Source organism: Nannobrachium achirus (assembly GCF_963921795.1).
Source record: "Nannobrachium achirus genome assembly, chromosome: 1".
In the NCBI taxonomy this organism is placed as follows: domain Eukaryota; kingdom Metazoa; phylum Chordata; class Actinopteri; order Myctophiformes; family Myctophidae; genus Nannobrachium; species Nannobrachium achirus.
Window position 1 is genome coordinate 82,382,141 of NC_137810.1, and position 72,089 is coordinate 82,454,229.

General features: G+C 42.3%; 2 protein-coding genes across 2 annotated transcripts; both read left to right on the forward strand.

Moving 5' to 3' along the window:
* Nucleotides 1-12,549: 12,549 nt before the first annotated feature.
* Nucleotides 12,550-46,061, forward strand: LOC308290285 (uncharacterized protein; the record flags this gene model as incomplete). Its single annotated transcript, XM_080732070.1, has 6 exons — nt 12,550-12,979; nt 13,919-14,668; nt 15,490-15,617; nt 17,530-17,919; nt 43,183-44,846; nt 45,878-46,061. 6 exons carry the CDS (start codon nt 12,550-12,552, stop codon nt 46,059-46,061), a joined length of 3,546 nt encoding a protein of 1,181 aa, XP_080588196.1.
* Nucleotides 46,062-50,231: 4,170 nt separating this feature from the next.
* LOC308290296 (stonustoxin subunit beta-like) lies at nt 50,232-54,402 on the forward strand (the record flags this gene model as incomplete). The annotated part of the gene is made up of 2 exons (XM_080732081.1): nt 50,232-50,289; nt 53,864-54,402. The coding sequence occupies 2 exons, from the start codon at nt 50,232-50,234 to the stop codon at nt 54,400-54,402; spliced, it is 597 nt and encodes a 198-aa protein (XP_080588207.1).
* Between the last annotated feature and the right edge of the window lie 17,687 nt (nt 54,403-72,089).

The window sequence follows — 72,089 nt, forward strand, 5'->3', positions numbered from 1 at the left end:
TGTGTGTGTGTGTGTGTGGGGAAATAAATCTTGAAATATTCTGTAACCTAAACTCTTCCTTGATCTTCATTTGACTCTTAATCATCATATATCTCTTGACTCTCAAAACAGCAATAAAAAAGAACAGCAGAGAGCACTGCTGATGTTATATTGCTGTTTTGAGAGTGTGTGTGGCCTCAGAGTGCTCTGTTCAGAACTATGAACTGCCTCTACCTCAGCTCTAATTAACAGAGCTCCTAAAGCACCCTTGCTCATCAACAGATCTGATTCAGCTGTCAAGAAGTCACCTGGGGTGGTAAAACCTCAGTACACAGGAGGAAAACAAAGACACATGAAATGGACCAAAACAAGAACATTATGAACGTATTCAACCTTATTAAAACAAAAGAAAATATATATCCACAAGTTTCCAACATCCCATCGTGCATTGCGCAGAAATTGGACTGAGCTTCCGGCGCCGCAGCCGAGTGTGATCTACAAGCTCACAACGGCTGCATCTGCAACGCGACATGAGCTTGTATGTCTGCTGTTAACCGGAAGTGTGGTGCAAAAAAATCTCCAGTAAATTCCCGCGGAAAGAGGTGGATATATATACACATCTGATGGCGGCTACATCTTGTGTACAATTATGCTGTGCAGCACTGTGGTCTGCCTTTGGTTGTTTTGTGTTTTATAAATAAAACATACTTTTGACTTGTTTTAGCAGCAGGCTGTCTTGAACACACCTATAGGTATATAAATACATTATTGACTTGCTGCCATGCGTTTGTCTTATTAAAGGCATAGCATGTAACTTTCCCAATTAGTGGTAGTGGTCACTAGCGGTATTGCAGGTACCGGTATTTCCAGTGTAGTTCCTACACTAACCACTAGTCCGAAAGACTACACCGGAAGTAGGAAGCGGGCACAAACAAAACGTGTCCACTCTCTATATTCTGTTCATTCTGTTTTCGCACGGCATCCCTCTGCTACATACACAGTATGCCAAAAATACAACTTGGATGCATACATTATATGTCAAGGTTTACACATTAGCTCCCCAATAAGCTTTGTTAGGAAGACAACCAATAAAGCTTGCATTTGTAAAACAAACAAAGCAAATACAAAAAAGGGAAAATAATTATGGGGGAGGATAAGCCTAGCTGGAGCTAGACTTCATCCCCACACATGTTCTTAAAACCTATGGTTAAAACATGGAGGGGATCTATAAGTTACTAGTTAGCTGCATAGTATATATAGGCTGGCCCCAGGCTAACTCAGCGCCGTTACCGAGTTATGTGCCGTTATGGACAGAATAGTAAATATTCGTCCCCCCGACTTTCGGCGGGGGGGATAGCTAGCTACAAGCTAAGCTACCATTCATAAACATTGAAAGTTTGGGGGAATGGTGCATCGCCGCGGTATTGACTCAGAGAACACAATATGATTGCAAATGTAAGAGTAGCCCAGAGTCAATAACAATGTCTTTAGGAGATTCGGATGTATTCAAATTCAAATACTTGTGAATGAACACACACACAAAGGGCTGCTGAATAAACAGGACGGTCGTCAGAGGGCTACTGCTACAACATCCTTTGACCAGCGTTGCTATCCATCGTATACATTGACTAAATTCTATACCAACGTATGGTATGCACTTGCACTAAAAGTACAACAATGACAAAGAGCAAGTATGTTTATTTTTTACAAACTTACCAGTTCAAAAGAAAAAGAGACAGTTTCCAATCAGCGGGGAAGTTTTTTTCTTTCCTCAACTTTTGCCACCTCTCGTGTATATGAAGCAGATAAATCCGTGATTTCTGCCGTAGCTGGTCATATTCTTTTTGTTTTTGAATATAGTCCTGTGTTTTTTTTCCTTTTCGTGGGTGGAGGATTAGTTCCAGGGAGCTCAGGTTTTTTCGGCTGTTGCTTCTCCATAGTTCAGCTCCAGAATAACTACAACCAGGCCAGCCTGTGCTAGCGTAATGGCTGATGTTATTTGCAAAGCCTCTAGTTACTTCCGGAGAACACGCGCTGTGATTGGCCAGAAGTATGATCCGGGACAAGGCATACGGATTCAGATGCAGATTACGTCATTTTGGCGCGAGATCCGGTCCCCGGTAAGGATCGCAGTTTACATATATAGAGAAGGCTTTACAGGCTGAAATTCACGGAGCGGATCTTCTAAAACTTTTGTGATTTAATAGTTAGGACAATTTTAAGATTTGTTTTATAAAAAAAGTTACATAGTACAACTTTAAAAACATTACATTTAATTAGGTGTGCATTTAGATTTTCCTTCTACATCCTGGAGTAGAATCCTTAGCTTTTCAAGTTAAGTTCATGTTGGGTCTGCTGTCAAGATGTGAATTAACAGAAGAACAAATTACAAAAATATTGCAATTTTTGTTGTAGACATTTGCAATTCTAGTTGTATACATTTTCCCTGTATCTATATGGATGTTTTAGTTTGTTATTTTGACTGGTCTTAGTGAATTCATGTTGGTCATGTTGGTTAGTTTTTGTCTCATTGTTTGTCAAATGAAATGGGACTGTCTTTTGTGTTCACATGTTCTGGGTTGCTCAACCACCTTTATTAGGCAGATTGGACCAAGCCTAACTTCATCTGGTATCTGTCATCCTTGACCTAATATCTAAAAAATAAATTGATAAAAAGGCTGCCGTTCCGGACCTTACAGGCCATCGGTCGGTAACCTTTCCTCATAACAACACACATCTTCACCCTACAGCAGTTTGGCTCACACTGAGCCAAGGGCAGGCAAACACACTGGAGTATATATAGACAACTCTTAACAGGACACAGCTGAACACTGTGGGCGATTAACACGTGATTGGCTATGAGTCTAATAGGACACAGTTGATTGGCTATGGGTCTAACAGTTACAGAACACCAGAGATGGACAGAGTAGGCCTACTCCAGGGGCGTCAAGTGGGTATGGCAGGGGTATGCAGCTGCCATACCCTGGGACCAGGGGGGTCCAGGGGTATGCAGCTGCCATACCCTGGGCCCAGGGGGGAAAATAAAAGTTACTTTTAAATATAAATCCATGAATGTCTCTTTGTCTATCTGTGCTGGTTATTATGTTGTTAAATTACAGTAAAATAACTACAAATGCAAAAGGTTACAACATGGTCACTTTAACAAGGTATTATAATTATATTCTCTACACTTGTATTCACCCCATCTTGACAAAATGGTATATTCCCAGGTTCTGCAGGTCAGCTGCACAGGTGCAATGCACTTGAACAACCGTTCCAGACCTTAGCTTTTTCTGAACTGACGCCACTGGCCTACTCGACCCCAGTACCTGAGTAAGAGTACAGACACTCTACACAACAAGTAAAAGTAGCTCAGTCAAATGTTACTTGAGTAAGAGTAAAATTGATTTTAAATGTAAGTATTCAAGAGTTCATGTTTTTAACCCATTCAGGCCTAAGAGTAAGAGCACATGTATTAATGGATGAATTATTGTATTTTTTTCACAATTAATTTATGGACCTTGAACTAGGGCATTAATGAACTGTGATTTTTGCAAGTCGACTCGACTCAGTAAAAAGTTGAGTTGAAGTCTGACGACATCACATCACACAGGACCCCCCAATTATTTTGGGGGGGTCCCCAGATGATTAACTTAATGTGAAACATTGTTTTCTCACTCAGCCGTAAACAAACCAACATAAAGTTTAAGTGTATAGAGCAGGGGTCCTCAATAGGCGGACCGCGGTCCATGTCCGGACCGCGAGGCACCGCCAACCGGACCCAGGACGAATTAGGAAAAAAAAAGAAAAAAAGAAAACGGAACATATCGGCGTTTCGTTTCCACTTCTCCTTCACTTCATTGCATGCGCTCTGAGACTGTGTGTGTGTGTGTGTGTGTGTGTGTGTGTGTGTGTGTGTGTGTGTGTGTGTGTGTGAGAGAGAGAGAGAGACAACGACACGCTGATTGGCTGATGCCGGGATACATAGTATTATGGGCTGTCATCTCTATGACAACGACGCGCTGTCAGGCTGTTACCACCACAGACCGTGCGTGGGAGCTTTCAGAGTAGGCAGCTAGCAGCTAGCTCTAGCTGCAGCCTGCAACAGTGCAACTAGTTATAAATCAGTGGGTTTTCATTCACGCTCATCAACATCAACGTGAATACGTTTGCAGGACTGTAATCTTCTCTCAGGAGAGTTTGTCGCGACGCACCACGGCCCGTGACGGCCGCCTCTCTTTTTGCATGGCGAGCTGCACGCAGTACTCGGTGGTACAATACTGGAGTGAGCCACGAGCCGTTCCGTCAATCGTCACCGACGCGCAACAACTTGTTTTCAGATCGATATTCACGTTGCGACACAAGCATAAAATATTCGAAGATTATCCCAGTTTGTTAAAAGAAACCAGAGAAACTAACACTAGTGCAGAATATCTCTGCTCCACATTGATTTACTACTGTTCTCCTTTCAATGTGTTGTTGTTAAGTGAAGTGAAGTGAGGTCCCCAAATGATTATGGAGGACTCAGAGTCCCCAGGCCAGGCCAGATGACAGTGAAGTTATAATTTAAAGACACTTTTAATAAAGAAAGAAATGGGAAAAAGACCATTACTGCATCAACAAACTACTAAAAAAACTAACATTAGCAAATGTAAAATAATGTAAGAAAGGTATCCCTAATGTAAGATTATGAGGGCAAGTGGCCATGACCTGAGGGCAAGTAGAACATGACCTGTACTTGCCAGACGGGCAAGTGCCTCTGAGACCATAGTGTCAACCCCTTGTTGGTACTTTTTTGTATCTTTGCCTACTATATAAGATTGACCGACATAAAAATAAGCGGATATATATGTTTATTATTATTATTTTTTCCCGGACCCAGAACGGTTTCAAAAAAATATTTGTGGACCTTCAAGATTTGTATTTGAGGATCCCTGGTATAGAGGGTATCTTCACATTTCTAAAGTGACAATTTAAGGACTTTTTAATACCTCTAAAATGACAGATTAAACATTGTCAAAATTGTCAAATATATAGAGCCAGAAATTGTGAAAATAGCAGATCTACATGCATGTAGATCTGCTATTTTCACAATAGAACGTTTTTTTTTTTTTTTTTTTTTTTTGGCAACTTCGACGTTCTCTGGTGGGAGTCGACTTGTGTAATGAAGTTGACTGAGTCGACTTGTCCACTTTTTCGTTAATGCCCTACTAGTCTACTATGGAGAGGACCTGTGATTTTCTGACGTACTTTTTATTTCTGTTTTATCTATTAGTTTGGCAATTAAGGTCCACAGAATGAGAGGCCTGCTCTGCCGGAAAGTTCGCGAAAAAAAGTTAGAGGCATTTTTGTGTAATAATTAAAGCCTTCATTTTTTGACCCTGTGATATGAACTAGGTTTCCTTTCTTAAAGTGCTCTTTAAGTTGTGTAGAATGTCAATAAATCATTCCCAGATACACAGAACACATGTGTGAACAACACCAAGTCAAGAAATAATCTCCCAAAGCCTTTCCAAATGATTTATAGCCATTTTATGTACAAAAATGTACCCGTTTCTTGCATTTTTCCCAATAATTCTATCTTTACTTCAATTGTAATCAACTTTGCCATGGCTTATGACATCAGGCAATGTTTCATCCTTTTCAGCAATCTTTATAGTTATTCCACACAAAATATTATTAAAATCAACCCTAAATTAAAGGAACTGTGGTGATTTTATTACCCTTATGCTCCGAATTCATTTAGCCTTTTTTTTGGCAGAAAAAAACCTGTACCCCCTCAAAAAACAAAACAAACATGTAACACAACAAATTCAAGTATTTTTTTTATCATAAACAGCTGTTATCTTATACAGTATATGAATTGATAAAACAGGAAATTAAACATTTAGCTGAATAAAATCAAGATTATGATATCTAATATCACGAAAATGAAAATAACTAACGATTAACTCATTCACTGTCACTGTCCTCAAGTATGAGTTCAACTCGTGAACATTTGTTTGGGTCCCCAGTGCAGAGACATGCAATTACACACTTGACCCCGGCTCTTGCACATGAGCATCCTCTGGTACACTTGCTCTTCTTGCAGTGGCAGTATTTGGTGCGTTTATATTCTGCAGGTTTGGCATCCTTCAGCATCATGGTTGCCACTAGCTTACCACTGACAAGCTCTCTCCCAACGTTGGTTGCAACAGGGTAAGTTGGCTGAGACGTGTGCTCGTTTACATACAGCCAACTGATGCAGGGCTCTGTAAAGGTGTAATTGGAAGGCATCTTCAGTAGGTGGAAGACAACGTATGTCTCCTTTGATGTTGCCAAAAAGATGAGCTCGCAGTGCTCGCAGTACAACATCTGCACCACGAACGGGCTGTAGTTGTTGTGGCTACTGACACAGATGTGATCATGATGTGCATATACTACATCACACACATGGATGGCCTACATGAGTTATGGGTAAAGAAGATGGACACTTACCTACCTGCTCATGCAATTGTGGATGCCCTGGCAGTGAAGTATGATGTTGAAGCTTTAGATCTTTCATGCATACTCCTCAGCAGCTACATACTGACTGGATGTGACACAGTGAGCTATCTTTACAGAAGAGGAAAAAGGCGTGCCTACAAAACTGCTGTTGAGCACCCAAAAGTCCTTCTGCCTCTGTGCCGATATGGAGACTCTGGGGAAAGTCTGGAAGTTACAGAAGATGTTGTGACGGTGGCTAGACGATACATGGTTTCACATGTGGTTTAGGTGACTGTCAGTCAACTTTCAAAAAATTCCATTCTTATAGACAACATGTTTATAGGAAGCACAAATCAAGATGCTTCAGAATTAGGCCTTCGGATAAAAATGCCTCTGAAGAGGCCACAGAACAGCAACACCACGCTGAGCCATGCATAAGTGTGGAGAATGAACCGGTTTCTGATGAACCAAAACCAAATTTAGATCAACTATTTGAGAATTTCAGAGATAATCTCTTTGGATTCATCCTTAAATGTAGAGAGAAAAACCTTCTACATTTAGCTGTCCAACAAGACATTACAAATGATGTCAAATTTCTATTCAGTTTTTTCAAAGAAAATTATGATTTGATCATTTCTTCTCAACTTGAAAAAAGTGGTTTTGATATTTCAGTTTGCCCTGAACTAGAGCAGGTTTTGCACTCATCAGACTTCTTTGATAATGCTTTTGAAGCAGTTCGTTCTCCACACATGATTAAAGAACACTGTAAAGCCAAGTTGAATTTAACAGAACCTGTACACTACACATTGAAAGGCTCTTCTGGGCAAAAAATAGGGTCCTATTCCTATGTTCCCATCTCTGAAGTGTTAAAGAAGTACTGTTCTCATGAAGATGTTTGGGATCAAATTATGTCTGAAAATAACCAGGTTATAGATGAAGAGCTTCTGACGGATTATAAAGATGGTCTTTATTTTAAGGAGCATTCTTTTTTTAGGGAGCATCCAGATGCTTTAAGGATACATTTGTTTGAGGACGAAGTGGAGCTTTGTAACCCTCTTGGTTCCAAGAGAACTAAGTATAAGCTATGTGCATTTTACTACACTATTGGAAATTTGAGTGGAAAGTATAGATCTCAACTTAAGCACATTCACCTGGCTCTCCTGGTTCGTTATTCACACATGAAACAATGTGGGATGGATGTCATATTAAAACCAATGATAGATGACTTAAAACAGCTTTCAACTGAAGGCTTTGATGTAAATATCTGTGGAACAGAGCACAAAGTCTATGCTGCTTTAGCAACTTTTTCAGCTGACAATCTCTCTGCGCATATGATTGGTGGCTTCAGGATGTCATTTAGCTCTGGTAGAATTTGTCGTCACTGCATGGCAACTCATGCAGAAATCAATCACAAGTTCCAAGAACATGATTTTGTTTTGAGAACCACTGAAGTCCACAAATATCATCTCCAGTGTTCCCAGCAGAACAAGGAAAGTGCTTCTCTCTATGGTGTGCTTGGCACTTGTCCTTTTGATGCACTAGGTTATTTTGATGTGACCAAGTCTTTGCCCCCAGACATCATGCATGATATGTTGGAGGGAGTTGTCCCACTAACAATGAAACATGTCATTTGCGAAGCACATACACAAAAACATATCAGTATAACTGAGCTAAACGAAGAGCTTCAAAGACTCTGTGTAGGTCAGAATGACAAGGCCAATAAGCCTGTGCTGTTGTCTGAACGACTCCAAACCTCAGGGATAGTGGGAAGTGCTACTCAAAAATGGTGTCTCTTTAGATTGTTGCCTTTTTTAATGGGTCACCGTGTTCCTCCTGGCAGCAGATACTGGAATGTATTTTTACTATTGCGAGATATTGCAGATATTGTCATGGCAGCTAAGGTGCGGAGAGATGAACTAGCATGTCTGCAATTACTTATTGATGAATTCCTTTCTGAGATGACAGAGGTATTTGGAACTGTTCTAACACCTAAATGTCATTTTCTTATACATTATCCAAGACTAATGCTAATGTTTGGTCCTCTCCGTTCTCTTTGGTGTATGAGATTTGAGGGAAAACATCAGTATTTTAAGAACCTGGCTAGGAACACTCGAAATTTTTTAAACATATCTGCAACACTAAGCGATCGTCACCAGCTCAAACAATGTTGGGAATTTTCATCTGTAAACCTCTTGGGTGATTTTGAAAAGGTTCCTGGTAAAAGTGTCAGCACACCCTTTTTATCGCTACCTTATGATCTTCAGACCGCTCTTAAAACGAATTGTAACTTTAACTTCAGCGCTGACTTAAAGGACAAAGTCAGTCAACGCGTGTCTGAAATTGAATTAGATAACATAAAATATGCTGTTGGTGACGTATTGGTATTGGACCTTTTAGAGACTGAGCAGATTCCTGTGTTTGTACAGATCAAATACATTATTAATATTGACACTATGTGGGTGCTTTGCACTAAACTGCTACTTCCTTTGTCCTTTGAATCACATTTGCATGCATATCGTGTAAAAGTAGACACTGACTGGATGTTGTTCAAACCTGGAGACGAATTGGACCACACATCACTTGACACATATACAGTGGATGATAATTTGTATGTTTCTTTGAAACATTCTATATAGGTTTTGGGCAGAATAGCTAATGAGGAACTGTGTGCCATTATAAAGGCAATACTGTAGCTGTCAGTCTGACATAGTCTGTCATTGATTGTAGGGTCTAGTACTCGTGGTTCTGTTTCCCTGGGTCAGTCTTGGTCCTTGGTCGGTCATTGTACTGTATACACACAAACATACGGACACAGACATCAGTCTTTGTCCTTTGTGTGTCATTGTGTACTGACACTTTGTTTTAGTTAGTTCTCCTTTGTCCTGCATCAAGTGGTGTAAGTGACTGTCAGTCAAAGTTTACTAAATTCAATTATTATAGACGTGTATATAGATGTGTATAGGCCTTCTGATTAAAACAATGCCTGTGAAGCGGAATGATCAAAGTGTTTATGATGACACGGATGAACATCTCAAAGACCGACTAAAACGGACAGGGGAACAAGACTGATCTAGTCAAAGCATGGTGTGGTTTACTGGTGCCATTTAAAATTAGACTTATTTTTTTTTTTCCTCCCCATATAATTTTACAGAAAGAGAGACAGACAGACAGACACACACGCTGGGAGACAGACAGATAGACACACACGCTGGGAGACAGACAGACAGACACACACGCTGGGAGACAAACAGACAGACACACACGCTGGGAGACAGACAGACAGACACACACGCTGGGAGACAGACACACACGCTGGGAGACAGACAGACAGACACACACGCTGGGAGACAAACAGACAGACACACACGCTGGGAGACAAACAGACAGACACACACGCTGGGAGACAAACAGACAGACACACACGCTGGGAGACAGACAGACACACACGCTGGGAGACAGACAGACAGACACACACGCTGGGAGACAAACAGACAGACACACACGCTGGGAGACAGACAGACAGACACACACCCTGGGAGACAGACAGACAGACACACACGCTGGGAGACAGACAGACAGACACACACGCTGGGAGACAGACAGACAGACACACACGCTGGGAGACAGACAGACAGACAGACACACATGCTGGGAGACAGACAGACAGACACACACGCTGGGAGACAGACATACAGACACACACGCTGGGAGACAGACACACCCTGGGAGACAGACAGACAGACAGACACACCCTGGGAGACAGACAGACAGACACACACGCTGGGAGACAGACAGACAGACACACACGCTGGGAGACAGACACACCCTGGGAGACAGACAGACACACCCTGGGAGACAGACAGACAGACAGACAGACACACCCTGGGAGACAGACATACAGACACACACCCTGGGAGACAGACATACAGACACACACGCTGGGAGACAGACAGACACACATGCTGGGAGACAGACAGACAGACAGACACACACGCTGGGAGACAGACAGACAGACACACACGCTGGGAGACAGACAGACAGACACACACGCTGGGAGACAGACAGACACACACGCTGGGAGACAGACAGACAGACAGACACACACGCTGGGAGACAGACAGACAGACACACACGCTGGGAGACAGACAGACACACACGCTGGGAGACAGACAGACAGACAGACACACACGCTGGGAGACAGACAGACAGACACACACGCTGGGAGACAGACAGACACACACGCTGGGAGACAGACAGACAGACACACACACTGGGAGACAGACAGACACACACACTGGGAGACAGACAGACAGACACACACACACACACACACACACACACACACACACAGACAAAGTACACGATTTTATGGATGGCCGGCTTAAAATTGTTATATTTTTTCCAAAAGTGTGGGGAAGATGAATGGATTCATTTTTGGTGGCACCAGAAAACCATGCCTTTTAGAGGTATGCCTAATGCTATACATGCAGTATATAGTTCGACAGATTACAAATTGGATACAGGTGGGAACAGAACCAAGAGAATACTAGACCTAGGAACACAATACCTCATTCTATTCTATATTATTCCAATGCTGCCAATTCCATGCCCATTTGTCATTATAGTGTCTGTCACTACCTGCAACAGATGTGTAGAACTGTTTTAGAGTTTTAAATGCAATGCTGATTTATGATGGCTCAACAGGCTTGATGGCTTCAGCGTTGTGTTTAAGCTCTGAAAGAATTCTACACACTGTTTTTTATTTTATGTTTTATTATAAACTTTTACAGCATTGAATTGTTATGCTTCCTGTTGAAATGTGAGTGCATAAAAGTTTACTTGTGTTTACAGCTGATTTTCACAATGCCTCAGAGTGTTAAAGGACTCGACTACTTTGCACTATGTATAATGTATTCACTTTAACAGTATTGAAAAGCCTAAAAAGTTCTTATTTTTCTATTTCCATACAGCTGTACAGTTGCCATTTTGAAGTCCATTGGAAGAAAAATAAAAGTTATTGCATTCCAAGTTTTGTCTCTGAATATACATTTGTATTGGGACAATTGTTTCCTCTAGGGGTACAGAAATTAACTAGGAGGTACAAAGAATATTTTTTAAAGGTACAAATAAAAAGCTTCAATTTTGACACTCGGGGGGTACAAAAATGATCTAGAGGGTACAATATTTTCACTATAGGGGTACAAAAAGTATCTAGGGGTAACAAACAAGAAGGTACAATATTGTCACTATAGGGGTACAAAAATGATTTAGAGGTACAAACAAGAAGGTACAATATTGTCACTATAGGGGTACAGAAATGATTTAGAGGTAAAAATAAGAAGGTACAATATTGTCACTCGGGGTACAGAAATGGTCCTTATAAGGTACAAACAAGAAGGTACAATAATGTACCAGTGTTAAAGGTACAGTTCTGTACCCAGCGAGGGTACGCCCCCAGCGACGAAGCCTTTGTACCTTTTAAGGTACAAAACCGGCCCTTTATTTCTCTGTGTGCAGGGGGGAAAATAAAAGTTACTTTTAAATATAAATCCATGAATGTCTCTTTGTCTATCTGTGCTGGTTATTATGTTGTTAAATTACAGTAAAATAACTACAAATGCAAAAGGTTACAAAATGGTCACTTTAACAAGGTATTATAATTATATTCTCTACACTTGTATTCACCCCATCTTGACAAAATGGTATATTCCCAGGTTCTGCAGGTCAGCTGCACAGGTGCAATGCACTTGAACAACCGTTCCAGACCTTAGCTTTTTCTGAACTGACGCCACTGTTACAGGGTTTGCATATCGATGCGATCAGTGATCTACTGGTATGACTTGTATGAGCATATAGCCTAGGTGTGGGCTTGTTGTATCAGATCCATTCAGTATCAGTTAATACAGAACCTGTACCTGACCAGTGTGTCTGTCGTTCTTATTCTACCAAGCACACTACACTTTCAAACATGGTGTCAGAAAGTGGTGGCTCGCGTTTATATTTGTAGACGCGAGTTACGTTAAGTGTCGGCAAAAAAAAAAAAACTGCATTCAGCGACGTTGATTCTGTACTACTAGTCGGTGTGCAGACTGGCTAGTGGCTACCATGGCTGCTAACATTCCCCCGCCAACTGCGATGAGCTTCACGGGCGACTGGAGCACGAACTGGGACATTTTCCGGGACGAGTTTGAGGACTACATTCTCGTTACAGGAATAGCGGAAAAGGACAAAAAGATCCAGGCGGCAACCCTACGGAGCGTAATGGGGACTGAATGCAGACATATTTACCGACACAACTTGAACCTCTCGGCGGAAGGACAAGGGGACCCTAAAGCGATACTGGAGGCTTTGGAAAAGTACTTCAAACCGGCAAAGAACATCATCTATGAAAGATATCTGTTCGGGATCTGTAAACAGGAGGAGGGCGAATCCATAGACACGTTTGTGACCAGACTGAGGGAGAAGGCAGCAACGTGTGAGTACGGACAGTTAAAAGATGAATTGATCCGTGATAAAATTGTACTGGGCATTGCTAGTGAGAGTACAAGGCGGAGGCTGTTGAGAGAAAAAGACCTCACTTTGATCACTGCTATTGAAGCGTGTCGTGCTGCAGAGCTAACCGAAGTCAGAATGCGAGTGATGGAAATGGCTACGGCTAGTAGCACACATGCTAGCGCACACAATAGTGAGACGCTACACTCCGTTGCTAAGCAACAAACCAGACATTACAAATCGTGGCGGAGCTATTCACCCAAAAAGTCCGACGCTGCCAGCGCCTACGCTTGCAAATACTGTGGCAACGCACATTCAAGGGGAAGAGAGCATTGCCCAGCTTTCGGGAAAAAATGCAGATTATGTGGAACTAACAATCATTTTGCACAAGTGTGTCAAAAAAGCAAACGAGGGAGCACTACAGGAAAGGTGCACTGCATGGATGAGGAGCTCTCAGAGCAGAGCAGTGATGGGGAGTCACAGTCACAGTTGTACACTGTTGAGTCAGTCAGTGCAGTAGGACAAACTAAAGGAAAGAAATGGTTTGTGACATTACGGTTCAACAACAAAGCACAGAGATGTCAGTTGGACTCGGGGGCCACATGTACATGTGACGTAATGACTCTCTCAGATAAGAAAAAACTTTCACCCCATGCAAAGCTTCGCCCAAGCAAAACCAGTCTAAGGCTGTATTCGGGGAAGCTAGTGAGCTCATTAGGCATTTTTGACACTGAATGTACAGTACGGGGTCGCAAATACAAGCTCTCGTTTGAGGTCGTGAAAAAGGGACAGCATCCTCTCTTATCGGGTGACACCAGTGAACGCCTTGGGTTTATGCACTTCACGATCCCTGAGGAGGTGCTAAAAGTTGAGCATGTAACCAAGGAAAACCCAGGCAGCAACGTTAACCATGCACTGCCCAGACCTCTAACAAAGGAAAATATAATCAGCAAATACAATGATGTGTTCACTGCACCTGTAGAATCTGTGCCCGGGGAAGTGCATTTTGACCTCGATCCTGAAATTCCAGCTGTTCAGTGCGCTCCACGCAATGTTCCCATTGCTATGAAAGCAGCAGTCAAAGCCCAGCTGGACAAGTATGAGGCTGAAGGTCATATTACTCCGGTCACAGAGCCTACTGACTGGATCAGTAATCTAGTAATTGTGAGCAAGCCAGAAAAACTGAGAATTTGTATCGATCCTAAGTTTCTCAATAAAGCTCTGCGGCGCTCACACTACATTATGCCCACTCTGGAGGATGTACTGTATAAATTGCCTAAAGCACGAATCTTCACCTTAGTCGACGCAAGAGATGCCTTTCTGCAGTGCAAGTTGGACAACGAAAGCAGTCTCATGACCACATTCTGGACCCCTTGGGGGCGGAAACGGTGGCTCAAATTGCCATTCGGGGTGTCGGTGGCACCTGAAGTATATCAAAGGAAGCAGCATGAGCTGTTGGCTGGACTCAGAGGCATAGAGCCCATCGCTGACGACATACTGGTCGTGGGCTGCGGTGACACGGACAAAGAGGCAGAGTCCGACCATGACACCAAGCTCCTGGCGCTGCTGGACCGCTGCCGTGAGGTCAAACTACGCTTAGGTGTCAAAAAGCTGCAGTTCAGGGTGCCGGAAGTTCAGTTTCACGGCCACATCCTCTCAGTGGCTGGGCTGAAGCCCGATCCAGAAAAGGTCAGGGCCATCATTGACATGCCCAATCCAACGGATGCCAAAGGTGTGCAGCGCCTCGTGGGCTTTGCTAATTATTTAGCCAAATTCATGCGCACCTGTCAGGTGTTTGTGAGCCGTTGCGTCGCCTCCTGGATAAAGACACTCTCTGGCACTGGTTGCCTAAACATGAAGCGGCAATACAAGAGCTCAAGCGGCTGGCTACAACCATGCCAGTATTGCGCTATTATGATGTGACCAAGTCTGTCACTATTCAGAGTGATGCCAGCCAAAGCGGGCTCGGGTGCTGCCTCATGCAGGATGGACAACCTATTGCGTTTGCTTCTAGAGCTCTCACTCCAACAGAAAGAAATTATGCACAAATTGAGAAAGAGTGCCTCAGCATCGTTTTTGCCTGTCAACGGTTTCACCACTATTTGTATGGCCGCGATCTCATTACGGCAGAAACAGATCACAAACCCCTGATATCGATCTTTAGCAAGCCTCTCCTCAGTGCACCGAAGAGGCTTCAAGGCATGCTTATGACCCTACAAAACTACTGTCTGAAAGTCATCTACAAACCAGGGCAGGAGATGTTCATCAGCGACACACTCAGTAGGGCCACGGCAGATTGCACTGGCAGGGGGACGGCCTACCAGCGGCATACTATCTGCTCTATACAACAAGAACAAGAGGACATGCAATACGTAAACCAAGCAGACTTCCTTAACGTAAGTGGCCAACGGCTGGAACAAATCAAGAAGCACACAGAGCAGGATGAAAGTCTCCAGATGCTGAAATCTACAGTCCTGTCAGGCTGGCCAGAAGACAAGGTCATTTCGGATAATGCTGGACAATTCTCGTCACAATTTGCACGTTTTGCCTCAGAATGGGAATTCGAGCATGTGACCTCCTCTCCAAGATACCCCAGAGCGAACGGCAAGGCCGAGTCGGCCGTGAAGATTGCAAAAAGCCTGTTGCGCAAGGCCTTGCGTGATAACAACGACCCTTGGAAGGCAATATTACACTGGAGAAATACTCCGACTAGGGTTGCCACCTTTCAGAAATTGAAATAAGGAACACCTCTTCCGGGCACGCGGTGCGTGCGTTCCGTGCGCGTGGCACAGCCGCCGGCCGGCGAAAAAATGCAGTCCCAAACCCATGAAATGCATAGAATAGTTATAACTATAACACACAACATGGTATAACCTATATTGTTTTGCAGTTTGAAGTGGCCAATTGTTTCTAAAATATGAACAGGTTAATTGTGTATGAAATAAAGCAATGTATGAATGATTTGAACCTGGCTCTTGTATTGGGTCACTTGGTGGTCAGTAAAGAGAAGGTAGTCAAGAAACCATTAAGTCATATAGGCCTACTTAAAGTTTAAAGTGCTTTATTAGCAACAAAGATTAAACATTTTTTACTTTAGGCTGAATAGGCTTCACTAGCCTGAACCTGAGCATAGCCTAGTTAAAGTGCTTTATTAGCAATGAACATTGAACATTTTTACTTTAGGCCAGGGGTAGGCAACCTTAGGCACGGGTGCCAACATTGGCACAGGGAAGAGTGATCACCGGCACTGGTAGAAGTGTGAGAGATAGATTTTCTATTTTAAAAACAAATCTTTTTTTTTTTTACGTGGTCAATTAAATGAAGTTAGCTCATTTATAGCATATAACATCTTGCACAAAATGTTAACAATGTCCTGCCAATCAAAATATGTCAAAATATTTGTCATTAAAAAAAATAAAAAATAAACGTGGTCAATTAAATGAAGTTAGCTAATTTATAGCAAATTACATCTTGCACAAAATTCTACATTCATTAGAAAACAAATTAGAAAATTACAAATTGTAAAAATTGTAAAAAATTGTAAAAAATTACAAATTAGAAAACAAATGTCTAAGAAGTGGTGAAAATAACCAATCTACAAGCTCACAATGATGTGAGCTTGTTGATCTGCTATTTTCACTAGTTTGAGAAAGTCTGTGAAAATGTCTCATTTCTTTTTTGTGTCATGGCATGGGCTAAATGTTTGGGAACCACTCAGGCTACTACTGACATGATGACATCTTAAATCATAAATAAGGACATCTTAACATGACATGAATGACATCTCAAATCATAAATAAGGTCAATATGTCCCATACCGAATCAATCTCAGGAGCTGTTTCAGGTATGAAGAACTGTCTGCGACACCGCTCTCTGGGTCTGCTGTGTTCTTATATTTCGGGAATGTGTTTCTCCTCTCTCATGCTGTCTGATATCAGACACTCCACCATGTGATACAGAGAACGTTCGCCGACATACTCTGCAGTTCGCTTTATAAACGTCTTCACTGACGCTGTCAAGCCACGGGTTTGTTTCTTCCCACTCGCGTCTGTACCTTTGGTAGCCTACAAAGGTACTCCACCGCCTCAAAAAAAGGACAGACGCCGGTGGAGTATTGAATTCAGACGACATTTTTAAAGCGCGCGGTGTGCCTGATCTGCCTGGTGTAAGGAGGAAGTTCGACTGTAACTAGGCAACGGTGATTGACAGCGACATGCAGTGCATATGCAGACAGGGGCCCTGCTAGCGGAGATCGCAGGAGAGGAGAGGAGAGCGTACAGCCGCAGCGACTTTTGCTGTCTTTTCCTGTGTTTTATTTCATTCATTATTGTTAAATTCTGTGTTGAGGTTTGTGTGACAGACCTTTATGGGGCATTTGGTTAAATACGGAACAAACTGCGTTCCGTATTGGTTCAATACGGAACGCATCTTTTAATTGTCCAATACGGAACGATTCCGTATTATACGGAACGGGTGGCAACCCTAACTCCGACTGAGAACATGGACAGCAGCCCGGCACAAAGGCTCCTGGCTCGTCGACTGAAGACATCCATTCCTGTGACCAACCGACTCCTTGAACCGATTGTGGTGCAGGGGGTTACAGAAAAGCTGCGTCACAAGAGGCAGATTGCCAAGTCTTTCTATGACCGGACTGCACGGGTCCTGCCGGAACTGGAGGTCGGCGAGACTGTGAGAATGAAGCCCCTGCCGGGTGACAATACCCGGATATGGAGAGCTGGGACCTGTCTCGGAAAAGTAGCGCCCAGATCATATCTGGTGGAGATTGAGGGCTCTATCTATCGACGCAACCGGGTCGACCTGAGAGTAGCGGAGTCATCCGCTGCTCAGGCTATCTGCAGGACAGCTGTGGATCTGGACTGTGGGGCACACGAGTTGGAGCCGGCCCACAGTGGGGCTGCAGAGACCGTAGAGATGTCTCCAACTGTGGCCGAGCCAACCGTGGCCGAGCCAAGCCCTGTTAAGGTCACGCCAAGGGCCTCGACCGGACTTATAACACGCACCAGGGTTGGACGGGTGTCAAGGCCACCAGAGAGACTGGGGTATTAGCATAGGAGGCACGTTTGGAGAATAAGAAAAAAAAAAGGAAAAAAAAAAAATGGGAAGAAAGAAAAAATGAATATGTAAAGTATCGCAATGTGGGGTCACTGGGGTTTGCATGCCTAGGTATATCTGGGGGGGGCTTACTTTGGAAAAGGAAGATGTTACAGGGTTTGCATATCGATGCGATCAGTGATCTACTGGTATGACTTGTATGAGCATATAGCCTAGGTGTGGGCTTGTTGTATCAGATCCATTCAGTATCAGTTAATACAGAACCTGTACCTGACCAGTGTGTCTGTCGTTCTTATTCTACCAAGCACACTACACTTTCAAACAGCCTACTCGACCCCAGTACCTGAGTAAGAGTACAGACACTCTACACAACAAGTAAAAGTAGCTCAGTCAAATGTTACTTGAGTAAGAGTAAAATTGATTTTAAATGTAAGTATTCAAGAGTTCATGTTTTTAACCCATTCAGGCCTAAGAGTAAGAGCACATGTATTAATGGATGAATTATTGTATTTTTTTCACAATTAATTTATGGACCTTGAACTAGGGCATTAATGAACTGTGATTTTTGCAAGTCGACTCGACTCAGTAAAAAGTTGAGTTGAAGTCTGACGACATCACATCACACAGGACCCCCCAATTATTTTGGGGGGGTCCCCAGATGATTAACTTAATGTGAAACATTGTTTTCTCACTCAGCTGTAAACAAACCAACATAAAGTTTAAGTGTATAGAGGGTATCTTCACATTTCTAAAGTGACAATTTAAGGACTTTTTAATACCTCTAAAATGACAGATTAAACATTGTCAAAATTGTCAAATATATAGAGCCAGAAATTGTGAAAATAGCAGATCTACATGCATGTGGATCTGCTATTTTCACAATAGAACGTTTTTTTTTTTTTTTTTTTTTTTTTTTTGGCAACTTCGACTTTCTCTGGTGGGAGTCGACTTGTGTAATGAAGTTGACTGAGTCGACTTGTCGACTTTTTCGTTAATGCCCTACTAGTCGGGGACCCAGTCCCCAAAAATGCCGTACTTTTTATTTCTGTTTTATCTATTAGTTTGGCAATTAAGGTCCACAGAATGAGAGGCCTGCTCTGCCGGAAAGTTCGTGAAAAAAAGTTAGAGGCATTTTTGTGTAATAAAGCCTTCATTTTTTGACCCTGTGATATGAACTAGGTTTCCTTTCTTAAAGTGCTCTTTAAGTTGTGTAGAATGTCAATAAATCATTCCCAGATACACAGAACACATGTGTGAACAACACCAAGTCAAGAAATAATCTCCCAAAGCCTTTCCAAATGATTTATTTGCCATTTTATGTACAAAAATGTACCCGTTTCTTGCATTTTTCCCAATAATTCTATCTTTACTTCAATTGTAATCAACTTTGCCATGGCTTATGACATCAGGCAATGTTTCATCCTTTTCAGCAATCTTTATAGTTATTCCACACAAAATATTATTAAAATCAACCCTAAATTAAAGGAACTGTGGTGATTTTATTACCCTTATGCTCCGAATTCATTTAGCCTTTTTTTTGGCAGAAAAAAACCTGTACCCCCTCAAAAAACGTAAAATGTAACACAACAAATTCAAGTATTTTTTTTTATCATAAACAGCTGTTATCTTATACAGTATATGAATTGATAAAACAGGAAATTAAACATTTAGCTGAATAAAATCAAGATTATGATATCTAATATCACGAAAATGAAAATAACTAACGATTAACTCATTCACTGTCACTGTCCTCAAGTATGAGTTCAACTCGTGAACATTTGTTTGGGTCCCCAGTGCAGAGACATGCAATTACACACTTGACCCCGGCTCTTGCACATGAGCATCTTCTGGTACACTTGCTCTTCTTGCAGTGGCAGTATTTGGTGCATTTATATTCTGCAGGTTTGGCATCCTTCAGCATCATGGTTGCCACACTGACAAGCTCTCTCCCAAAGTTGGTTGCAACAGGGTAAGTTGGCTGAGACGTGTGCTTGTTTACATACAGCCAACTGATGCAGGGCTCTGTAAAGGTGTAATTGGAAGGCATCTTCAGTAGGTGGAAGACAACGTATGTCTCCTTTGATGTTGCCAAAAAGATGAGCTCGCAGTGCTCGCAATACAACCTCTGCACCACGAACAGGCTGTAGTTGTTGTGGCTACTGACACAGATGTGATCATGATGTGCATATACTACATCACACACATGGATGGCCTACATGAGTTATGGGTAAAGAAGATGGACACTTACCTACCTGCTCATGCAATTGTGGATGCCCTGGCAGTGAAGTATGATGTTGAAGCTTTAGATCTTTCATGCATACTCCTCAGCAGCTACATACTGACTGGATGTGACACAGTGAGCTATCTTTACAGAAGAGGAAAAAGGCGTGCCTACAAAACTGCTGTTGAGCACCCAAAAGTCCTTCTGCCTCTGTGCCGATATGGAGACTCTGGGGAAAGTCTGGAAGTTACAGAAGATGTTGTGACGGTGGCTAGACGATACATGGTTTCACTGTATGAGAGGAGTGATTTCAGTGGTAATCTGGATGCACTGCGAGCTCATCTTTTTGGCAACATCAAAGGAGACATGCGTTGTCTTCCACCTACTGAAGATGCCTTCCAATTACACCTTTACAGAGCCCTGCATCAGTTGGCTGTATGTAAACGAGCACACGTCTCAGCCAACTTACCCTGTTGCAACCAACTTTGGGAGAGAGCTTGTCAGTGGTAAGCTAGTGGCAACCATGATGCTGAAGGATGCCAAACCTGCAGAATATAAACGCACCAAATAAGAAGAGCAAGTGTACCAGAGGATGCTCATGTGCAAGAGCCGGGGCCAAGTGTGTAATTGCATGTCTCTGCACTGGGGACCCCAACAAATGTTCACGAGTTGAACTCATACAACAAATGTTCACGAGTTGAACTCATACTTGAGGACAGTGACAGTGAATGAGTTAATCGTTAGTTATTTTCATTTTCGTGATATTAGATTTTATTCAGCTAAATGTTTAATTTCCTGTTTTTTCAATTCATATACTGTATAAGATAACAGCTGTTTATGATAAAACAATACTTGACTTTGTTGTGTTACATGTTTGTTTTGTTTTTTGAGGGGGTAAAGGTTTTGTTTTCTGCCAGAAAAAGGCTATATGAATTTGGAGCATAAGGGTTATAAAATCACCACAGTTCCTTTAATTTAGGGTTGATTTTAATAATATTTTGTGTGGAATAACTATAAAGATTGCTGAAAAGGATGAAACATTGCCTGATGTCATAAGCCATGGCAAAGTTGATTACAATTGAAGTAAAGATAAAATTATTGGGGAAAAATGCAAGAAACGGGTACATTTTTGTACATAAAATGGCTATAAATCATTTGGAAAGGCTTTGGGAGATTATTTCTTGACTTGGTGTTGTTCACACATGTGTTCTGTGTATCTGGGAATGATTTATTGACATTTTACACAACTTAATGAGCACTTTAAGAAAGGAAACCTAGTTCATATCACAGGGTCAAAAAATGAAGGCTTTGTTTGTTACACAACAATGCCTCTAACTTTTTTTCGCGAACTTTCCGGCAGAACAGGCCTCTCATTCTGTGGACCTTAATGACCAAACTAATAGATAAAACAGAAATAAAAAGTACGGCAGAAAATCACAGGTACCCCTCTTTTCTTTGAGCTTTTGGCCATGTGGGTCCCCGACTACTACCTTGAAACTCTTGTTTCAGAGAATTTTAAGCCACCTGTACTGATGTACATACGTTGAGCAACTATGTTATACAAAGCCTGAAGAAACACCTCTAAAAACTGTAATAAAATGAATGGGATCATAAAAAAGGACAGTTGTGTCATTCTCACGTTTTATTAAACACCCCCCGCACACACATCACATCAGGCAAGGCATCGCTATCTCCCCCTCACACAAGGTCCATTCATTGTTCTGCATTTGAGCCACGGACCACCATTATGAGATTTAGCCTCTCAGAGCCAAGATTTGTCTTGTCCACACTAGGGCATAACGAAAAAGTCGACATTACACAAGTCAACTCCCACCAGAGAAAGTCGAAAGTCGAAGGTATATATCGTTATATATAAAAAAAATCGCACTGTTTCCATGTCAAATATCATTGTGTGATTAAAATGTGATTAATTGAGATTAATGTATTACAAAGCCTGCCTACTGGAATCAGTTTTAACCCTGTCATCGCAAGCGCAAGTAGTTAGCGCATGCACAAGTAATTTAGTTTTGGGTTAAAACTGATTCCGGTTTGGTAGTTCCGGCCAAAATGTAGTCCGTTTTTACTACAAAATAACGTAGGATATCATCCGGTCTAGACCGGATCAACCAACCTTTTTAGTAAACGAATACCAGGCTTTCCCCAGAAAGCCAGGTGACGCGAGGTTATCTCTTAAAGACACTGATCACTATAAGATAATCACAATTATTTTACATATTCCTCAGAATCCTTTCCCTTCATCTGTATGAATTAATCTGTTGAAAAACAACATTGGTTTTGTTTAAAATTGGTTTTGGTCAAAATTGGTTTCTAAAAGTCCACAAGGTCACAAGCTCACTTGCACTATAAACTATTTGCACTATAAAAGCATATTTAAAGTATTAAAACTTAATATTGCCCTACAAATGATGTATTAAGATTATTGTTAACGGACATTGTCATTGTCATTAATTTGTGTATTTAAGTCATCATGTCTTTCTTCTAGTGCAATGTTTGGTAACAAAGTCTAAAAGGTCAACGACAGAAATGTAATTTCTATTCTATTGTTCCAACGTTCAAAGCCAAATACTAAACAATATCATTGTTTGTATGATAATGAATCAGCAACTAAAATGTAATGATGGAGTCACTCCTAGAAGTGTTCAGTAGTTGTGGATGTTTCTCGTTTGGACCAAAGAGTTCTTGGCTGCTGAAGACCAAGAACTAATTATTTATGTAAGAACAACCTATTTTAAACACTTATGGCTTTTTATATGTATCTGACTGTGCCTGATTGATATGAACTTTTTCTATTTTCATAAAATAAAATGCTTTGTAAACATCCTAATTGTACTCTGTCTTAATAGATGTAAACTTTAATTAAATCTTTAGCTCAGTCTGTGATTAATAAATGCATTATGATGTTAATAATAGGACATTATTTGATGCTCTATCAACAATACTATTAATATTTTATTAAATGGTTCCAGTGTAAATATATTAAAAATGTCCTTGACATGAAACAGTTTGAGCGCCAATAAGACACCAGACTCATCTTACCAGCTTTTTTAATCTTGCCATAATAGACTGTCATTCAAAAGTATGCAATATTACAGAATACTAAGATATTATATTGTACTGTCATCAGGAAACTCTGTGCTATTCTTCTGCCATAAACACAATGATCAATACATGATGTCATACAACGTCATACTGTATTATAATACTGTATATCGTCCAAACATGTAAAAGAAGATTAATGTTCCAATGTTCTGATTTAACATCAGCCTGTTTTACTGCAGTACCTTTGTCAACCTGTAGGTGTCCTACCAGACCACAGGAACATAACATAACAACTATTATACTCAGAGTGGTCAAAATAATATCCTATTAACACAACATAAGAAAGGGGAAGGTCTCATGACCCAAACCTTGATCTAATAAATTATTCTCTTGAACTTACAAGATCGAGGCACGTTTGTTTTCATTCTTTTCTCTATGAACTATACGCAAGGCCAGTGGTTTTCAAAGTACCCAGGGGTATGTGTATTTTTCATTCAGTAGGTGGGGGTAAGTGGGGAACATAGAACCTGGGGAACATAGAACCTTTTTTTGCGGGGGTAAATAGGGAACATAGAACCTGGGGAACATAGGAAATGAGCTCAGTACGGTGTTTCTCAAACTGGGGTCCAGGGACCCCCAGGGTTCCAGTGGGTTCTAAATGGACCCTTACAGGTCCATGTGTTTCCATTTATTCATTCTCCAGAACCAACCGTCTCAGTTCAGTCAGTGTGTTGGTGTTTGCATGACTTTCATCATTGACTGATTATTGTTGTTATCACTGAAGTGTAGTTACCCAATGTGACCACAGGGTGGCATCTCAGTGCAGCATCATGTAGCAAAAAAAACAAAAAAAAAACATTATATTTAGTTTGCCTGTTTGTGCATGTTTTTTGTTCTTGAAATTACTTAAAAAATAGCACATGTACAAGCTTGTGATGTGCTGTGAGTACATCTGCTATTTGTGAATTATACAATAGGTTACAATTATTGTGGCTCTAATGTTCTAAGCCATTGGTTCTCAAAGTGAGGTCTGGGGACCCCCAGGGGTCCTTGGGAGGGTCCCCAGGAAAAGTAGTTAACATAGCATCACAATCAATTGAACCACGTTATCCATTGTTATGTTGGCTATCCAAAAATAGCAGATCTACAAGCTCACCACAGCTTGTAGGTGTTTGAAGATATTTGAAAAAAATATCGAAAATATTTAGAATATTTAGAATAATTGTGAAAATTGTTTAACACAAATGCTCTCTTCTGGGGGTCCCTGTTCAAAATCATTTTCAGATGGGGGTCCTCGGCCAAACATACATTTAGGGGTCCTTGGCATGTAAAGGTTAGAGAACCAAGGCTTAAAGGACATCCCTCATCTTACAGGATGTCATTTGTATAAACTGTAGATGTGAGTGGACTAGGATTTTCTCACTCTTCTGCCAGTGTGCCAGTGATCAGTGATCAGTGATCAGCCTCCAAGGCTTATTTTTAGTTTGGGTTTAGCTTATAACTTTATATCAATTTCACCACTTTTGCAGTAAAATGTTTTTATACTAGAATCCATGTCATGTATGGGAGGCCTTAGAGAGGAGGAAAAGCTGTGTTGTGTTTGGTCCTGTGTTTCTGTGTGTTTGTCTCTGTGTGTTTGGTCCTGTGTTTCTGTGTGTTTGTCTCTGGTCTGTTGCTGTTGGACTGGTTTGACTCACAGAGAGATGGGTGCAGTCTGGCACCATGCCAAGAGCACTTGAGGACGTTTAGGTGTGTGTGTGTGTGTGTGTGTGTGTGTGTGTGTGTGTGTGTGTGTGTGTGTGTGTGTGTGTGTGTGTGTGTGTGTGTGTGTGTGTGTGTGTGTGTGTGTGAATGGGTGAATGTAATGCACAATCTCTGTAAAGCGCCTTGGATACACACACACACACACACACACACACACACACACACACACACACAGAGAGAGAGAGAGAGAGAGAGAGAGAGAGAGAGAGAGAGAGAGAGAGAGAGGGAGGTGTTTAAAGTGCTTGTCGCAGAGTCGGAGCAGAAAGGAAACACGCACAGACTGGATAACCCAACAACTCGTCTTTACATGCCTATGGAATATTATGGAACACCCGCGACGTTACGGAGGGACTGCTACCTGTTTAGGGTAATCACTGACTGTACTTTATATTTATGTTTTAGTTTAGAGTAATCACTGACTGCACTTCACTTTATGTTTTAGTTGGTAGGCTACAGCCATGTTGTTGGAGGAGGAGAATTGCACTTTGGAATGTCAGTTATAGTTTTGGGAGAGTATAGCGACAGAGAATGTCAGAGATAGACGTTTAGGCTAAACCTTGGCCAGGAACGATATCTAGCCTAATCATAATTATGGCCGAGTTGTTAATAGAACTTCACGACCGTTTTGAATGCATCTTCAAAACCTGGGCAGGGGCGGAAATATAACATTAACAACAACAGCAGCAGCAGCAGCAGCAGCAGCAGTAGTAGCAGCAGCAGTAGTAACAGTCAGTGAGAAAGATACATGCCGGTTATAGTTTATCTCGAGAACAGTTTATCTCGAGACGGCGTCGGTCGTTGTCCTAGTAAGGGCCTCAACAGATGAACAGAATTCGCCTACAATAAGATATTATAATTTTTTCATCGGATCGTATGAGCTCACACACAACACCATCCTCAGTCTTGACGATTATTGGGTCGTGTGTCCCGCTGTGCGAGAGACGCGCGACAGGCCCACACACACAACAAGAACTCTTCCCCGACACCCCTGTGGCGAATTCTGGAGCGAGACGTGACGAGACAAAAAAATAAAAAATAAATCACGCCTCGCAGCGCTGAAGAGCAGCAGCTGTCAGCTGTGTTGGCCTTGAATCTCCCAAACCGTAAATAAAACAAAGCCATAAAAGATATGTTTCTGGATAAATAAACGTGTCTATAACCACTCAAACTGCATGGCGCACTGTGCGCAAAGACGCTGATCATTGATGTATTCCTGTATGCAAAACCGAACTGTTTTAAAGTGACTTTCAAAACTCAACAATCTGCTATAATACAAAGCGCCTCGGCGCTGCGAAGCGATACGAAATAAAACCAAGTGCTGGGATATACGAAATCAAATCAAATAACGTGCTTTATGGGAGTGAACAATTAAGACAATAAAACAAAGGGAATCCAAATGAATGAAACACTGTGTGCACTTGACTCTGAGCTTGGAGGTCTGCTATTCTCTGCACGCAAAATCATCGCGGGACGGAGATAAATTAGGCTTGATATATGATGTGCTGCAGCTGAGGTGATCATAGCCTACAGCGCTTTCTAGTCTTAGGTAAAAGTATCAATACTGCATTATTGAAATACTTTGTTACAAGTTAAAGTCCGGAATTCAAAATGCATTTGAGTAAAAGTAGGCTACGAAAGTGAGGGCATCAAAATAAGCTCACACAACGTGTCACAGCGCAGCGCGACGCTTTGTGAGCTTGTAGATTGGCTATTTTCAAATAGTCTATAAAACGGGGCTAAAGGCACAATGTTTTATAATATAATAATTTACATCTGCAAAGTAGGTCTAACTAGTAGCTATGTTTTCATATAATTGTAGTGGAGTAAAAATACAATATTTGGATCCGAGATGTTGTGGAGTAGCCTGTATTGAAAAAAAAAAAAAAAAAAAAAAAATAGCCTCCCGTTTGGCTCACCCGCCGCCTATATGCCGGGGGAATTAAACCAGACATTAAAAGTAAGATCATGATAGAAACTTTAAATGGTAGTAGGTTCTAATCATATGATGATGTTTATGAAAATAATATTAATAACTAGTGACGGGAGTGAGTGGGGACGGCGGAAGAGAGAGAGGGAGAGTCGAGAGAGGGAAGGAAAAAGGAGGGACAGTTTTTTTCGGTGCGATATCTTCACTACCCGTCACACGACAGGATCACGGTTGGATCTCTACCCCGCTGTGCGGTGATTTTCAAGCAAGTTTGATATTTTCTGCTGTCGGGTGGGTTGTAAAAAAGGGCGTAAAAAAGCTAATTAACATATCGGTGGGCGCTTCCACACGACAGGAGAAAAACTGTGCCTCGTGAGCGAATTTGGGCTGTTCCTCGTCACAGTCATAAATTCCTCAAATGCCACAACATTGCGTACGAATTCTGTTCATCTGGGGAGGCCCTAACATGCTGAGGAGAGGAGACCGTACGTGGCAAACGGTGGCACCGCTCAAAATATGGCTATAACACCGTAAATACGATTAAGAATAATAGACTGGATATGAACGACATCTATCTAAGCCCATCCTCACCTCCCCTTTCCACTGTAAATCTGCTTCTGTTTATTTTATTGGTGTCAGGCAGATTCGCCTAAAACTATTGATGTGGTTACTATGGAGTGCATAGCCATGTGTAGGACTAATGGTCACCATTTGACAGCCAGGTAACACCACTGTCACAGTCACTATAATATTTAAATGACAAAGAGATAATATGCAAACATGGACAGTCTGACAGCAGAATTGGGGGTAGGCGAAATGAGTCATAAACTGCGGTGAAAAGACTCTCTTGTCTGTGTGTCTGACATGCCTGTCTGTCTTTCTGTCTGCCAGTCTGCCAGTCTGTCTGTCTATTGTGTGAACAGGCTATCTGTCTGTCTATTGTGTGAACAGGCTAGTGCCCCCCAGGGGGGGCCCAAATTATTTTAGGGGGGTCCCCAGATGATTAACTTAATGTGAAACATTGTTTTCTCTCTCAACAGTAAACAAACCAACATAAGGAGAGGGTATCTGCACACTTCTAAAGTGACAATTTAAGGACTTTTTAATGCTTCTAAAATGACAAATTAAACATTGGCCAAATTGTCAAATTTTAAAGGCAGAAATTGTGAAAATAGCAGATCTACATGCTCACAATGTTTCGTTGCGAGGCGTTGTGAGCATGTAGATCTGCTGCTGTCCCAATCAAACCGTGTTATACAAAATGTAACGGTTCAGGGTGGGGGGGTCCCCAGTTAAAATATGATTATTTGGGGGGTCGCGGTCTGAAAAGGTTGAGAACCACTGGGCTATAGTGTTCCTACAGTAAAAAGACAACAAATGCATGGCGTTGTATTTGAGCTTGTTTTCATGCAGGGTGAACCCTGTCCTCACGTCAGTCAGCCCAATGATCTTCTATTGCATGTTTAAACACTGACTACAATCATAGCATAGGCTACTCATAACATAATAACTTGGGGGTTGGAATGAGAGTATGACTGTATGAGACATGTGCAGGGCTCCAGACTAACTTTTTCACAGGTAGCACTGGTGCCACCTACGTTTTAATTAGGTAGCACCATCAAAAATTAGGTAGCACCATATTTTTCTTTGTATAGCGTATTTGCGTGGTATTAATACATAGCCTTATTATACTGATGACAGTTGTGTTCATTTCCATACCATAAGCCATTTCAATTTGCCTTAAAGATTGACAATGACCCAAACTTGATATTTGCTAAATATTTTAATCTGAACTTTAGGTTTCTCTGTATGAGCAGCAGTAAAAAAAGGTCAGCACTAAGGCTTGTGATATTAGGAAAGCCTTTGATATTCGATATAATTTTGTTGAATACCCCGATAACAATATGTCTCATGATAAGTAAAAAAAAAAGCTGTAGCCTAGTTTTTATGTATTTTTGCTTCAAGTTAATATTTGCAAACTAAAGACATTAATTCAAGAAAGATTTACGAATATCTTGGCTAACAAAGGCAATATAGAACTATGAATTTCAACTTGCACAGTAGACTAAATGCAATAGGCCTGCTTTCATGCAGGATGGAAAAAAAATTGTCCTTATGGTTTTAGAGTGAGATACTGGGAAGTAAGTTGCTTGATATCAACAGAAAACGTTCACTTGGACACACACACACACACACACACACACACACACACACACACACACACACACACACACACACACACACACACACACACACACACACACACACACTCTCTCTCTCTCTCTCACAGAACACACGAGACACCAAAGACAGAAAAGTTTACAGCTGCCGTTCATTTGAGCTAATTGGCTATGAAGTGAGAAGCGCATTTTGGGCACTGAGGAACTTAACGAGTCACACAGCTGTTTTAACGTAACAGTAGGTTAATGTAACCAACGGTGGAAACATCCACGAGCGATTGCTAATCGCACAGAAAAAAGCACGGTTATACAAAGAAAGGTTAGTATATTATGTGATATCTATCCAATGTGAGCGAGAGAGTGAGAGTGTCTGTCTGTCTGCGGACCGACGCTATGTGTGTGTAGTACTGTGTGTGTATGTGAGAGAAAGAGAGAAGGGGAGGGGCGGAACAGAACATAGGCTCTGCAGGCAGGCAGGCAGCCAGGGAGAGAGAGAGACGGAGCGAGAGAGAGAGAGGCGTCAGGCGCACAGATTGAGGATTTTCTTTTTACTTTTTCCCCCCCTTTTTTTTCTAGTCGCACCAGCGCGACCTGGTTACATTTTAACTCGCACTTTATGAAATTAACTCGCATATGCGACCTAATAGCTCGCACCCTGGAGCCCTGGACATGTGGGATTTGCCCACCTCGTTCCCTGACTATTATGTGTTGGTTCCTCTGTGTAGAATAGATGACATGATATCATCTAATTCAGGTTCTCAAACTTTTCAGGCAGCAACCCCCGAAACAATCATATTTGAACTGGGGACCCCCCTGCACAAGCACTTGGAATTATAGGAGTTGGCAGTTGGCATTACCCTTAGTGGTAACACTTTACTATAAGGTACAAAGTAATACACTTAGTTAATGCTTAACTAACACTTTATTACTGATTAACTAATAGATCGGTTAATCATGAATTAATCATGAGAAATCATCAAGTAATGTTGGAATAGCTATTACTTGTCTTAACTAACGTAATCTATCAGTAGTTAAGACTATATTAGTTAATAGTTAGTTAACATCAACCATATTATGGGTGGTTTGTAGATCTGTTAATTCTGGTCAATTCTATGCCCAGGATGAGTGCTTCATAGGCGGGTAGGATTAGTGCGTTGACCCGGTGATACTGGTTGGTCTAAAACTTCCAGGGGTCTCCCATATTGGACCAGAAAAAACAGATCTACAAACCATCCATAATATGGTTGATGTTAACTAACTATTAACTAACTTAGTCTTAACTACTGATAGATTAAGTTAGTTAAGTAATAGCTATTCCAACATTACTTGATGATTTCTCATGATTAATTCATGATTAACCGATCTATTAGTTAATCAGTAATAAAGTGTTAGTTAAGCATTAACTAAGTGTATTACTTTGTACCTTATAGTAAAGTGTTACCCATTTGGTTTGACCCGATCTGTTCCATTGTGAAAATAGCAGATCTACATGCTCTGTGAGCATGTAGATCTGCTATTTTCACAATGTCTGCCTCTAATATTTGACAATTTGACCAATGTTTGACCAGAGGTACTAAAAAGGTCTTTAAAGTCTTTAAATTGTCACTTTATAAATGTGAGTTACACTTATAAATTATAAGACCAACATACATTATAAGTTATGATGTATGTTGGTCTGTTAACTGTTGAGAGAGAAAACAATGTTAACATTTAGCTAAACGTCTGGGGACCCCCCCAAACAATTTGGGGGTCCCGACCCGCAGGTTGAGAACCACTGATCTAACTGACTGTAGCCCTAGAGCTGTAGAGGCGGGTCAAAGTCACATTATAAGGAAATGAAAGGCACAGCGTATCTCAGGGAGCCATTTTGAGACACGACAACAACTGTGAACTTGACAGTGAGGACAACATGTGAGGAAGACAAAACAAAACACAATAAGGACCAAAAGCTAACGTAAAGTAGGTGTTGTTGTTTTAATATTCACTACTAGAACCACTTGGTTCTCACAGGAACAGTTTATAGGCTACTTTATGCTTCTGGTTTCTACTAAAGCTACCACTCCCTGTTGTCTAGTCTGCCTGTCTGTACTTGTTCTCTGTGGTTAATCTGGTTATGAATCTTATGATTGATGTCACCAGCAAAATACTTATTTAGACAGAGCAGAACATTATGACATCATTATGTTGATTATTTAACCCTATAAGTAACGTGTGTATTTGGTAGCATTATTTACCAGTAAGACTCCCTAATCGGGAGATAAGCAACCGTCAGCGTGATTTTAGGGCAACATGTGTAGGAGCAGTGTCCAAAAATGTGTTTGAAAAAATTGGCTCGATGGTGGCACTATATGGGACATATCCATGTTGAAGAGATGAGTGTAGACATACTGTGTACCGATTTGCGTGATTTTAGGGCAAAATCTGTAGGAGCAGTGTCCACAAATGACAAATGTGTTTGAAAAAATCGTCCTGATGGTGGCGCTAAATGGGACAGATCCTTGTTGAAGACATGAGTCGATGAGTGTAGACCAAGTGTGTACTGATTGCCAAATTTTGGCATGGATTGGGGCAACGGTGGCGGAGATATGAGAAGGGCAAAAGTGTGACGTGTGACTGACAGATTGACCCTTCGTAGTCAGGCTTACTCATCTCACCGAAGAGAAAAGCCTGGTTACGACCATAGGCTGAAACGGCATGAAACGGTGCTACTTCCGCCGGGAGAATTTCACCGGAAGACTGCAACGCATGACCTAACTTCCGTTAACCGCGGCACTTCTGGTGTCTGCAGATTCATGCCATTTACATTGCCTCTTTTGGCCAGGGTGCTGACTGACTGACTGACTGACTGACTGACAGCCGGTGGAGGTTGTTAACAGTGTCATGCGGTCCAGAGGCCGCCTTCTGTATCCTGTTATCCTGTACACACACACACACACACACACACACACACACACACACACACACACACACACACACACACACACACACACACACACACACACACACACACACACACACAGTGTTTCCGTTGCAGACAGCAACATGCAGAGAGCAGGCTGCTGCTTGCTCCCTGCTTCTCTTGAATATAAACCACGTGGTTGAGAGGAAGCTGTCCGTGTGGAACACATGTTTTAAGGATGTGGTTTGGTTTCCTCTTGACGGCTCTGGGGGAGCTGGAAGGCTTAGCACCCCCTGAGGCCCCCCTTCCCACGAACCCAATTGTGATGAAAAATATTTAAGGAATACATCTATAAAATATCTTTGAATATGTGAAAGACAATTATGTTTTATGCTGGAAAGCGTCTTCAGTCTCACAAAAACCCTATCCAATCACCTACAGTCCTCAGATTTGGAGTTGGAAACTGCCAATGACCTGGTCTGTTCACAGTTATCAATACCCTAAGGGAGAGAATCTCGTTTGTCGTAAATTTGTATTATTCATTATTGTTTGTTGACAATTCGCCCCTGCTCTACAAATGCCAGCTCCCCCATCGTCCCCCCAGTCACAATTCTCTGTTCACCGCTGAGTGTTTGTGAATGTAGTAAGCAATTTTAGAATTAACAGCAGGTAGGCCAATGTAAAGGCTCAAAATAAAAATTAAAACAATCCAATCAAGAAAAATATCTATTTAAATATTTTAATACAAAGGAACTGTTGAACTAGCCGACATCTCAAAGCTGCTAGCAGTCCATGACTTGGTTTAGTGAATGAAACATTATTTTAACCATGGTAAAGTTAGTCTGGTGGTGCCAGCCTCACTGGGTGGGTCTGGTTTATTAACCAGGCTATGATGATACATTATTTTAACCATGGTAAAGTTAGTCTGGTGGTGCCAGCCTCACTGGGTGGGTCTGGTTTATTAACCAGGCTATGATGATACATTATTTTAATGTGTAGTATCAAAGTATCTAGTAATTCATGTTTTCAAATAAATGTAGTGGAGTAAAAGTACAATATTTGGATCTGAGATGTAGTGGAGTAGAAGTAAAAGTATTGGAAATTGGAAATAGGGTTCGGTAAAGTAAAAAGAATATCTTATAATTGTACGTATGTTCAGTACTTAAGTAAATGTACTTAGATGTACTCAGTTACTTTACACCACTGTTAACATGATATTCAAAGGTCTCCCTGTTCTTCTATTGTGACATTTCAATGATGTGGTGCAGTAGGACACCTGTTGGTTGACAAGAGCTACTGCATGCATCTGCATCTACTGTAGTCTCATCATTATGATGGTGATATTGTTGTTCATCTACTGTAGTCTCATCATTATGATGGTGATATTGTTGTTCATCTACTGTAGTCTCATCATTATGATGGTGATATTGTTGTTCATCTACTGTAGTCTCATCATTATGATGGTGATATTGTTGTTCATCTACTGTAGTCTCAGCATTATGATGGTGATATTGTTGTTCATTGCTGTAGTCTCATCATTATGATGGTGATATTGTTGTTCATCTACTGTAGTCTCAGCATTATGATGGTGATATTGTTGTTCATCTACTGTAGTCTCATCATTATGATGGTGATATTGTTGCCTCACAGCAGGCTCACAGTTAATATTTCAACATATCATCCTATGTCAGTGGCATATTGATAATACAGGATGAGATTGAAATATTACTGACACGTTCTAGAAATGTGTTGTCTGCGTGTGTGTGTGTGTGTGTGTGTGTGTGTGTGTGTGTGTGTGTGTGTGTGCGTGTGTGCGTGTGTGCGTGTGTGCGTGCGTGCGTGCGTGCGTGCGTGCGTGCGTGCGTGCGTGCGTGCGTGTTAAAAGGCACAGGGCATTAATCTGTCTATAAATCTGCCCTCTCCAGACCATGAATGTAGTTTTTACTATGGTGAAAGAAATGCAAAATGCCCTCTTTCCATGCCATACCTGAAGGCAGCATTCAAGAGAATTGCCTTGTCCAAACTCTCCTGAACTTGAATGCAGCATCTTATGTTGAAAGAATTGCCCTGTGTAGAAATCCATGCTGTTACGCCACATCTTCAGTATTCACTTGATTATGCTTAGTTCAGTGTGTATCAAGCACCGAATATAGCCAACCTCCAAACTCACAGCACATCGCAGTGTGTGCGTGTGTGGATTGTACATTCATTCATTAATCATTTACTATTTTCTGCTAATCTTGACAGGTTAAATAAAGACCAAAGATGAGTGAGTGTGTGGAGAGAGAGGAGGAGGAGGGAAGAGACAAACATCTCATCCACAGAGCAGAGTCTCCAACAGCCAGCTGTGGGTCTAAAGATGAACCTGGACCTCCACGCTTAAAGTAAGACCATCCTCCTATACCACATTATACACACAACAATGGGCCTGATTCATCAATCTGGATGTAACCCCCATTGATTCTGGATGGGGACCCACATGTATGGGCCTGGATGGGGACCCAAATGCATTTGGGTCAGAATCAATGGGGGTAAATGTAGGGTCAAGGGTGAAGTAAATTTACCCCCATTGATTCTCACACAAATGCATTTGGGTCCCCATCCAGAATCAATGGGAGTAATTTTACTATAATACATTTTTTGTATTTGGAATGTGACAAAAAAAGAAAAAATTTTATTGAACGCAAGTCTCCATGAGTAATCAATAGAAAAAAAGTCATTTTGGGGGTGAACTACTCCTTTAAGGCATGTTCGTCTATTTTCATCATTGTGTGAAACTTGAGCTGAGTCGCCGACATTTGAACACACTAAGGGACCTAATATTCAGCTCTACTAAATGCAACTGATGGCCTACTAAATAAATAAAAAAAAATCTGTGGAATTGCATCATGACTATTCTGCATAGGCTGCGCAAGCAGATCTATAAGGGTCCATTTGGTTACCAACTCAGTGACAGCTTATCCACACTGAATATGTAATTGTTTTACATAGGCTATTCTTTTATTTTTTAAATACATGTGTTGGCAAATGTTGGGCAGAATGGGCACATAGCCTACATATTTTATTTGATGTTTGGCACAATTGAAATTGATTTAGCATGAAGAAGAAGCTGGAGACTGAGGGCCTTTGGTTTAATTGAGGCTGGAGATGGGGGAATTGGGAAATGATCTGAACTTTCCTCCATCTCCAACTGCAAGAAAGGAAAAAAAAGAAGAAAAAAAAGAAAATACCATGCAGGAATAGATATCTGAATGTTGATTGTACGGTCCTACTATACTTGAAATACTGAGTACATGAGTTAAACATGGCATTATCATTCACGTCCAGTCTGTGTTCATTCACATGATCATTGTATGAATATTGTTATGATTCCAGAAGTCTTCACCACAGAGCAGAGTCTCCAACACCCAGCTGTGTGTCTATGAAGAGTGACGCGTCTATGAGAACACCTCCTGTCTTCAGTGAACCTGGACCTCCACACACACAGTATGTCAATCCTCCTATTATACAATATACACACACTATATATACATTATACACAACACCATAACACAACAAAGTAATATCATGATAATGTGCAAATAATGGATTAAAGAAAAGACACAGAGTCTAATAACAGTACCCTCCCCTTTCTAGCTGTATTCATAGCATTGGTTCTCAACCTTTTCAGGCCTTGACCCCCAAAATAATCATATTGTAACTGGGGACCCCCAAACTAATCATATTTGAACTGGAGACCCCCAAAGTAATCATATTTGAACTGTACCCCAGTCCCCGTGAACGTATAAAAGTATATTCTCCACCCCTTTGCACTCATCAAACTCGGGTCCATTTCGGATATCCACGGATACCCGGCCCGTAGCAGGACTCTGATCTATGCTCAGATATATAAGATTTGCTGGCTGTCTGTCTTTTCAACAATCTGTAGATAGTTTCTTTCATGAAAACTGAATATTATACTTTTTTTTTTTTCTTTTTTTTTTTTTACCCTGTTAACCTTTGACAATAAAGTTGAGGTTCAACTATCCAATAATGTAGAGGGGATGAACCCTGAGATGTTGTGTTATGATATTGCTCTGTAACGGGACAAAAACATAAATGATCATGAACACATTGACTTCACAATGATCATTGTATGAATATTGTTGTGATTCCAGAAGTGTTGACCACAGAGCAGAGTCTCCAACACCCAGCTGTGTGTCTATGAAGAGTGACGCGTCTATGAGAACACCTCCTGTCTTCAGTGAACCTGGACCTCCACACACACAGTATGTCAATCCTCCTGAGCTTCTTAACACATTCATTGCTCTGAACGTGTTAACATGTTCAGAATGAGAAAAAATACCCCTGCTCATAACCTACTGTAGTTTACCATGACTCTGTGGGAGTTTAAAGTGAGAGCAAGAGAGGAAGCCTCAACCCTCTTTAGTATAGAGAGGAGCTGGTAGTTTACATACACACCTGTCATACGTAGTTTCCAACCTTTTAGCCCAAGACCAAAAAGAGAAATTAGACGTTTGCCCGGGAGTCCGGGACCCAAACTAGTGAAAATAGCGGATCTACAAGCTCAAAATGTGTCGCTTCGTGCCACATTGCGAGCTTGTAGATGAAGACATCTCTGAATAAATAAACTAGAATTGACAGAGTAAATTTTTACAAGTGTGCCTGCAGCTCGCTAAATGCGCGACCTTGTGTGGCGGTTTGGACGGTGAGACCATCCGCCAAGTCGTCTGTGTTTCGTTTTGAGAGGGTCGGTCCCCCTGAAAAACGCCTTCTGGCACGAAATGGTTACGTTTTGCGCGTTTGTGACGCCCCCTACGGGTCGAAGTGGAAATGCTTATCTGTTGAGTATGACACCCGCGACCTGTGGTTAAAATTCAGTGTTGACTTGACCTTTTGTTTGTAATTTATGGCTATTTTTTGCCAAACGGGCCCCTCCCGCTAACTTTAGAAGCGCGTTACGAACGAACGGAATGGACAATCAAAATATCCCTTGAGTATGTTCATTGCATAGGTTCATAGATCACGTGTACCGATTTTTGTGCGATTTGAAGAAAATATGTAGGAAAAGGAGCAAAAAGTGTGTTTTGGAGAAAATTCAAGATGGCGAAAAATCTATCCTGGCGCAAATGGGCGTGGCCTATATCGGGAGATGCGTCTGACCCAGGGAATCCAGGGAAAAAAGAATTTAAAATTTCCGATCTACGGTTCAAGAGTTAGGGGGCAAAACGTAAAGTGGGCCGTTATAGCGCCACCATGAGGCCGAGTGATGTAATTATTTTTCGATTAATTCTTACAATCATTATGAATCTCTTCTCCGAAGTTTGAAACTGTAGCTCCTATGCTTTGCGAGTGAAAAATACTTGAATGTGATTTCTTGCATTGTCCCATTATAAGTCAATGGGGACAATTAAGCGTCGTTTTTTGCTGATTATGTCGGAATGGTAAGGCGGATCGGAACGAAAGGTAATAGCACACGATTCCCGACCGAGCCGCACGTTTTGATGTATATATTGCGGGGGTGGCGTAAATGGTGCGGGACTAGTTACGCGGCAAACTTTGGGGAAACGCCATGTCCGTCTGCCTGGCTTAAGTATGAGTGATAACAATAAGTTGCCTGTTACTGCATAACAGGCACACTTAATAAAGTTACTGCTGTGACCACAGTAATGACCACTTAATAATAATGATAGTAAAAATAATCTGTATTGTCCCCAAAGTGAAATTTGTCTTCATAAGTCTTTTCAAACTAAAAAACTAAACATAACCATATAACACAACACAAACATATCACAAGAACAGACCATCAGGTGCCCACTATGCACAGGAAACCATCCTATCGACGGGGGCGAAGCAGATTGTTTAGTGCAGCGATGGCTGAGGAAACAAAACTCCTGATAAAACCGAACCTTTTGCGACTTCAAGGAACTTTATCTTCAGCCTGATGGCATGAGGTGGAAGTAGAGATGCAGAGGATGATCAGTGTCATTTATTACTGAAAGGACTAAGCATGTGATGGCCTTATTGTTCATACATCAGACAGACAGAACATGAAAGTTCAATACACAAGTGGTTGTTTAGGCTAAAACCTGTATGAAACCGTATTATGGACCAATATTTATATCAAATATATATTTTGAAAAGCGTGGTGGGGCCCCTTTAAGTAACGTTGTTTAGGCAGAAACAGTGCACTCTGATTTTCACAATAAAATCTTACCCGCCAAGTGTTTAGTCCTGTACCGCCCGTCCCTGTGAACGTATAAACCCATCACATTAAGGTCCCTGTCGGATATCCACGGATACCTGGCTCGTAGCAGGATTCTGATATATAACATTTGCTGTATGTTTGTCTGTCTGACTTTCAACAAATTATAGATAGTTTCTTTCATGAAAACTGGAAATGATACTGTTTTTTTAACCCTGTTAACCTTTGACAATAAAGTTGAAGTTCAACTATCCAACAATGTAGAGGAGATGAACCCTGAGATGTTGTGTTATGATACTGCTCTGTAACGGGACAAAAAATAATGATCATGAACACATTGACTTCACAATGATCATTGTATGAATATTGTTATGATTCCAGACGTCTTCACCACAGATCAGAGTCTCCAACACCCAGCTGTGTGTCTATGAAGAGTGACGCGTCTATGAGAACACCTCCTGTCTTCAGTGAACCTGGACCTCCACACACACAGTATGTCAATCCTCCTATTATACAATATACACACACTATATATACATTATACACAACACCATAACACAACAAAGTAATATCATGATAATGTGCAAATAATGGATTAAAGAAAAGACACAGAGTCTAATAACAGTACCCTCCCCTTTCTAGCTGTATTCATAGCAGTGGTTCTCAACCTTTTCAGGCCTTGGCCCCCAAAATAATCATATTTGAACTGGGGACCCCCAAACTAATCATATTTGAACTGGAGACCCCCAAAATAATCATATTTGAACTGTACCGCCCGTCCCCGTGAATGTATAAAAGTATATTTTCCACCCCTTTGCACTCATCAAACTCGGGTCCATGTCGGATATCCACGGATACCCGGCCCGTAGCAGGACTCTGATCTATGCTCAGATATATAAGATTTGCTGGCTGTCTGTCTTTTCAACAATCTGTAGATAGTTTCTTTCATGAAAACTGAATATTATACTTTTTTCTTTCTTTTTAACCCTGTTAACCTTTGACAATAAAGTTGAAGTTCAACTATCCAATAATGTAGAGGAGATGAACCCTGAGATGTTGTGTTATGATATTGCTCTGTAACGGGACAAAAACATAAATGATCATGAACACATTGACTTCACAATGATCATTGTATGAATATTGTTGTGATTCCAGAAGTGTTGACCACAGAGCAGAGTCTCCAACACCCAGCTGTGTGTCTATGAAGAGTGACGCGTCTATGAGAATACCTCCTGTCTTCAGTGAACCTGGACCTCCACACACACAGTATGTCAATCCTCCTGAGCTTCTTAACAATTTTGCTGCCATTTTAAACATAGCTGTAGTAAGCAGCTGCCAAATTGTCCTTACCTTTTAACGTGGGCACGCGCACGCATCGTGCACAATCTGTGCACGACTCATCTAGTAGACGCGTAGACTCGGTGACAGCTTTCAAATAAAAAAACCCCCATTGAAATAGACATATCCGTTGACACGCTGTATCCCTGATTATCCGCCAGTGTTTACATGAAAAAACATTGAAAAAAGCCAACTGTGCGCTTTGGTAACACGTTCGCGCACAAAATGCACGATATGTGCGGGGATCATAATCCAGGCGTGTAGAGACTGGATCAAAGCAATGAATGTGTTGAGCAAAACTACTCTGCCTGCTCATAACCTACTGTAGTTTACCATGACTCTGTGGGAGTTTAAATGTCAAAGCAAGAGAGGAAGCCTCGACCCTCTTTAGTATAGAGAGGAGCTGGTAGTTTACATACATACCTCTATAGAGAGGAGCTGGTAGTTTACATACACACCTCTATAGAGAGGAGCTGGTAGTTTACATAAACACCTGTCACCAGTGGTTCCCAACCTTTTTAGCCCAAGACCCAAAAGAGAAATTAGACGTTTGCCCGGGACCCAAACTAGTGAAAATAGCAGATCTACAAGCTCAAAATGTGTTGCTTTGTGCCACGTTGCGAGCTTGTAGATGAAGACATCTCTGAATAAATAAAGTTACTGCTGTGACCACAGTAAGTACTACTTTATACTAATGATAATACAAATAATCTTTATTGTCCTCGAAGTGAAATTTGTTGCTGTCTTTTCAAACAAAAAAACAACACATAACACAACACAAACATATCACAAGACGATCATCAGGTCCACACTGTACACAGAAAACCATCCTATCGACAGGGGCGAAGCAGTTTGTTTAGTGCAGTGATGGCTGAGGAAACAAAACTAATGATAAACCAACCTTGTTCCACTTCAGGGTTCTGTATCTTCACCCTGATGGCATGAGGTGGAAGTAGAGGTACAGAGGATGATCAGTGTTATTGATATAGTTATTGATACAGAGGATGATCAGTGTTATTGATATAGTTATTGATACAGAGGATGATCAGTGTTATTGATACAGAGGATGATCAGTGTCATTGATACAGAGGATGATCAGTGTCATTGATACAGAGGATGATCAGTGTTATTGATATAGTTATTGATACAGAGGATGATCAGTGTTATTGATACAGAGGATGATCAGTGTTATTGATATAGTTATTGATACAGAGGATGATCAGTGTTATTGATATAGTTATTGATACAGAGGATGATCAGTGTTATTGATATAGTTATTGATATAGTTATTGATACAGTGTCTTTTATTATTGAGTATTAAGCATGTGATGGTCTTATTGTTCATACTTCTCTACTGTCCAAAAGCACAAAAGGATAAGAATTGGGCAGAATTCCAACAATAAGCAATGGAGATTATAGGATATTGTTATAACTAACAGTTACAGATCAATAAACAAAAGGATAATTGTCTAAACCAGTCAAACAAAAAGTGCACAATAATATAAGGACATGACAGAGTGGACCCTGTTATTGTATATTGATACCAACACCAAACAGTACAGAAACATACATCTATCAGTGAAGAATGATTATGATAATGATTGTATTTATAAAGCATATTTCCAGACATCACAAAGTGCTTTACAGAGCAGGGTAAAATAACAACATGATATGCATTTATTGACAATGTACAACAGGGGTGCCCAAAAGGTAGATGGTGATCTACCAGTAGATCACCAAGGGTGTGCAGGTAGACCACATGACATGCCTCTAAAAATATATAATTACAATATAAAATATAAGTCAATATGACATCAAGAAGGGCCTGTCAGCTCCCTTCATGGTTTCTAAAGTAGGCAAACCTCCAATGCAATATTTTGTTCAAGAGTTAGTAGCATTACAAAGAACCCCAAACTGTACCACTTCCATACGGAATGGGATGAAGACATTTTCCCCAGTATTTACCATTTATTCAGCCTAAAATGTAACGCCAGTGCTGCTATTCCAAAGCCTCCCTCAGACCCTCAGCTAAAAGATTTTGGATGGGTAGATCATGTTGAGCTAGTCATTTTAAAAGTAGATCTCACGTCAAAAGAGTGTGGGCACCCCTGATCTACAACAAACGATCAGTGAATAAAACGTAGGCACACATTTTAAAATAGACACATGCAGATATTAAAAACTAGAAATGGCAGGAAGAATTTGAGACAAGCTGTGCTGTGAGCAGGGGTGTTGCACCACATCCTGGGCCCTGGGTACAAGCATTCACTGTGGGCCCCCCATGAATGTTTCTTCAGGAGGGGTTTAACCCATTTAGACTGGGAATGCATTATTACACGTTATGTGATGTGCTTTAACTATTGAAAAATAGCAGATCTACAGGCTCAAAGTGCGTCACCGAGCACTGCCAGCTTGTAGATCTTCTATTTTTGAAAAATCTTGAAAATGTGTGCAAGTCTTTGAATAGTTTCTATGTCAGTGGTGCTCAAACTGTTTCATGTGAAGGACCCCCAAAATGATATGTGTTTGGCCATGGACCCCCATCTAAAAATATTTAGCAAAAGAAGAAACATTTGAGTTACAAATGTTCGCTTAAAAATACATGTATTCAAAGATTTGCACACATGTTTACAACTGTTCAAAATAAATCTACAAGCTTGCAGCGCTGCACTTGGTGCCGCGCTGTGAGCTATATCTGCTATTTCTCAATAGCTAAAATAATTAAGGTCCCTCCACCTTGGGCCCTGGTAACTCAGTCCCACTTTCCCCCCCTTGTGACACCCCTGTCTGTGGGAGTCTCCAGGAGGCTCTTATCTGATGATCTGATGCTGAGCACAGGCTTGTAGGGTTCTAGCATGTCAGAGATAGAACTGGGATACTGTCTATTTACACATTTAAAAGTCATGAGTAAAGTCTTAAAATCTATTCTGGCACTAACAGGTAGCCTAACTAACAGTGGAGAGCAGATAAGATGGAGAATCTAATCCTAATAAAGTTCTTCATCTCCACAGAGAGAGGAAGAGGACTGAGCAGACGTCCAGATGTTCAGGAGAGACATTCACAACCACACCTGGACTGAAGACATCCAGTCAGACCAGCAATGGAAAAAGTAAGACTGGACACAATTTACAATAGGCTATTTAAATAGCACAAATTAAAAACAGAATAAAAATAGAAAAAACATTGTCAAATAGGGTAACATCTATCAACTCTGGACTAAAACAATTCAGATTAATATCTTTATTATCCCACGAGAGAAAACCAGTCGCCCAACATTATTATTTGATATTGGTTATGTTTCCCCTAATGTATGATATGATATTTAACACATTAATAATGTGTGTATACTTGTAAGAATGTAAAGTTATAAATTCAACTGAATGTTTAAAATGTCTTCATTGTCTTCTCATAGCAGGTGTCAGTGTGCAGGAGGATTTAAAGGTTTATAAGATCACTTTGAACAGTCTGGATGGTGTGACAGACGTCACTGAAGTGCCCTCCCTCAGCAGCATCTTCACAGCGCTCTACATCACAGTGGGAGAGAGTGAAGGGGTTAATAACCAACATGAGGTCTACCAGCTTGAGACACTCTCCAAGAAGAACACCCTCCATGACCAACCAATCAACTGCTGTGACATCTTTAAGCCCCTCCTCCTTGGCAGAGAGACACCAATCAGAAGAGTTCTGACCAAGGGCGTCGCTGGCATTGGAAAAACCTTCTCTGTGCGTAAGGTCGCTCTGGACTGGGCAAAGGGTTTGGAAAATCAAGATGTCATTCTCCTGGTTCCCTTCTCATTCCGGGAGCTGAACTTGGTCAGAGATGAGCAGCACAGTCTTCTCTCACTGATCCATGTTTTCCATCCAACGTTGAAGAAGGTCACAGCAGAGCAGCTCGCTGTCTGGAAGGTTGGCTTCATCTTTGATGGTTTGGATGAAAGCAGGTTGTCCTTCAACTTCAACAATGACATCATCTCTGATGTCACAGTGACATCATCAGTGGACGGGCTGTTGACAAACCTCATCGAGGGGAATCTGCTCCCATTGGCTCTCATCTGGATAACCACCAGACCTGCAGCAGCCAATCAGATCCCTCCTGTATATGTTGACCTGGTGACAGAAGTACGAGGGTTCACCGATCCCCAGAAGGAGGAGTACTTCAGGAAGAGATTCAGTGATGAGGAGCTGGCCAGCAGAATCATCTCACACATGAAGACGTCAAAGAGCCTCCACATCATGTGTCACATCCCAGTCTTCTGTTGGATCAGCGCTACCGTTCTGGAGGACATGGTGAAGACAGACGAGACAGGACAGCTGCCCACAACCCTGACTGCCATGTGCTGCCACTTCCTGTTGGTCCAGACAAAGAGGAAGGAGCTGAAGTATGATGAGCCTCATGAGGGGGAAAGAAGAAACAAGAAAAGAAACAGAAAAGAGAGAGAGAATCAACAGAAGATGATGGAGACTGACAGGGATGTTCTTCTGAAGCTGGGCAGGCTGGCGTTTGAACATCTGGAGAAAGGCAGCATCATGTTCTACCAAGAAGACCTGGAAGAGTGTGGTCTGGATGTGAAAGACGCCTCGCTGTACTCAGGAGTGTGCACAGAGATCTTCAAAAGAGAGGGCGTGCTCTTCCAGAGAGCAGTCTACTGCTTTGTTCATCTGATCATCCAGGAGTTCCTGGCTGCAGTCTACCTGTTCCACTGTTTCACACAGAAGAACATGGAGGTACTGAAGACATTCCTGGGACGTGACAAATATGTATGTGAATACACCAGTGACTCCGGCTTGGAGGACTTCCTGGACAGAGCCAACCGTAAAGCCATAAAGAGTAAGAATGGTCACCTGGACCTGTTTCTCCGCTTCCTTCATGGTCTCTCACTGCCGTCCAACCAGAGTCTGTTAGGAGGTCTACTGGTTCAGACACAGAACTGTCCAGAGAGCATCCAGAGAGCCATCAACAACCTGAAGATGACTGATTACGATGCCTCTCCTGACAGATGTATCAACATCTTCCACTGTTTGATGGAGATGAATGACCACTCAGTGCATCAGGAGATCCAACAGTACCTGAAGTCAGGGGACAGATCAAAGACAAGACTGTCTCCATCCCAGTGTTCAGTTCTGGCCGCCATGCTGCAGATGTCAGAGGATGTTCTGGAGGAGTTGGACCTGGACAAATACAACACATCAGAGCAGGGCCGACGCAGACTCATCCCAGCCGTGAGGAACAGCAGAAAGGCTCGGTTAGTAGTCATGTGAATAGAAAACTTAGAACAGAAACAATGTACTGTACCTTCACAACACTACAATATAACTAAACATGAGTTAAATCAACAGTGATACGCACGCACGCACGCACGCACGCACGTACGCACGCACGCACGCACGCACGCACGCACGCACGCACGCACGCACACACACACACACACACACACACACACACACACACACACACACACACACACACACACACACACACACGCGGGCTGGGTAGAATATTGGGTAGAGAGTGCTAGAATAAATTCAACGTTTCATTGATACAAACTGTGTGTGTGTGTGTGTGTGTGTGTGTGTGTGTGTGTGTGTGTGTGTGTGTGTGTGTGTGTGTGTGTGTGTGTGTGTGTGTGTGTGTGCATGCAAGCGTGTGTGTGTGCGTGTGTAGCACAAATAAAATATTTTCTTTCGGCCCACAACCTAGAGAAAGTAATCCATGCCCTTGTCTCGTCAAGGCTGGATTACTGCAACTCCCTTTACATAGGGGTTGCAAACTCCACCCTCTCCCGTCTTCAGCTCGTACAGAATGCTACTGACTGACTGGCACCTCTGGCCAGAGGCTTCTCAAAGTCAATCTAACAGCCAATCTAAGGCAAAAGGGTGACAGAGCTTTTTCTGTGGCTGGCCCAGCTCTCTGGAACAGCCTTCCATCCCACTTAAAACACACCTCTTCACCCTAGCATTTGAGCCCTAGACCCCTCCCTCCCTGTGCCTTTTATCTGTCATTGTTTTATATCTTAAATGTTTTGTTTTTATAGCTGTACTTACAAGGTTTTAAATGTTTACAAATGTTTCTATTGTTTTTGCTTTGTATTGTTTTTGTTTTTACTGCGTTCTCATGATGTACAGCACTTTGGTCAACCTGGTTGTTTTTAAATCTGCTTTATAAATAAATGGACTTGACTGTGTGTGTGTGTGTGTGTGTGTGTGTGTGTGTGTGTGTGTGTGTGTGTGTGTGTGTGTGTGTGTGTGTGGTCTGATTGACCACCTCTAATTACAGACTTGTTGGCTTTGGTTGTGGCCTCTGGAAGGAACACATGGAAGTTGTGTCTTCAACTCTCAGTTCTAATCCATCCCATCTGAGACACCTGGACTTAAGTTACAACGACCTGGACCTGGATCGACTGGATCTACTCTGTGCTGCACTGAAAAGTCCTCATTGTAGACTGGAGACTCTACGGTGAGATTAATTTACAATCATTATTTCCATCAGTGATTTATCATGTGATTATAATATGAATATTGTGGCATGAATAAGGTTGATATCATAGTAACACACATTGAGTGGGATAATGAGGAGGTACAGTACAGTATGTACATGTTCACTAAATTCACTTAAACCACTCAAAGACTGTCAGGGTAAAACAAATCCAAGTGGCAATATCACAATGCAGCTCTGTTACTAGTAAAAGTAATAAATACACTTTATTACCAAATACTCAATATGCAGAATGCCCCTTTTTATGTTTTCAAAATTTTTCGAAATGAAAAGTGTATAATAGGTGATAAAATAGCTGGTTTATGTATATTGCAATAATCTAAATCAGATCTGAAGTAAATGGTTACTAAAGTTTTCAAATAATTAATGAGTAAAAATTACAGTATTTGCCTCTATAGATTTAGTGCAGTAGAAGTATAAAATATACAAAGTTGACATAATCAAGTAAAGTAAATAAAGTAAACTAAACTTGTACTTAAGTACTGAAGTTGAGTAAATGTACTTAGTTCCATTCCACCACTGGTCTGTATCGTCTCTTTCTCCAGCAGATGTCCTTCCTGTGTCTGTGACATCAGCAGTTATCAGCTTCACTTGTCTTAAACTGTCCATCAATTGACCTTTGACCTGTTAGTTCTTGTGTGTATAATGAAGCAATAAGCCACAAGAGGCATGTGGTTACCCAGTATTTTATAACGTCTGAAAGGCGTGGTGAGACACGAAGCGAAGCCGAGTGTCTCCAACCCTCTCAGCCATTATAAAATACAGGTAACCACATGCCTCGTGTGGCTTCTTGCTTTTCTAAAATGGTTACAATATGGCAACATGAAAAATCATAGACATGTACCAATTAAAACTGTTCTATTTCAATAATAATTCACTACAAGGTCTGCAAGAAAGTAGTTCCCAGCTACAAGAAAGTAGTTCCCAGCTACAAGAAAGTAGTTCCCAGCTACAAGAAAGTAGTTCCCAGCTACAAGAAAGGAGTTCCCGGCCAGGCTGCAGAAACACCTGTTGCAATCAGAATGGGGTATAGGGGGGGCGCTTGGTGTTTTTACAAGCCCTGCCCAGAGGCACTCAGTTACCGTCCTATTTGTGTGGGCGGTGCTTAGAAGCCCTGCACGGCAGGATTTGAGAGAAAATCAAGCGCTCCCTTCTCTCGTTCAGCTTCACAACACTGTGGAAAGAAATAACGCACCTGGGTTTGATATTAACTGATTCAAGGTGTGGATTATTGTGTCATTTAGACACTGGTTTAATCAGAAACCAGCCAATCAGAATCAAGTATTGGAACTAACCATTTTATAAACTCTGTTTTCAGTCTCTTTGCTGGATCATCTGTTTTCAACATGTTGCTGTTTCCTGTCTGTTGGGAGATTAAGTAAAGATTATTTAGTTCATGTTACTCTGTCTGGTTTTCTACTCTAAAACACAGACAGTCCATCCAGACCAGGTCCTTTAATAGGTGGTTGTAAGCAGGTTCTCAGAATAATGTATTTTATAGCAGACAATCAAACATTGTGTGTTTTATTTGTCATTTAGACTGATGCACTGCTGGTTGTCAGAGAGAAGCTGTGAAGTTCTGGCCTCAGCTCTCAGATCTAATCCTTCTCATTTGAGAGAATTAGACTTGAACTTCAACGTCTTGCCGGTGTCTGAACTGAAGAACTTCTCTGGACTGGAGTCTCTGCAGTGAGTAGACTTGGACTGTGTCCATGTTGGTTAGTGCAGTGATTCCCTTGTTCCATGTTCCAATGGCATAACGTCTATTGTGCTAGTCTGCCCCAACAATCCCCTCCTCCCACCCCATTTATACAGTCATGCACCTGCTGAAGATTCATGTTTATGTGTATAATCTGTTGCAGTAAAATATCCAGGCAAAATACGTAAAATAAGCTGGGCTTGCATGATTTCATTAACCCTGCATTTTACCAGTGGTGTAAAGTAACTAAGTACTTTTACTTAAGTACTGTACTTATGTACAGTTTTGAGGTATTTGTACTTTACTTGAGTATTTCCAAATTCCAATACTTTTACTTCTACTGCACTACATCCGGGATCCAAATGTTCTACTTTTACTCCACTATGTTTATTTGAAAACTATAGTTACTAGTTACTGAACTAAATTATAATATGTTAAAACATACAAAAACCTCTTTAGCCCTATTTTATACAGAGGCTATTTGAAAATAGCCGATCTACAAGCTCACAACGTGTCACATCGTGACACGTTGTGAGCTTGTAGATCTGCTATTTTCAAACATTTTGGACTTTTGACAGTAGCCTAGTAAGAAAAGGGTGAGTCACCTTTTCAATCACCTTTTTCTAAATCAAAACACATATTTTTCTTTTGCAAGTTCACACAATTTTCGCAAATTACTGTAATTTCACTAGTAGCAGAAACACTGTAGTGTCAGGTAGTGGAGACGTTGTGTTAGACAGTCAGACATTGATGCATTGTTGTTCTACTTCCTACAGAGTGAAACATGGAGGAGAATTCTGGAATTCTAATCCTAATCCTCAACTCCTCTCAAGATGTGAGCATCTGTCTGTCTGTCTGTCTGTCTGTCTGTCTGTCTGTCTGTATTTGTATACAGTGTGCTATCCTCTGTTGGGTTACACCCCGCCATTCCGAAACACCGCCATTCCGAACATTGACTTCTAACCCTAACCCTACCCCTAACCCTAACCCTAACCCTTACCCTAACCCTAACCCTAACTAACCCTAACCCTACCCCTAACCCTAACCCTAACCCTAGTCAATGTTCGGAATGGCGGTGTTTCGGAATGGCGGTCTGACACCCCTCTGTTGGCCCCTCCCTCCCTGGATGCTGTCCTGAAAGCTCTTCAGTAGAGCTTCCAGTGAATGCAGGAGGTTTCTCTGCTCTTGGCCTGGTCCTTCACACCAGCTGATGCTTGTTTACAAAACACTCCCTCTACCTGACACACCTTCTGTAATGTTCAACCCTCCTTCTGCCACACATTCTGTCCCCCAAACACACTGGCCCTCATTTATCAACGTGGTGCAGATCACAATTTTGGCGTACACCGAAATTTAGGCAAGTCTCTGCATTTATCATTTCAATGTGACTTTGACGTTGGCGTAGGGTAGGATCAAATCTCACGTCAAGTTCAGAGGTGGTGTAGGATTCATCTTACACCTCTTATTCCATTGTAGACATGCAGGGCAGCATTGTCTAACTATCTGACAGACAATGGACACATGTATCCACTCGAAAATGTATATCTAACACACTAATAAATAATCCTGTGAAAATATAACATTTTATAAAAGCATATAGCCGGCTACGTCATGGACATGCACACTGATTTTATTTCCAAATTACAATGACAAGCAATTTAAATCTAGTGATATGGCAGCAATCTACATTAAGTGCTTTAACACTAACAGTCTATTGCAGATCTGGCTCAGAACAAGCACAGATACGAACGCATGCAAGAGCATTTTCGGGACCAGCTCGGCGCCGCTGTAATCTTACATTTTCGTGGACTGTGAGCATCCAATTTAAACAGTGACGTGAGTCCTTTATTAAGGATAAAACCTGAAGGTCCAAACCTGGCTGTGCCCAGCCCAGCGCACGCTATGGATGATTTATTTGGGGGTCCACGGCCCACCGGGGAGATGGCTAGCCCGTGCGGGAAATATACTGTATATACCAGTACATGATTGCTATAGTTTAAGCACTCAAACGTGCATTGCACTCGTCACAGATATTGGGTTAAATTTATATCCAAACATAACCGTGGGGTCTCTCAATGTATACAGTAGCTACTGTACACTATGCTGGAGTTAATGATGAAACCCGACGCTCCACCTGTGCCCACAGCGCACCATCTTCCCCGTGGGCGCCGTGGATTTATTTATGCCACCTGGAGATCACTCAACACCAGCCAGCCTTCATCCATCAATGCTTAGAGCCTCATTCATTCTTCAACCACTGCATTCAGATGACCTTTTTTTTGCGTCCATAAAGTTATTATTATTATCCATGATGGAGGCGATGAGTCGACTCAGCGCCGTTATCGAGTTATGTGAATAATGTAATAATAATAATAATAACTTTATCACCGAAAAAAACATCTGCGGTGGGCAAGCGGGGACGCGAACCCGCGGCTCATGGACCGAAAACAGAATGCCTTAACCGCTCAGCCACCAAACTACAACTTTGAGGAGGGTATTCAATATCTATTTATAGGAAAGAAAAAGCCTAACGTGCGTTGTTGCTTCTTGCGTATCTGCCGTTCACTCGGTGACATGGACACTACATCATTTCGGCTTCATATGAACGCTTGATAAAAAAGGCAAAACGCAACGGCAATATCCCGGGACCTCGCCGTTTTCTCTACAGAGCGTTACCATATGTACGGGGATTTAGTTTCCAGGATATCTGTCATTAACCCTTTCAAAGCCACGTGGAGCCCCTTAATGTTAAAACCGTACTATATCGCACATCCCAGCAGGGAGTCTCAGCCACGCCATACTTTCCCGGACTTAGTCATTAAAACCAGAATAAATGATTTTGATCCGAAAATCGGCGATCGTCTAACCTTCCCTAGTCACCACTCGTGCATTGATAGCTCATGCACGGTCTGACATGAAGCAGAGGTGACGTCAGCTCCTTTCCTTCTCCAAGGCTACTCCCAGCCATTCGTTTGCTGTCTGTACCCTGGTGCTCCTACAGCAGCCATGCTAGGGGCTATGCTAGCGAAAATTTTCAGTTCTGCTTTTGAGTCACACATGGATTATTTGCGGGGACATTTACGTGAAGGGATCGTGCACGCGAAACGCACGGGGAGATCGATGATCGGCCAAAACCCCCATTCTATCCCAACGGAGAAACAGATAATCACGGTGAGTTTATGACCTGGGGAAAAAAAAAAGAAAAAACAACGGCGCTGTCCAAGAAGGAAGGGCGGCGGGCTCATGTTTATAAACATAATATTATGTCTCAGATCACAATACAATAATAGAAATTTAACGGCTAATCTACCAACCACCATTCTATTTCGGACGGCAAAGTGTTAAAGGACAACTCCGCCCTAAATCACTTCTAGGCTCATTTTCCTACTTATATTGATCCAAAAAGACTGTCCATGGGGTCTATTAGGCAATAATTCCCCTGTTGTCCAGTTTCCCCAGCAGAACCCAGCAGCTGTCATAGCATAGAGTGGAGCCTATAAGCCTATCACTTTGAGACTATTTGTTGTTGTCAAAAGTGTTTTTATTTTTCATGAATGTGGTACTAGTTGTCCTTACAAACACATCCATGTCATCGTTGTCCCACACAAGCCATCACACTCTGCTAACAGATGTTATGCTTTTATGTGTTTTGCCAAGTCCCGGAAAAGATGCCCTGTGATTGGCCAGTGCAGTCACTTTGATTGGCACTTGTGCCGAATGCTCACCCCAAAACATTATTTATGAGATTGTGGTGGCTTGTGTGGGACAACCAAGGCATGGATGTGTTTGTAATGACAACTAGTAACACATTCATGAAAAAGAAAATCACTTTTGAACACAACAATTATAGTGTAAAAGTGATAGGCTTATAGGCTCCACTCTATGCTGTGTGTGTGTGTGTGTGTGTGTGTGTGTGTGTGTGTGTGTGTGTGTGTGTGTGTGTGTGTGTGTGTGTGTGTGTGTGTGTGTGGGACGTGGACATGAAGGGAAGTTTATTAGCTTTCCTTTCGTTGTTAGGACGCATTCCGCTTGTTCTGGCCGTAAAGTCGGGCATTTCAAGGCTGAGATCAAATGTACTCCAGGTGTGTCTTTAGGAAGTGTTCATAAATGCCACTTGAACTTGGCCAACGCAAAATTTGGGAAAAAAATAATTACTGTTTTTTACACTCCATTGATAAATGAGGGCCACTGTCTCCTCCTTTCAGTTGGCTACAGACCTATATTGTACTTTTTACTCCACTACAATTATTTGACAGGGTTAGTTGATAGTTACTTTTCAGATTAATAAAATAAATACATAAAAAATACACACAGAACCACTTAAAGCCTATAATTTGGCTTTTCAAACAAATATCAGATTTGCAAGCTCAAAACGCGCTGCATCTCAGCACGTTGTGTGAGCTTGTAGATATGCTATATGAAAAGCTCCACTGGCTGTCTGTCCGTCCTTCTGTCAGTCTGTCACGTCACGTCACGTCACGTCACGTCACGTCACGTCACGTCACGTCACGTCACGTCACGCCACGTCACGTCACGTCACGTCACGTCACGTCACGTCACGTCACGTCACACTTTTGCCCTACTCATATCTCTACCCCTATCCATGCTAAACTTTGCACACACACTCCTTGCCTGCCAAACCACAACCTCCAGGACCCCCGGAGCTCCAGGGACCCCCAGGCGCCGCTGCCAAAAAGTGCAAAAATGACCAAATGACCACCCCAACGGGGCTGCTCACAGGGAATTCCCGGGGACCACCGACTCCTGGTTCTCCAGAACGGATGCAAAAGTGTTCGCGCCACCTACCTGTGGACCCCCGCCACCTACCGGCAGGCCCCCGCCACCTACCGGCGGACCCCCGCCATCCGCCACCTACCTGTGGACCCCCGCCACCTACCGGCAGGCCCCCGCCACCTACCGGCAGACCCCCCCCACCTACCTGTAGACCCCCACCACCTACCTGTAGACCCCCACCACCTACCTGTGGACCCCCACCACCTACCGGCAGACCCCCGCCACCTAGCAGCAGACACTGCAGCCCAATAAAAAGGCCGTAACTCGGGCACCCCGGCGGACCCTCGCGGACCCCGCAGACCCCCACGCCGCTGGGAAAGAAATATGGGAAAATAGTCTAAGGTAGCCGATCTACAAACTACTGCTCCACTCCACGGCCCCTGGTGTATACATGTGACCTGACGGTCGCTTATCTCCCCATTAGGGAGTCTTAAGCTGGTTGCACACTGCTGCGTTTTTCGTTGCAAAATACGTTTTTCAGGGCAAGGAGAGAGAGAGAGATAGAGAGAGCAAGGGACCGAGTGGTGCGTGAAACGGGCGTCAGTGTGCAAACGTGACTGACATAACGTGAGGTTGATTTTTTTATTCACGTGCTCCGAAATTCACCCCGATATTCGGCCCGAAAAACGCAGCACTGTGCAACCTGCTTTACTGGTAGATCTGCTATTTTCAGAGCGCAACACCCGAGCAGAATCAAACATAAAATGACTTGTCTTTTAGTTCTACTGGATCTCGTCTCCACTAGTCCCTCCCTAACATTTTAGTCTACTTTTATTTATTTTTACAAAATTGTCAGTAAATTCAGTCTTAGTCATATTATCTTAAATGTGTGTTTAGTTTTTATTTAGTTTCACACAGTGACAAAAGTTGACAAACATTTTTCGTCATAGTTTTAGTTGACAAAATCAACACTAATAGCCTATCAATCATAATAAAAATACCCGATCTACAAGCTATTTTTACTGAAAAAAACTACATAGGGCATAATAATTCATAATAAATAAATGTTTTCTCCTCCTACAAATGTAGTGGAGTTAAAAGTACTTTGAAATGTAGTGAAAGTCACAAGTATCCAGTAATACAAATACTCAGGTATTAGTACTTTAACTACACAACATTAACTTATTGTGTACTCAGTTACTGTAAACCAATCTCTCTCTCTCTCTCTCTCTCTCTCTCTCTCTCTCTCTCTCTCTCTCTCTCTCTGTGTGAATATTTTAATACTTTTTAAATATTAAATATTTGTAATGTTTCCTGTCTTGTTCTCTCATCAGACTTCCATCGTCTCACACTGGATCCAAACACAGCGAGCAGAACACTCTGTCTGTCTGAGAGCAACAGGAAGGTGACTCGGCCAGAGGGGGAGGAGCTTCAGTCATACCCTGATCATCAGGACAGATTTGATGATGAGTGTAAACAGGTTCTGTGTACAGAGGGTCTGACTGGACGCTGTTACTGGGAGGTAGAGACGAGTGGACAGGTTTGGATAGGAGTGGCTTACAGAGGAATCAGCAGGAGAGGAGAGGGTCCTAATGGACTTGGGGACAATGATCTGTCCTGGAGTCTGTACTGTGATGAAGGCTTTTATGCAGTCTCTCACAATAGTAGGATCACTTACCCCCCTGGTGCTTCCTCTGGCTCCAACAGAGTAGCAGTGTATGTAGACCATGCTGCTGGAACCCTGTCCTTCTATGAGGTGTCCTCTGACTCACTGACACACATGTACACCTTCCAGGCCACATTCACTGAACCACTCTACCCTGGGTTTAGGGTTTATAACTCCTCCTCAGTGTGTCTTTGTGAGGACAGATAATGTCTCTGATGAGTTGACATCAACCAATATGGTTGTTATGGATGTGTGTTTGAACACAGGAAGCATTTTGGACATCCAAGGTTTCCAGCAGACAGCAACATAGTTTATGTATATATTTATGTATATAGTTCATGTATATTTTATATGTCCACAGTACAGTCAATACTGCAACGTAGAAATACTCTGATAAAAGTAAAAGTCTGGAATTCCAAATTTGCTTGAGTAAAAGTGCAAAAGTATTGGCATCAAAATGTACTTAAAGTAGTGTTGAATTTGTCGACTAAAAATATGATTTTTTTTCATCGACTACCTTTTTTCACTGACTAAATAAAAGCTAAACAATCACTGAGCTATGATGACTAAAACTAAGACTAAATATATAGTCAATTTCGTAAAATGTCAGGGAGGGACTATAGTGGAGAAGTCATTTTATGTTTGGTTGTGCTCGGGTGTTGCTCTCTGAAAATAGACGATCTACAAGTGTAACGGGACCAAGGAGGATAGACTGATGTTTCCAACTGGTGTCACATATTTGTTTTATTTATAGTTGTTTTCTCTGTAAAACAGATAATAATGCTCTCAGTATCACACACACAACACAACATCACAGTTTGCATGTGCTGGAATGAATGAGCTGAAATCTCCCAGACTCATTAAATCACAATAACCTCAAAATTACAATATTCAAAATATAACCATTACTCAATATTCAATAATCAAAACATTCACATTGTCTTCTTTCAAAATAACCCACTTCTCTGTATAGTATAAATCCAACATTCATATAACATGTCTCATCACATTACACAATATCACCATATCCCATATTACCAACACCACAGAACATCCCAGTACCATCTTACTCCAGCCCAGCTTAGCACACCTCAATCAAGGCCTCAACATGGCTTCTGCACTGCTGCAGCTACTACTAGCAGTCCCCATGCTAGTTGCTAATGGCTACCTCCCACTCACTCTAGCAAACTCACTCTAAACAAGTCCCCATCAGAGTTACACACAGTTAATACATTCCCCAAACATATATCTTCCCCAAAACATCATCTCTACAGTATATGCATTCCCAGTACTCATCTCACCTGTAAAACAGATAATAATGCTCTCAGTATCACACACACAACACAACATCACAGTTTGCATGTGCTGGAATGAATGAGCTGAAATCTCACAGACTGCTGAAATCACGCGAGACTTCAGACACCTCCACCTGGCACAAGCACTCTGTCCCCATGTGATACTCTGCCATCTACTGGTGCATACTGGTACTCTTGTTACACTGCTGCAATGATAATGAATGAACACCAAAAATAACCTTTTTCCCCACAGTAAAACATAGGAAAACATCTCACCCACCACCTGTATATAAAATCACACTTTTTAAATTGTCAGCAACTATTTGGTTGCGCCACACTCTCCCCCTCAAACTTAAATGTCTCCAGACATTTAGTTCAGAAGGCATCTCTACTTCACACATTGACTTTTCCCTCTGAAATCCCATATGATGTCGATCTGGACCTGGTATATGACATGGAAATTAACATATCCTGTACTTCAGACAGTAATGTTCATGAATCACTTTGTACCTTGTAATCAGACCACATTTATACCTCATACAGTTTAAATTTCAGTAAACCTCTTTATCTTTTCAGACAAATACCCAGTGTAAGAGAACTCATATTTCGGCCACTCATTTCTTTTAGTCTGTCACCATTATTTTCAGTTTACAGGATCAGTACATTATGCTTCTCAGGTAATATCGTTACCTTTCAGTATTCGCAAAAGTATTCAGTGTCTCTGTCACCGTTTCTGAAAAATGTACGCTTTCTTTTCATTAAATGTTCTTCTTTTCAAGTGTCTCTTCTAGTCTCCAATCAGGCAATATCAAATGTCACTCAAAGTGTCTATTAATGTCTATGTTACCTCAATGTCTGGCATGGTCCAAGGTCGCCACAGTCTCTCGTAGGCTGAAGGCATACTCACACGCAGGTCATCAACTCCAACCTCGACCACCAATGGCTCACCCAGGGTCCCGTAGGTCAGCATTCTCGGGCGACGTCTCTCCCTCTGTGGGTGGGCACTCACTGGTGATGATGCAGGTTCATCTTCCTCCGACGTTGGATGCTCTGATGATTCTGGCAGACGATCTTCAGGCTCTGAAGCGTTGTCATCTCCGTCCTCTGCTGGTGTGTAGTCAACGATGTCTTCTCCTACGTCCGGCGGTGCTGGTTCTTCCTCTTGATATTCTATCTCTGGCACGAAGGGCTCTGCCTCAGGGTTCAGGTTTACAGTTCTTTGGCTCTGTTGCTGGTGATTAGGGAAACGGCACACAAGCTCACCATCATCACTGCTTTCGCTGTCAGAGCATTCAATTTGTTTATCAGTCTTTTGTCGCCTTTTTCTTCTCTGTGTGGGGCTGACTCTTTTCTGCTCTGTGTCTGTTTCTGTTTCAGGGTGACTTAGGGGTAAGCTGTCGCATGGGAGAAGGAGGTTTCTGTGCAGCACTCGACATTTACCACCTCCCTCGGGTACCACCTCATAAACAGGGCTGTCACTGCTCCTTCTTTTCACCACCACATGGACTCGGTTTTCCCAATAGGAACGTAGCTTGCCCGGACCACCTCTTTCTGACAGATTACGGACAAGCACTCGTCCACCGGGTTCAAGGTTGACTCCATGAACTCTTTTGTCATATCCCGTTTTGCCCCGAGCAGATTCCTTGGCTGCGGTTTTAGAGGCAATCTCATATGCCTGTTTCATTCTGGCTTGCCAGTTCTCAACATACTCTGCATAGCTCTCTTGTCCCTCTGTGGGTGGTATGTTGAAAAGCAGGTCTATTGGCAGGCGGGGAGAACGGCCATAGATCAGGTAATAGGGGGAGAATCCAGTGGCCTCGCTGCGCGTGCAGTTGTATGCATGAATAATCTTGTCCAATGAACTTTTCCAGTCTGCTTTTTCTGTGTCTGTGAGTGTTCGTAGCATTGAGAGGAGCGAGCGATTAAAGCGTTCTGCCTGTCCATTTCCGATTGGGTGATAGCAGGTAGTATGGGAGCCTCTCACACCACTGCACCTCTGCAGCTGGTCCATCAATCGGTTCTGGAACTCGCCACCCATGTCATGGTGAATTCTTTCAGGAAAACCCCAATGAAGGGCGAAATCATTAAACAATTTGTCAACCACAGTCTTTGCACTTTTGTTCTTGGTGGCATAGGCCTGTGCGAAACGGGTGTAATGATCTATTACTACTAGGATATACTGGTACCCTTGTTTGCAGGTCTCCAAATGGAGGAAGTCGACAGACACTATTTCAAAGGGGCGTGTCGACACAATGGGCACGAGAGGAGCTCTGGTTGCTTTTTGGGGTCTTTTAGATTTCAGACACTCACAGACTTGGGTGACAAAGTGGTCTATGTCACTCTGCATACGGGCCCAATAGAACCGGTCTCTGATCAGGTAGTGCGTTCTGTCGACTCCAGGATGTCCCATTTCACGGTGGAGCTCCTGAAACACAGTGGGGTGGTGTTCTCTGGGCAGAACAAGCTGACATTTGTCACCGGCTTTTCTATAGAGGACACCATTCTCATCAACATACAGTTTATGCCATTGCCTCAATAAGGCTCTTACATCAGCTGACTCAGTTTTGAGTGTCTTGTTGGGAGGCTGCTGGTTGTTACTTTTGAAATGAAGGACTCGACCAATAGCAGGGTCTCTCAGTTGACTTTCTCTGATTTGCTCTGTAGTTAAAGGTTTGCTCAGGGTGGGTGAGTCTCTCACTACTGTCACGGCCTCCATAGACACTGGCATGGCCCAAATGAAAGGTGTATCTCTTTGCACTGTCACTCCCTGCACAGAAGCACTGATAACTTCCTGGTGAACCTCCTCTGTACACTGCTCCATCAGCTTGTTTATGTCTACAGGCATACGGGATAGGCCATCTGCGTCAGCATTGTTTTTGCCTGGGCGGTACTTTATAGAAAAGTTGAAATCTGACAACTCACCGACCCAGCGATGCCCTGTAGCATTAAGCTTAGCTGTTGAGAGGACGTAAGTCAGGGGATTGTTATCCGTATATACTGTGAAATGGGGGGCATGATACAAATAGTCTCTGAAACGCTCACAAATGGCCCATTTCAGTGCTAAGAACTCTAACTTCCCTGAGTGCATGTGATAGTTCTTTTCAGGCGGGGATAGTGTTCTGGAGCCGTATCCAATAACAACCATTTTACTGTTCTGTCTCTGATAAAGCACTGCACCCAGTCCCTCCTGGGACGCATCACAATGCAGTGTGAATGGCTGGGCGAAATCAGGGTAGCCAAGAATGGGGGGCTCGATCAGCTTATCTATGAGGGAGTTCAGTATCTCTTGGTGGCTATGTGTCCAGTGTATGGGAGTGTTAGGTAGGAGGTTACCTTTATTTCTTTGGGTGCCACGCTTTCTGTTGATCTTCGTCTCCGCTGGTGATGTCTGGTCAGGAGGTGACGAAAGCAGCTGGTACAGTGGCTTTGCAAGCCTGGAGAAGTTTGGGATATATGGCCTGTAGTATGATAAGAAGCCCATTGTTCTCCTCAGGTCTGAAACTGTAGCATGGGCCCTCTCCTTTAATGCTTGCACCGGGGCCACTTCAGCCGGGTCCATCGTGTAGCCCTCACCCGAAACCATCCGTCCCAGGAATCTGACCTTTCGCTTGAACACATCACACTTGCGGGGACTGAGCTTAACTCCATGTTTTTGATATCTCTGTAACACAGTTCTCAGGTGGTTGACATGGTCTTCAAAGCTAGAGCTGTGGACGAGATTATCATCAAGGTACGGTTGACAGATATTGTCTCTCAGACCCAATAGGCACTCTTCCATGTTACGCTGGAACTCAGCGGGGGCTGAACTCAAACCGAAGGGGATTCTGGTCCACTGATAAAGGCCCCAGGGTGTTATGAAGGCTGTGAGGTGTTGGCTTTCCTCGCTGAGGAACCCCTGGTGGTAAGCCTTCCCCTGATCCAATGTGGAATACCAAGAGCTGCCTGTGAGAGAGTCTAGCATATCTTGGATTCGAGGGATTGGATGGCAGTCAGGGATAGATTTTCTGTTCAGCTCCCTGTAATCACAACAAAGTCTCAATGTCCCATCTTTCTTCCTCACACACACCACTGGTGATGCGTATGGGGATCTTGACTGGACTACCCAACCACGATTCAGCAAGTCTTGTATATATTCTTTGACTTCATTGTGAAGTGGTTTGGGGACCGACATGTACGTTCTCTTTACTGGAGTGGGGTCATGAAGACTAATGTGTAGTTTCAGGGAGGGAATACACCCTATGTCATCTTCATCATAGGCAAATGCATGACACTCCTCTCTCAGTAACTGTTTCACGAGGTCTCTCTGTTCATCAGTTAGGTGGGAATGATTGACAGGGGGATCCCACTGGCTTGGTTTCTGTGTTTTTGGTTGGTTGCTAGTGGTGTCCCTTTTCTGTTCACTCGTCTGTTCAGTGTCACTTTGTTTACAGTCATCTCTCCCTCCATCTTCATTTTTGACATCACTCTCTATCTGTTCCACTTTAACTGGATAGGCAGTCTCAGTGACGTCAATACGTGCGCGTCACGCGTCTCTGACGCATTCACGTTGCCTAAAGACGCATTCACGTCAGTGTCCTTGGGTCCCATGGACGCATCCACGTTAAAATAATTTACCACGTCGCGAAAAAAATATATTTTAAAAAGTCCAGACGCCACCATTGTTCATGGGTGAAGGCATGCTACTTAATGCTATGTTAACACAAATGAAATCCACGTAGAAGGTCTTAAAACAGACGATAGAACTAACGACAGTGCGTTCTATCGTCCACCGATGCCATTTTGGGCGACCGTAGATGGTCACAGAATTCAATGGGTGCCTGAGTTTTAGCGTAGCACCGGGCCGCTCTCTGACCATAGTGGCACAGCATGTTTGGTGATACACCGAAAAGGGTTCCCCCACAGAACGTGTGCAAGGCACAGCGCTGAAATATGACGTCTCTACACTGCAGCGACACAACAAGCAAGCAACACTTTATGCAGCTGCACCCATCAGAACTTGCATCAAAGCCCTGATAATATTTATAATAAATAATTGCTCTTCCTTGCGTTAGCATGGAGTCTGTTCTTTAGAGACTAGAAGCGGAGTTTTACAGAGTCCATGGAACGTAGTGGGGGCGCTCAGGCTAGCGCACCCCAGGCTAGTGTAGCTAAGGCTAGTGTTAGTGTATTAAATGTGGAGCAGTGTCTGCCTCGCTCTCTCCCCGACCGCGTCCACGGTGGTGTCGCATTAACGTGTATTTTGCGATCATCGCACACGACGGCGACGCTGCCATTAACAAGCGAGCTTTTCGTGTCAAGCATGCATGCAGAGGCAGGAGGTAAACAAAAGCATCCAGTCCATAGAGTTGATACAGTCAGGCAAGTCAACGCGCATTCGCGCACTGCTATGACGCTCGCATCAGCCCGTTCCAGCAGTGTTTCTCAATCAGTAGTCCGCGGACCTGACTAGCGCCGCATGCATGTTAATGCACAACACAGGCATGCACTCGTCTCCGACACACACACACACACACACACACACACACACACACACACACACACACACACACACACACACACACACACACACACACACACACACACACACACACACACACACACACACACACACACGGTCCTCTCACATATGGAAAACATTAACGCTTATAACGTTTTGAACGATTAAAACCTTTTTTGGGGGAAAAACTTTTGAAAAATAAAGAAAATATATGTTTTTATTTTTCGATAAAATAATCTTACAATTCCAAATTGTAAGATTTGGAATTGTGGTTAATTTCTTTCATACACATTTCTACGTAACATGAACATAACCATATAATAACCAATTCAAGTTAAATGCTGCACTTTGTCAAAAATGACATGACGCGTTGAATTTTTGTGGGACCCATAAAATATCCCTGGGACTCATCCGAAAGACCCCTCTTGGGTCCCCGGGACTCATTACATTAAAAACCTATTAACATCACTGCAGTCTTGACTATCTGGAGGTGACCCAGGACTGTGCGTTTATTTAAAGTCATGGCCTGCTTGCTGACATTTGCAATGGGGATCGGCACATACATTGACCCGTCGGTGGGGATGCTGACTAACCCCTCTTCAATCATGACCCCCTCAGGTAGTGTGGGCTCTTCACAAGGGACAAGTAGGAGGTTTTGACCTTGAAACTGTGCCCCACTATTAGCTTTGACATAGACAACACTGACTTGTCCAGCTGCTAATTTAATTATTTTCTTCCCCGTATGAACAATTCCCACTTCTTCATTCATTTCTGGGGATTGAACAAGCTTGAGCATTGACTTTGCTGATCTGAAGGTCACAGAGAATGCTTTACTCACTTGGAGAATGGTTGCGGACCTCGCCTCTGACATCACCTCCCCATTTAGCACAGCCTCTATTACATTAAAGCCAATTATGGGCTGCTCTGCAACATTAGGGTCACTTGACACTAGGGTGGGCACTAATAGTGGTTCAACGTGGTCTACATCTTTGCCTAGTCTGAACTCCACCTCCACCCAACCCAGGAAAGGTATTTCTGTTTGGTTTGCTGCGAGCCCAATTAACCTGTCTGACTCTAACAGCTCATCAATAGGTCTCACCACACGATGGGGTAAATTCACTTTCCTCCATTCCTCATTAATGATACTAGACTGAGCACCCGTATCCCATAATGCTTCTACCAGAACCCCGTCTAATTGACAATGGACAGTACATCTCTTACCGATGAGGTCTAGGAGTTTGGCTTGGCGTCGAGGTGAGAGATAGTTGATGGGGCTCTGGAACGGGGACGTTATTTGGGTGACAGCTGTATGCTCAGTGGGACTAAGTGGTCTTTCATGTCCATGGGCTACCGAGAGTCCCGGCTCAGCAGCCCTCCCTAGTTTCCCTGCTGTTCCCTGCTCTGCCGACACCCTCTGGAGAGGTGTCCGTCTTGGCCGCACTTGAAGCAGTGTCTGCATGACTCTCCAATCTGAGCCTCCTGACAGGCTCTGCATCCTCTTGGTCTGTTCCTGTTGTAGGCTGAAGTTCTGTCTGCTTGAGTCTTTTTGTTAGCCTCTGCTGTTTCCAGAACTAGCTTTTTCATTTCCAGCAGCTCGGCTCTGAGTCCTTCTATGAGGTGACTGGTGCTGGAATCCTGCTCTGTGCTGCGCCCCTGACTTTTCTTATTTTTGGCTCTGAACTCAGCTGTGTTCGTGGGGTCACTGCGGTCATCTGGTGGCTCGGTTTCTCTCCTGGAAGGGGGTTGGGGGGCAAGGGTGGACACCTCTGTCTGGATTTCACTGAGTCTAGGGGGCTTACTCACAACAGTTTTCTTTAATTTGTGCTGCCGTTCCTGCTCCAGATTGGCAGCCTCACTTATTCGCTCAATTAAGTCTTCATCTGTCACGCTAGGGCTGGAAAGGTAAGGCTTAATCTGAAATTTCACAGCATCACTATACAGTCCTGTTTCCAGAGAGCGAAGGAATTTTCTCTGAATCAGTTCAGGGCTAAACTTCTCACCTTCATTTTCATTACTCAAGCTCCACAGTAACTTCTCCTTTAGTTCAATTGCTCGGAACAGGAACGTTTGGGCTGATTCCTTGGGGTCTTGTGTAACGTTCATTAGTCGGTGTAGCAGATCTGAAGATGAATCGACTTTGTAGTGACCTCTGAGAAAAGTTTTTAATTTAGGCAGGGTCAAGCCTCTTTTGATCTCCAACATATCCCTCAGCTGTAGGCCTGGAGTCACTGCACGGGTGACCGCTTCAATTATTTCTGTTTCTGAGTGACCCTTACGCTGCCCAGCTTCTATTTGGTTGATTAGGCTGGTGTAGGAGATTTTCTCTCTTTGGCCTGGTTCTCCAATCTGGCCACAGATACGAAATTCCCTTCTAAGTGTCACTTCAGGCAGTGGCAGTGAAGGTGATGACATAATGACAGTCTTTGTGTCCACCGCTGGGTCTTTGGTCGGTTGTTGTCCTCCTCCCACGACGGCGATCTCCTCCAAGACGACGATCTCCTCTTCTAGCTGTCGACGGGCTTCCTTCTGTTCCTCTTGTAGCTTGCGATATCTCTCTTTCAAGACATCTAATTCACTTGGTTTATCAGGTACAGTCTCTGGCTCACTCTGTTCTTTCTTTTTCAGGTTCTTCATCCATAATAGGACATTCTGCAAGTACTGCTGAAACGCCTCATTCTCCTCTTCATCCTCCATTTCATCCAGCGTCTTCTCAGCCAGTCTGAAGAGGGCACGACGAGCTTCCTTCTCGAACCCCCCTGCAGGCTCTGAGCACTTTAGCTGAAGACATGTGGCGATGAGCTCTGGCTTTTCCAACGCCAGCAGTACTCTGCTTACTTCATCCCTTAGTTGCTCCATTCTTCTTCTTTAATAATGATGCTGATCCAGGTTCGTCTCTCTCTCAGGTAGAATCACTGGCTGGATCACTCCTGGCTGGTTGGCTCGCCAAAATATGTAACGGGACCAAGGAGGATAGACTGATGTTTCCAACTGGTGTCACATATTTGTTTTATTTATAGTTGTTTTCTCTGTAAAACAGATAATAATGCTCTCAGTATCACACACACAACACAACATCACAGTTTGCATGTGCTGGAATGAATGAGCTGAAATCTCCCAGACTCATTAAATCACAATAACCTCAAAATTACAATATTCAAAATATAACCATTACTCAATATTCAATAATCAAAACATTCACATTGTCTTCTTTCAAAATAACCCACTTCTCTGTATAGTATAAATCCAACATTCATATAACATGTCTCATCACATTACACAATATCACCATATCCCATATTACCAACACCACAGAACATCCCAGTACCATCTTACTCCAGCCCAGCTTAGCACACCTCAATCAAGGCCTCAACATGGCTTCTGCACTGCTGCAGCTACTACTAGCAGTCCCCATGCTAGTTGCTAATGGCTACCTCCCACTCACTCTAGCAAACTCACTCTAAACAAGTCCCCATCAGAGTTACACACAGTTAATACATTCCCCAAACATATATCTTCCCCAAAACATCATCTCTACAGTATATGCATTCCCAGTACTCATCTCACCTGTAAAACAGATAATAATGCTCTCAGTATCACACACACAACACAACATCACAGTTTGCATGTGCTGGAATGAATGAGCTGAAATCTCACAGACTGCTGAAATCACGCGAGACTTCAGACACCTCCACCTGGCACAAGCACTCTGTCCCCATGTGATACTCTGCCATCTACTGGTGCATACTGGTACTCTTGTTACACTGCTGCAATGATAATGAATGAACACCAAAAATAACCTTTTTCCCCACAGTAAAACATAGGAAAACATCTCACCCACCACCTGTATATAAAATCACACTTTTTAAATTGTCAGCAACTATTTGGTTGCGCCACACAAGCTCACAACGCGACAGGTTGTGAGCTCAGTTATTTTCAAATGTCTGAAATGTACATAGTCTGGCTGGCTGAAAAGGTTTTCTGCCTGACAGTAACACAATTATCTACACAGCATGCTTTATCAGACCTGCATTCATGCCTGTATACACGTGACAGGGTGGCCACGCACGCACGCACGCACGCACGCACGCACGCACGCACGCACGCACGCACGCACGCACGCACGCACGCACGCACGCACACACACACACACACACACACACACACACACACACTTTCTAAACGTCCTCAAGTGCTCTTGGCATGGTGCCAGACTGCACCCATCTCTCTCTGTGAGTCAAACCAGTCCAACAGCAACAGACCAGAGACAAACACACAGAAAGACAGGACCAAACACACAGAGACAAACACACAGAAAGACAGGACCAAACACACAGAGACAAACACACAGAAAGACAGGACCAAACACACAGAGACAAACACACAGAAAGACAGGACCAAACACACAGAGACAAACACACAGAAAGACAGGACCAAACACACAGAGACAAACACACAGAAACACAGGACCAAACACAACACAGCTTTTCCTCCTCTCTAAGGCCTCCCATGCATGACATGGATTCTTCTATAAACAACATTTTACTGCAAAAGTGGTGAAATTGATATAAAGTTCTAAGCTAAACCCAAACTAAAAATAAAGCCTTTCCATTGTTTACTTTGTAGTGACTGTGAGATGGATTATCATTACAACACACATGGCTTGTAGGAAACGTGGTTCTACTGAATCCAGCAATACCAATGTGTAAATGTGGCTTGTATACTCAGGCAGTTACTGTATATGCCACTGTATACTGGTGTCCCAAATGGCGCTCATAAGGATTGCATTGGCAGCTGCAGTACTCAGTTCTCCCTTATACTTAAGTGGTGGCGGTGTCTCAGTCATAAAACCACTCCAACTTTTATCTGAATAATGTAAGTCTGAAATCAGATATGAGCTGCCAGTCTGTAAGAACAAATGACTTTTCCCCTTTGCTGTGGAAATCTTTTCTATTTCTATAAAATAAAATGTTTATATGAACACCTGAATCTTTGCAGTTTTCTTAATAGTGGTATACTTTAAATCCTCAGGTTAAGCTCATTAAGTCTAATCATGTGTGTACTTAATAAATGCATTATGATGTTAATGATGATGCTCTATGAACACTACTATGATTTTTTTTATAAAATAGTCAATATTTATTTATTTTATTATAAAGCATCCTGAAGTATAAACGTATATGTGAGTTAAGGCCCATTCCCACTGGGCCAGATAACAGATATCTGGAGATATTTCTCCAGATATTTTTCCATTCAAAGTGGATGGTAGATACAGATAAAAAATATATATACCACAGATATATGCCACAGATAGTTTTATCTGTGGCAAAACATTTTTATATCTGTATCTACCATCCACTTTGCATGGAGAAATATCTGGAGAAATATCTCCAGATATCTGTTATCTGGCCCAGTGGGAATGGGCCTTAAGGGTGACTAGATGTCCTAACATATCCAAAGCTATAGTGTTTTAAATCAATTAACCTAGTTGTGGGTTTTTATGGGTCACAACTCAAGTAAATATCCCATAGAATAATTTGATAAATTATAAAACAAATAAAAAAATAATGCTTGGCTCTTGAGCTAAAAAGTTTGGGAACCACTGGTTTGAACTGACGTGAAAATATTATCATAATCGTATGAATCAAATGATTAATTTACTTGATAAGGTAAAGCATTATAGAAATATTTCACTTCCAAACAGTGTTGCCGTGGTCTTGGGTCGCGCGCCCCCGGCGACCCATATCTTTTCTGAGCCGGTGTCTCGCACCCCCCCAGCAGGGGCGTCACACCAAATGTGGGCCCTGGGTACAAGGATTCACTGCGGTTCCCCCATGAATGTTAACTATTGAAAAATAGCAGATATACAAGCTCACAGCGTGGCACTGAGTGCCGCGCTGCGAGCTTGTAGATCTGCTATTTTAGAAAAATCATGAAAAAATGCATTAAGGGCCACTCGCCCTCCCTCAAAAAATGTGTGCAAGAAACCATGTTTCCATGTCAGTGATGCACAAACCTTTTCATGATAAGGACCCCAAAATGATATGAATTTGGCCACGGACCCCCAACTCAAAATATTTAGTTCCAGGGACCCCCCCAGAAGCAAAATTTGAGTTACAAATGTTCGCTTAAAAAAATACATATTCAAAGATTTGCACACATTTTCACAACTTTTCAAAAATAGCAGATCTATACAAGCTCGCAGCGCGGCACTCGGTGCCGCGCTGTGAGCTTGTATATCTGCTATTTTTCAATAGCTAAAGTTACTAGGGCCCCTCAACCTTGGGCCCTGGTAACTCAGTCACTTTCCTACCCCTTGTGACGCCCCTGCCCCCCAAGTTAGGGTTAGGGTTAGCAGTGGTGCAATGGTTTTTATCAGTGTCTTACCATCCACTTGAATGGAGAAAGATATGTTTATCTGTTATCTGGCCCAGTGGGAATGGGCCTTCAATCTGTTATCTGGCCCAGTGGGAATGGGCCTTCAATCTGTTATCTGATCCAGTGGGAATGGGCCTTCAATCTGTTATCTGATCCAGTGGGAATGGGCCTTCAATCTGTTATCTGATCCAGTGGGAATGGGCCTTCAATCTGTTGGGCCTTCAATCTGTTTTCAACCAACTCCACTCTCTATGCATCATAATTACCAGAGCAGTATAATCAGAGAGTGGTGTCACCGCGGGGTCAGAAACAGCGCTGGTCACGTGGTTCATTGTCACTTTACACCTCATAGACTTCAATGCATTTTGTAAACTTCCGGTTCGCCGTTTGTCACTATACGCCAATAGATGTGTGCGTACAAGACCTGGCCCCATGAAGTGAACGGGAGTGACGCAACTCTCCATTCTAGGGCTCTGATAATTACCAACCCTTCCTGCATGGTTCCTGGACCAAGGCCTAACATACAGCCTATAAAAATCACAGTGGTTAACATTACAGAATATGTGCATGCATACATATTAGTCTGTCTGTCTGTCTGTCTGTCTGTCTGTCTGTCTGTCTGTCTGTCTGTCTGTCTGTCTATTTACACAGGCTGGGATAGTGTTTAGGGTTTAAATTCAGGCTATTCAATTTCAAATGATGTAAAACATGTAATATAGGCTATATGTATTGTAATGTGACAGTTTGTCCACAAGGGGGCACACCGACACCACATCTGCAGGGTTCTGGTGACCGTCAGAGCAGTGAGTCAACAACTGCCAGACATAACAACAGACATAATACTAGTGTTTATAGGCCTATACAATAACAGACACAATACAGACATTATTGCATTTCTGTCTATACAAAAACAACAAACTAATATTAATATACAAATTATACCACGGTTTCTTTCATTTAATATTACACATAGGCTTATGTTTTGTCATAGATTTCCATGTATGTATGTATTGTTTCTATTATGTAGGCCTGGCTATTATTGATGAATTGAGTACAATATACCACAGTGGAAACAAGCCCCCTGGGTTCTTTTTGTGTTATTCTTTTAGCAGTGGCTCAGGGGTAGAGTGGCCGGATGTTCGATCCTTTGCTCCCCCAGGGTTAGTGTTGAAGAGTCCTTGAGCAAGACTCTGAACCCCTAACTGCTCCTGGTGAGCAGGTTGGTGCCAAGCATGGTTTCCTCTGACATCAGTGTATGAATGTGAGATCAGATGGATGGATGGATGGATGGATGGATAAATGACCACATTGTAACTTGTAAGATTTGATTCCATTTGTTGATTCCAAAAATAGTTTTTGTACTGTCCACACTCACTGGCCTCATTGTTAATAATAGCTGATCTGAACACAACATGTGAACACACACACACACACACACACACACACACACACACACACACACACACACACACACACACACACACACACACACACACACACACACACACACACACACACACACACACAGGAATACAGTAGGTTTATTTTTAAATAAAAAATCAAGGCTGCTTCATTCAGTTCCCTTCTCCCCCTAGTGGGCTGCAGGTGTAATGCAGGTAATCACAGTGTTGCCAGATTTAGCCAAGTCTATGATAACATATGGTATGCACAATAGGTAAAATATAGATTATTAGTAATAATAAACTTAGTAATAAACTTACTTACAGACTGTGTGGGCTAGAACCAGGGGTCTTCAACGTTTTCAGGCCAAGGACCCCTTAGTTGAGAGAGAGATGAAGCAGGGACCCCCACAATCTGTTCATAGATTCCATAGTTTCATTGTTTGACAGCACAATCATCAGTGTATTTTGGATTCATGTCAATTTGTGTTTTCAGATATTTAACCACTTGAACCTTCAATACTTAATAAACTTGACCTTTCACTCTGTACTTAGTCTGCTCTTTTTCCCCTCTACACCAAACCTTGTTAACAAAAAAAAAAAAATAGCAGATCTACAAGCTCACTGCGAGGTGTTGTGAGCTTGTAGATCTGCTATTTTCGGCTAAAAGAATATGGGCACTATGGTTCAAGTGGTTAATATAAAAAAGGATAAAAAAGGAGTTTCTGTCACACAAAGATTTGGAGGACCCCCTGTAGTAACTCTGAGGACCCCCTAGGGGTCCCGGACCCCCTGTTGAAGACCCTTAAACTAGAGCACTAATACTCTACAATAACTCACTACACACTTTATCAGATACTGTATTAAGCTTTAATTTAATGTTTCACATTGCAAAGTGTTGTTAGCTTGAACATGATTTATTGGTGACAAATGACAGGTCAAACTACAGTGTATAATTTAGGCTTTAACTTTTACATGTTCTCTTCTCTATGTGTCCATTTATTTTACTTCTAGACGTCAGAATCTGATCATCCAATCATAGTCTGGTTAGGGGAAAAAACGCGGCTTTCTCATTGGCTGTGCTGAACCGCATCAACCCTGCTGACAAGTGGTGTCAGGTAAATGTTTTGTTTAGAATCACACAAGTTCTGCTTCTGTTTAGGGTTAAATGGTAAATGGTGCATTTATATAGCGCTCTTATCCAAGGCGCTTTACATAGATTGTGCATTACATTCACCCATTCAAACACACATTCACACCGGTGGCGGAGGAAGCCATGCAAGGCACCAACCTGCTCACTGGGAGCAGTTAGGGGTCTTGCTCAAGGACTCTTCAACATTAACTCAGGGGGAGCCCGGATTTGAACTGAGAACCCTTCGGGAACTCTTCGTGCTCTAATAACGGTTTCTCTTCCCCTGAGCTATGCCGCCCCTTAGAGTTAGGGTTTTAATCCACATGTAGATCCAGTAGATCCATGAGGAATGAATCTAAGTCACTGTTCAGGTTTAATCCACATGTCGATCCAGTAGATCCACGAGGAATGAATCTAAGTCACTGTTCAGGTTTAATCCACATGTCGATCCAGTAGATCCATGAGGAATGAATCTAAGTCACTGTTCAGGTTTAATCCACATGTCGATCCAGTAGATCCACGAGGAATGAATCTAAGTCACTGTTCCTGCCCACTAAGCACGCCGTCTAAAAATGGTCTAATAGACGTATAGATTTGGAAGTTTTTTAGTGGTCTAAACTTAGACTAGACGACTAATAGACTTCTAATAGTCGTCTAAATATAGACCGTCTACATTTAGACGACTATTAGAAGTCTATTAGTCGTCTAGTCTAAGTTTAGACCACTAAAAAACTTCCAAATCTATACGTCTATTAGACCACTTTTAGACGGCGTGCTTAGTGGGTGGTTTAATCCACATGGGAGTCTTCAATGTTTTCAGGCAAGGGACCCCTTAGTTGGAGTAATGTGTTTCAGACATTTAACCACTTGAACCGTCAAATACTTTAGTCTGCTCTTCTTTTCCCTCTACAAACCTCTCTGCCAAAAATAGCCGATCTACAAGCTTACAACACCAGGGACCCCCAGGGTTCCTCCAGTGGGTTCTAAATGGACCCTTACAGGTCCATGTGTTTCCATTTATTCATTCTCCAGAACCAACCGTCTCAGTTCAGTCAGTGTGTTGGTGTTTGCATGACTTTCATCATTGACTGATTATTGTTGTGATCAGTGAAGTGTAGTTACCCAATGTGGCCACAGGGTGGCATCTCAGTGCACCATCATGTAGCAAAAAAACATTATTTTTAGTTTGCCTGTTTGTGCATGTTTTTTTTTTGTTCTTCAAAATACAAAAAGCACATATACATAGCACATGTACACGCTTTTGATGTGCTGTGAGCTTGTACATCTGCTATTTGTGAAGAAGTATACAATAGGTTACAATTATTGTGGCTCTGTACACCCCCCCAGGGGTCCTTGGGGGGGTTCCAGGGGGTCCCCAGGAAAAGTAGTCAACATAGCATCATAATCATTTGAACCACTTTATCCATTGGTAGGTTGCCTATTCAAAAATAACATGAGCTACAAGCTCACAGCTTGTACAGTACATGTTTGAAAATATTTGAAAAAAAAAAAAACATATCGAAAATGTTTAGAATATTTAGAATAATTGTGAAAAGTGTTTAACACAAATGCTCTCTTCTAGGGGTCCCTGTTCAAAATCATTTTCAGATGGGGGTCCTCGGCCAAACATACATTTGGGGGTCCTTGGCATGAAAAGGTTAGATAACCAAGGCTTAAAGGACATCCCTCATCTTACAGGATGTCATTTGTATAAACTGTAGATGTGAGTGGACTAGGATTTTCTCACTCTTCTGCCAGTGATCAGTGATCACCCTTTTTAATTTGGGTTTAGTTTATGACTTTATATCAATTTCACCACTTTTGCAGTAAAATGTTTTCATACAAGAATCCATGTCATGCATGGGAGGCCTTAGAGAGAGTTGTGTTTGGTCCTGTGTTTCTGTGTGTTTGGTCCTGTGTTTCTGTGTGTTTGGTCCTATCTTTCTGTGTGTTTGTCTCTGTGTGTTTGGTCCTGTCTTTCTGTGTGTTTGTCTCTGTGTGTTTGGTCCTGTCTTTCTGTGTGTTTGTCTCTGTGTGTTTGGTCCTGTCTTTCTGTGTGTTTGTCTCTGGCCTGTTGCTGTTGGACTGGTTTGACTCACAGAGAGAGATGGGTGCAGTCTGGCACCATGCCAAGAGCACTTGAGGACGTTTAGGTGTGTGTGTGTGTGTGTGTGTGTGTGTGTGTGTGTGTGTGT